This window comes from Malus sylvestris, chromosome 7 (genome assembly GCF_916048215.2).
Source record: "Malus sylvestris chromosome 7, drMalSylv7.2, whole genome shotgun sequence".
Lineage (NCBI taxonomy): Eukaryota > Viridiplantae > Streptophyta > Magnoliopsida > Rosales > Rosaceae > Malus > Malus sylvestris.
In genome coordinates, this window is record NC_062266.1 from 21360291 (window position 1) to 21432379 (window position 72089).

The 72089-nt window shown below is 40.0% G+C and overlaps 3 protein-coding genes, 1 long non-coding RNA gene and 1 pseudogene across 4 annotated transcripts; 3 read left to right on the forward strand and 2 right to left on the reverse strand.

Annotated features, from left to right (window-relative positions):
• Positions 1–5201: 5201 nt before the first annotated feature.
• On the forward strand, positions 5202–9011 carry LOC126629595 (protein trichome birefringence-like 25). Its single transcript, XM_050299674.1, has 3 exons — positions 5202–5652; positions 6516–6793; positions 7995–9011. The coding sequence occupies exons 1-3, from the start codon at positions 5346–5348 to the stop codon at positions 8778–8780; spliced, it is 1371 nt and encodes a 456-aa protein (XP_050155631.1). The 5' UTR covers positions 5202–5345; the 3' UTR covers positions 8781–9011.
• Positions 9012–9306: 295 nt separating this feature from the next.
• On the reverse strand, positions 9307–10433 carry LOC126629596 (uncharacterized). The gene is made up of 2 exons (XR_007625805.1): positions 10126–10433; positions 9307–9621 (listed from the first exon to the last, which is right to left on the reverse strand). It is a non-coding gene; the product is annotated as an uncharacterized LOC126629596 (long non-coding RNA).
• A 5272-nt stretch (positions 10434–15705) lies between these two features.
• Positions 15706–16374, reverse strand: LOC126629661 (histone H4-like; annotated as a pseudogene).
• A 5526-nt stretch (positions 16375–21900) lies between these two features.
• Positions 21901–23749, forward strand: LOC126629677 (hydroquinone glucosyltransferase-like). The gene has a single exon (XM_050299773.1). It carries the CDS (start codon positions 22169–22171, stop codon positions 23585–23587), a length of 1419 nt encoding a protein of 472 aa, XP_050155730.1. The 5' UTR covers positions 21901–22168; the 3' UTR covers positions 23588–23749.
• A 2904-nt stretch (positions 23750–26653) lies between these two features.
• On the forward strand, positions 26654–27535 carry LOC126629679 (uncharacterized). Its single transcript, XM_050299774.1, has 2 exons — positions 26654–26827; positions 27032–27535. The coding sequence occupies exons 1-2, from the start codon at positions 26711–26713 to the stop codon at positions 27455–27457; spliced, it is 543 nt and encodes a 180-aa protein (XP_050155731.1). The 5' UTR covers positions 26654–26710; the 3' UTR covers positions 27458–27535.
• The last annotated feature ends 44554 nt before the right edge of the window (positions 27536–72089 follow it).

Below are 72089 nucleotides of genomic sequence, written 5' to 3' on the forward strand. Positions count from 1 at the left end.
GTGTCCTGCGTTCACCCTTGCATTTCAAAGCATTTACAATGATTATGTGCTGGTAAAATACATATAGATAAACCATAATGCAATCTAAAACTCAACCATACATAGTATTTTTCCAATATGTACATATATATATATATATACAATGTGGCATAAAATGCACAATCTATAACGCTTTACTCCCGAATTATTTATTTTCGGAAATAATTATTGGGGATAAGTCCAACTAAACACTAGTTTGATTAACTATTATTACTTACGTTTCCTTATTTCAATTTCTTAATTCTTTCCACATAGATTTATGACCAACATCCAATCACTAAAAACATAAGGTTAAATATCATATTTTCACCAATTTCCTTCACATTGCTCAATTCCCAAACAAGGTTTTTATTCCAATATTGTATGACTGCATCTAACGTCTCATTAGACTGCCTACGTACCCTAAATAGGGATCAAGTCATTCGTAGTTCACAATAATTATTTCAAAGCATTCACAGTAATCATAAGCAATAATCAATTTATAAACGTTTATGGAATTATCAATCATATATATATACGATAGAAAGGAAAAGACCCACTTACCTAAGGTCCATGCTACGACTCCCTAGCACGCATATCGAGACATCATGAACCATCATTGCCTAGAACAATTATCAAATCACATCTCAGAGTTCTTACCGATAGAATACATAGTTTACATAAAACACATCTCTACGTAATTCAACTCGGAAGATCTGCATCATGGATTTCAGATCCGTTGCTTCCAAGGACCCACATTATCTTTCTAGAAAACATCCTAAAGTTTCATTATGATCCAATGGTCGGATCTCCACCAATTACCCAAAACCAAGTGGCGGTTAACATTTATTTTATAAACTTACAAATTCAATTCGGGAAGATCTGTGCGTTGGATTCCCGATCCTTAAGTTCCTATGATCCTCAAATATTATGCATTATAACATATCAAAATTTAGTGATAATCCAACGGTCGGATCGTCGATTCATATTTTTACCAAATAATGTATCGTAATGAATCTAACTTCAAATAATCAAATTACGGCATACGGACATCAATTATAAATTCAAGGCCTCTAATTGAACTTAGGAAGACACCTTCGGCCCACTGGCCACGCTCCACTGCACGCGCCGCCATGGGTGACGGTCGGTCGCCCCGACTCGTCGGAAAATCCAACTATTTTAAAAAATTACCAAATTTCACAAAAAATGGAGATCTCAGTGAGTGGAACAACTTTTATACATGTGGCCAAGGCCAATTTGGCAGGGAAACACCTCAATTTCATGAAAATCCGCCAAAAACCCTATAAAAGGTGTGCTTTGGTTCTTCCTTCTCGACGTTCCACCGCCCCTAAAACCTATTGGGCTTTGTTCAGGAGTTCAAGGGAAGCCTATTGGTAGTGATAATTGAATGAAATTGTTTCAAGTTTGGTGGATCTCGAGCAACCTTTCTCGCGGCACCTATGGTGGTTTTTCCACCAAACCTCAACCAAATTCCTTCTAATTTTGGGGGGAAATGGAAGAGGGGAGGTTATGAAAGAGGTTACAAGTAATGGATGGGTGAATTTCGCTTGAAAATATGGTGGAAGTGGTCGGAATTTCACACCGGTTTGAAACCGGGTCTTGTCGCGAGTGTCCTTCACGGGAAGAGAATGTTGGGAGCTTCTCTTTTATTGGTCCAGTGCCTAATTGGCCCACCAACAACAAAAACATCTGATTGATTTCCATTCCCACATGGTGGGAGCTCTAATTAATTTAAAAATTCTATAGTTTAGTAAAACGACTTCAAATGCTCTTAACTATACCGTTATACTCCAGACTCGCAACTGGCTTTCGCCTATGCATTCGTACCAACAAGCACTACACCAATACGCTAAAAGAATAAGTCTTACGTTTCTCTAGACGATGGTCAATGAATGTCAAAGTCCTCGCCTCCAGGGCATTTTTGTCAATTCACGCTTTTAAAATTTATAAACTTGTAAAATTTGGGACGGGTTGTCACATACATATCCACTATATCTATTGTATTTTGTAGTAAATTTTTTTAGTAGTTTAAAAAATTAAAATTATTAAAATAACTTTTTTCTTATCGTGTTAACAGGTAACTCGCGTATCACTATCATATAAACTTGTTAAAAACCCGTTATAACGGGTTCTTATCGTGTGACCTGATAACGACCCAATTAGTTATTATGTTGATCCAAAATCTGTTATTTTTGTGCTGTTTACTTGTCGTGTTAATTGGTTGTGTTAGAAATTGTCAGGTCTACTATACTACACAAAAAAATTGTATTTGTATGGAAAAAAAGTAGGAAGAATGTTTGGATTTGAACAACTCATTGTGTAACATTACTTTATAATATAAAATTTTTCAGTGTGATAGTCGTCCTGCTAGGCAGCCAAATAATATAATTAATTCCTTGTTAAAAAAAGGGTAAATTACATAGTAACCCCTCAGGTTTGAGGTCTATTACAATCCCATACAACATCTTTAAAACATTTCACTTTCATACCTCATGTACTATTTTATTTCAAAATAATACTTCTGTTACATTTTCCATTCATTGATCCGTTAAGCGCTGATGTGGCTGCCACATTCATGCCACGTGGTTACCAAATGTGTGCCACGTGTCAAAATTTTTTCAACCAAAAAAAAAAAATTAAAACCCATCCCATCTCCCCGCAACCCCCTCCTCCTCCTCTCTTCTCCCTCATATTCATCTTCTTCCATCTGCAACCCAGCCTAGCCCACCCCCACCTTCCTCGAGCACACCCGCACCCACTCTGCCTCCGCACCCACCCTCGCACCCACCCTATTCCCTCCTCTACACACTCCACTCCTTAAATCCACACCCATTCCTCCCATTTTCACCTCACGAACCCGACGATGGGGGACAAGATCTAGGTTTTGTTTTGTTTTGTTTTGTTTTTTCTAGGTTGTAGGTAGGGGGTCATGCACGCTCGCACCCACCCTCTTCCCTCCTCTACACACCCCACTCCTTAAATCCACACCCATTCCTCCCATTTTAGGTTGCAAGTAGGGTGTTTGGGGAAGAAGATGAAGATGGGGAGAAGAGAGGGGAGGAGGAGGGGGGGGAAGACGAACTGAAGGGGTGTTTTTTTTTTTGGGTTGCGGAAAAGATAAAGATGGGGTAGAAGATGAAGATGGGGGTTGCGGGGAAATAGGATGGGTTTCATTTTTTTTTTGTTGAGAAAATTCAAGTTTTTTAAAAAAGAAAATTAAAAAATTATTATTTTTGCCACGTGGCACAAATGTGGCAGTCACGTCAGCGCTTAACGAATTAATGGATTGAAAATGTAACAGATGTATTATTTTAAAATAAAATAGTACGTGAGATATGAAAGTTAAATGTTTTAAAGATGTTGTATATGGTTGTAATAGACTTCAAACCTAAAAGGTTACTATGTAATTTATCCTAAAAAAATGATTAAATAGAAAAATAGGTGGAATAATTTACAAGTAATCATCCAGCGAAGAAAATAAAGGGAGCCGGACAGAATGATTGCATGGCAGCTAATCACAAAATGGGGTACAATCAAGGTCGGCAACATGGAAAGAAAAGAAATAGACAATCAAGATGTGCGGAGGTAAAAAAAAAATAAACGAATTAAAAAAAAAAAAGACAAAAATTAATTAAGATGTGCGGAGGTAAAACGAGATGTGTAAATAACAGTGCCCTAATCTAATAATCTACCCACTATTGTTTTACCAATCAAAATTCAGATCAAAGATGTGAGGTGGGCAGTGCATGTCATGTCATGTGCATTGCAATTTGCAAACAAAAAATAAGACAAAAACCATATTTAACTCAATATTTTTTTTTGAACAAACGATTATATCTACAGTAAAGGGATAGAGGAATGGACTAAGCCTTACAATAAGTTTGCCATAATAATGTAGTTCAACTTCACATTTGACGAGAATTAAACCTAAAACCTCTCATTTATAAGTAAAGAAAAATACATTCTTATGACATACATTCTTTGCTCATGTTACTACCAACCTTCTTTTTATTTTCTTCTTTTTCTTTTGGCTAAGCACATTTAAATTGATTCCTGCCACCTCTAGATAAAGGAAAAGAAATTAAAACCACAAAAAAAAATTATTTTTATTAATCACCGTTAGTCTACAACATAATTGGCCTATTTGTCAAGACATTTTTTGTTAAGCAAATTACTCCCCAGAGTCCAAACCTCACATTAACACATAAATACAAAAAAGAATCATTTGTCCTGATAAATAATTCTTTCGCTCTCTGTGAATTTAAATAGTTAATCAATTTGATTCCTAAGTATATGGTAAGTGAAGCAAAGAAACATCATAGTGTTGAAGGAAAAATATGTATGTGAATTGCGCGTCCTGTGGCCTTATGCCTTTATTTATACTATTTGGGTCGGATTTACTTGCCTTACAAGTAATAAAAGTCATAATGGAATTATATATCCCGAATTCAATTGAAATTCTACTTCTAAATTTACACAATTACACTCCTAAATAATAATAAATATAAAACATAGGATGATTTATATAATTGCATTGTTTTGTCAACTCAAAAAATATTGTTATGCAAAGTGTTGAAAACTTGAAGGTGTGGAAATAAATTACATTATTGAATTAAACCCTTGCATAATAAGTTTAAATAATTTGTTTTCTAGTTAATTTTGAATTGAATTCCCACATTCTAACATGGTAGCAAAACATACAACTTATATGTTGAATTTTAACTCTCACACGTGTTCTCAAACCATTATTATGTGTTAAGAATGAATCGGACGTCAAAAAATTAAACTACACGACTCACAATTTCTGCTTGATGCTCACATCTTAACACTATAAAATTAAAAAAAAAATGATTAAAAAGGAAATAGAAGTTGAATATTCAAATGCATCTGAACCAAACATAGCCCATTTCTCTCTCTATTCAGAAGACACATGAACATCTCCAAAAAGAGATGTTAAATTTTAAACTTAAAGTTTAAATTTGATAACGGAAAAATACTAAAGATATAAAAGTTGACGATTGAATTATTACTTAAATGTACATGCGTGTTTTAGTTGAAAAACATTATTGCTGTTTTTCTTCTTTAATGTTAGTACTAATTTAGATATTTTAACATTTTCTTTCAAGATACTTTAATGCACCTAAATCATAGTTATCAAAACAAAACAACATATTTTCTTCCTGAAACAAAATCAAAACTAAAACCTCGTTTGGGTTGTTTTGTTGCAAAAACAAAAACCAGCTCATTTCATCACTTCTGTTTCTTATACATATTCTTAAAATTCTTCTCTCTCTCTGACCTTTGAGATGGTGAAGGAACTGAGGGTTGAATCGAACCCAATATTGTCATTCCACAAAAACAACCATGCGTTTGTGAAGTTTGCAGTCTCTTTTCTCTTAGTTGGTCTCGCTTTTCGACTCTTGTTTTCCGATTCTGTACTTCCTATCGGATTAAATTTACCAGTAGAGCCACCTCCTCTTGCATCTGCAGACCAACAACAAACAGACTCCTCCTCCTCCTCCACTGTTTCCGATTCTTCTTTATTTCCTGGTCAAATTCAAAACTCTACAATTGTTGATTTTCCTGGAAATACCTCCCAAACATATGACAATGGTAAGTAATTATCTTTTATTTCTGTCTCTGTTTTGGTGTTTTTGTCTTGTGAAAATTTTATTTTATATGCGAGCAATATGCTTCACTAAATTCATCAAAACTTCGAAGAAAGGATACGAAATTGGGTGCGGGAGTAGAGCATGCTGCTCTAGCCAACTTGGCTAAGACCAAGTCTGCAAATGCAAGTGAAATATTAAGAAGAAAAGGAATGTGTTTATTTTCATTTTTTGAAACTTTATACAGTTTTAGTACTAATTTACAAATGGAAATTCATGCTTGCTTTTTTATTTTTTTTAATTTTTCTGGGGACAGAGGGGATGCATTTTTCAGTTATAGACTTGATTTTTTTTTTCCATTTGAAGTGATTTGTCCCTTCCTTTTGCATTCATGCATGAATATTAAAATTCTTCATTTTTTAAGATCAACTTTCTCTACTTGCTTTTATAGTTTTAAGTTTTAACTCACATTGTTAATTTAATCAATGTGGAGTTGTTTTTCATTAATTTTATTTTCTAGGATAATCAGTTCTTAGATATATTTATTTCGTAAATTTCTAGCTGTGAAATCCCAAATCATTAGAAAGAACTGCATTTATAATTCTAATTTCTTTTGCAAATTTTGGCACTGAAAAGTTTGCAGTATATAGAATTTTTTTTTTTCATCCGGTCGTAGAGTCCAAAGATTACGAGAGACCAATTCGGCAGAACAACTCAAAAGATAAAGAAATATTGTTAATTTCTTCATGCAGGTTTCAAGTGCCTTCGTTGTTTTCGGAACATACTTTTAGGCTTTTAGCTTCTGCTCTTCTTTTAATGCAAGTATGCAACTGATTTATTTACTTTTACTAAATAACGTACTTGCAGTAAAGTGTGACCTTTTTACCGGAGATTGGGTACCAGATCCGTCAGGTCCAAGATACACTAGTGAAAGCTGCCATGTGGTCGAACCTCATCAGAATTGTATGAAGAACGGTCGCCCCGATTCCGAGTACTTTTACTGGAGGTGGAACCCAAGAGACTGTGAGCTACCCAAGTTCAATCCGCAGAGTTTTCTTGGTATAATGAGGAACAAATCATGGGCCTTCATTGGTGATTCGATTTCGCGTAACCATGTGCAGTCATTGCTTTGCATTCTCTCTCAGGTACACTCGAAAGAAATCAAATTTACTACCAACTTTTCGGGACTTTGAATCACCATTTGAAATCTAGCTTATGTTTACTGAATCTATATGCTTTAGAACTACTAAACTCTGTAAATTTTCTTGGTATTTCCAGTTAACCACAATAGTTTCTATGAGTCTATGACAATTTAGTTTTAGTCGCACTGAGTTTTCACATTCTTGGAGGACGCCCTGAGCTCAAATCTCATGGACGGCAGTTGTTGCATCAAAATGACGTTTAAAAAAAAAAAAAAAACCGGCAAAAGCAAAGTATTATTTACTTTCAAAAGTTGAAACGTTAGCAACCTTTTTCTCTTTGGAAATTGTATGGAAGTCTAGATCTAGTTTAGATCAAATTATGTTGTGGGACAAGTGGTTAATGTGTATTAATCATGGGGGGCATTGGTCCTACTTTCTTTGATTACTCCATATAATTCTCTTATCTTGGCAAAAAAGCATTCAAACTTTTTCTTGGCTTCACTGGCACGTCTTTGTCATAATTTTCGATCTGTGGTTAGCAATCCTACTTCAAGCCATAAATTTTTATACAAAATTGTGGATTACAGCTGAACTTCTATGGTGACCACTGCTTTTTAATTGGTTGTAGAATCTTTTTCATAGCTGGTTTACCTACTATCTATCTGGGATCATAATTGTTTCGATTCCAACATCGTTTTGGGAACGTTAATAATTACTGATGTATGATTACCTCCTACAAGTTTTTATATGCAATTATCAGTGTGGAAAAGTTCTTCTGTACCCCGGTTTCCCAATCCTCGGTGTAAATAACCCAATATTGGTTCACAGTCAATAACATCTTCACCATCTAGAATAATGATGAGTCGAAGAACAGCATGCATTGATATCTCATTCTTCCTCTCGCTTCTCACGTGAGCTTGGGAAAAAGAGATTGGAAGAGAGAGAGAGAGGGAAACCGGGTCAAGGAAGTTTCTCTCGTATGTACCGACCCCATAGTGGTCGATATGGCATGTATATGTATATATTTGGACCCTATAAGTCCGGTGTAGATACGGACCTACCTGACCTGACATTCTTGTATAGTATACTTACTGTCTCCACTAGTTATCTGTTTTGTAGCGTGTTGCATATATTATTTGCTGGCATTCCATTTTCTGGTGCCAAATGATAATATTGGTCACAATTCAGCGTTTATGTCCCACAGGTGGAGCAAGCTGTTGAGGTATACCATGACAAAGAATACAAGTCTAAAAGATGGATTTTTCCTTCTTACAATTTCACTGTTTCGGTAATTTGGACTCCGTTTCTCGTCAAAGCAGCTATTTTTGAAGACATGAATGGAGTTTCTACTTCCGAAATCCAGCTTTATCTTGACGAGCTCGACAAGACATGGACCGATCAGTATAGTAGCTTGGATTACGTGGTGATTGCCGGAGGAAAATGGTTCCTTAAAACCGCAATTTACCATGAAAACAACACGGTCAGGGGCTGCCACTACTGCCCTGGAAAGAAATTAACGGAGTTTGGGTTTGACTACGCCTATCGCAGTGCCCTCCGTCTGGTTTTCAATTTCATCACTCGTTCGGATCATAAAGCGCTTGTATTATTTAGAACCACCACGCCTGACCATTTTGAGAATGGAGAGTGGTTCAGTGGGGGGTATTGCAATAGATCAGTGCCATTCAAAGAGGGTGAGGTTGATATAAAAGATGTAGATGCTGCAATGCAAAACATCGAGCTGGAAGAATTCGAGAAGGCTGCTGCCGAAGGATCGGAGAAGGGCGTGAACTTTAAACTACTGGACACAACCCACCTTTCGCTATTGAGACCCGATGGGCACCCAGGTCCGTACAGGCAGTTCCAGCCATTTGCAAAGGATAAGAATGCCAAAGTCCAGAATGATTGCTTACATTGGTGCTTGCCTGGGCCAATAGACTCTTGGAATGATTTGGTTATGGAATTGTTGGTCAATGGCGAAAAATATCTATGATCAAACTCTTGGCTTATCAAGCTCACAAGCATTTGCAATCCTGTGAGCAAATCTGTGCCTAAAACAGTTGCAACGCTGACCCGAAATACATCAGAGCTTATAAATGAAACTACAATTCTCACAAAAAATCCCATTTCTGTAAACTTATGTATCTACCATTACCATTGCTGAAAAGAAGAACGCCAAAATTCCACACAAGTTCATCGTTAAGAAGCAATTTACGATTTACAAGTCTCCCTGCCTCACACAACTACTGGCATCATATAAAGCAATACTGTTGCATCTTACCCCTCTGAAGTTCTCCGAAATCTTGGCCAGCATCACGCAACCGCAGGACAGTGCAGATTTGCAGTTCGCCAAAGCGTTTCTTCTTTATACAAGAACCGAACCTAGAATCTGCCATTCAATCATACAAACACCACCCGAGCAAAACCTCACGGGTATTTGCAGGGCCTAAATGTCTATATGCATCATATACGTACTACTGAAATAAAATGAAACTACTAAACAATAATCGAGATGATCGTGACAACGGAAGCAATGGAATTTGATTAATTCTTCTCAGCTTGAAAAGCAAGAAATGTCAAGACAACAGATAAAACATATCCCACGAAATTTAACCACACAACCTTAAATCAGAACTCAAATTTGAATTCTGGATTATTAAACCGACTAGTCATGTCTGAAGGTGCAGCATCACCACAATTTTGCAGAACAACAAATAAAGACAGAAAGCCAAAAGCTTGAATTACATTGAAAATGCAGCTCTTTCACCTTCCTCCTCTTATTTGCTTGAAGTGGATGCATCCGCCTTCGTTGCCTCCGGCTTCAGAAATCGATCCTGCGTAATTCAGCAAAATGTAAATTACAATGCTCGTGTCTGCAAACAAGTTAAGCAAAAATACAACATAACCCAGCACTTATTTAAATGTTTTCATGATATACATACATATACGTATATGATGATGATTTTTGATCAGACAGCAACTGGGCACATTGAACCACAGTAAGCTCCAATTGGGAAAGCTAAAATGCTGATTTAAGTCTCATTTGGCAGGAATTTAGGCATATTAAACACACCTAGATGCTCAAATCGATGTAAATTAGCAGAAACCTAAAATTCCTAAAACTTGAATTAAGAAAATGAAGCACTGAAACCCTAGATTTTTTCCCCACTCGAAGGAGCAGGATCTAGACACATAAATCAAAACCCAATAGGCTCATTTGATGAATCGATAGTTTAACACAATTCGTGGATTTGAAAGAAAGAAATATTCCAGTTGATGAATCTGAAATTCTATAAAATAAAAATATGAGGAGATAAATGAATAAAAATGGAAATTACGTTATCATTGAAGACGAAGTTGGCGACGACGACAGTGCCTACTATGCCCCCCAAGATCGTGACGGGTCCCGTTAACAGACTCCATTTCCTGTATATCATCTTCTTCTTCCTCTTCTTCCTCTTCTTCTTCCGCTTCCCCTACTCTTCTCTTGCTGTGTCTAGTTCGTTTAGGCTTTTGATTAATTTGGAATTGTAACGCAAAGAGAACCCAGTTTATTTGGGCTCAGCTTGGACTACCCAAAGTCTTAAAGAGACCATATTCTTGGGCTTTATGTACACAAAAGCTTGATTTTTGAATGGATTGAATCAGAAAGAATTTCTTATTGCAATTAAAAAAATGTTTCAAATGTTGCAGTCTTATTAGTTACGAACGTGATCGTGTATCTTATGATATCTTGGTATATTCTTATGAAATTTTATCATATCTCTTAGATTAGATATTATTCTATTAGAATTGTAATTTTATGGGGTAAGGAAGTTATCTTTCCCACTACTATAAATAAAAGCATAATGAGTGACATAATACAACACCTCAGAATCACACATCTCTCTCCTCTACGCCTTGCCGTGTTGCACCCCCCTCTCTGTATTGTTCAGTTAAATTAGGCCTACAACACCAAAGAAAAATTTTAGATCATTTTTTGAAAATTCAATATTTATCATAATTCAAAATTTTAACATGCATTCTCATTTTGATCCTAATTTATTTCAGATGTTTGATATAATTAAGGTGTCTGTCCATTTATTGTACCACTTAATGTGTAAGTGTTTGAGAGGGAGAATTTGCAAGTGGAACATATGCAAAAAGGTAATGCTACATAGACCAAGTTTGTAGACCAAATTTGCAAACCGAATGATATGTCACTAATAAGAAATAAACACTTTAATCAATACTAAGTAATATCCAATCATCAACTTCCATATAATTTGATTTAAAAAATTTGGTCTCCCTAGTATTACCCTATGCAAAATTCTAAAATATTTTTCGACAATTGATCAATTTGCAAGGGAGGAGCGGCATCCTTGCTGTGTGCAAAGGAGGGAGATTTCTGACTTTTGCAATTTTTTAAAGAAAAAATATATTATGTTAGACCAACTTCACCCAAACCCAAATACTTAGGTCCACTAAAAGATAGAATTTGGGTCTGTAAACAGTGAATGTCACTCAACTCTTAAGATATAAATTTTAGGGCCTAAAATGTATTAATTTTTGGTGGAATGGTTTTAACCCTAATTTTTTGTCGTAAAGATTTATTTTGTAACTTTGAGTTATGTAATCTTAATTTCATTTTATGAATGTCTTAACCTAAAAAAAATGAAATTTTGACAAAATTTTCAAAACCGAACAAATCATAATACAAATCATAATATAAATGATCAATCAAATGAATGAGTATTTACAAAGTTTGTGATAATTTACTAGCATTTCCTGTTATTTAACTTGAGAACATGTATATAGAAAAATGAAGAATATAAAACATGACTTTGAGATACGACTTGAGTCATTTTTATAAAGTGTTATTTGTCTCACTCGAATGAGTTTGCTAAAGTGTTCTTTACAAATCACTTTTATAATACAACTAAGTATAAAATATTCGATAAGTAAAACCAAATTCTTCCCTTAAAAGTAACTAGAAGGAAATTGTATGAATGTGATGGAGAGAAAAAAAAAAAAACAAGGAAAAAGGAAATTGTGTTGAAAACATATTTCCTGAATAAATTCTTCTTTGCCACCGTTGAGTATATATAGAGACAGTTGCACCTTTTCAAATTAATTAGAAGTACATGACTATTCAACTGATATTGGTTCGAAATAGTCATGCATGTTCAAATATATTGTGCACTAGTATTTTCAACTGATATTGGTTTCGCCAAAGGTGAGGTGGATCAAACCTCCCTCGGGTTGTCTGAAGATCAATGTCGATGGCGCATTGTGTGAAGATAGTATACTTGTGGCTGCTCGTGCCAAACGGTTTTGTTTTGTGGTCTCTCCCCTTCAATCAGAAGCATTGGCTGCTAGGGAAGGCTTGTCGTTGGCGACGGAAAGGAGTTTTAATGATATCCATTTTGAGTGTGATTCTCTCAAGATCGTGAAAGCCCTGCTTGAGAGTTCTCCGAATATGTCTAACTTGGGGCATATATATTATCGAAGACTCTAAGGCTTCTCTTTTCAGGATCACTGGAGCTTTGATTGCCCATACATGTCGCCAAGGCAATGGTATTGCTCACCACCTTGCCCACTTTGCTCTTCGCATGGAAGGAACCTCTTGTTCTTGGTTCGAAGAGCCCCCTGACTATATTGTAAACTTGCTTGCTGTTGAATGCATTTGAGGCGGTACCTCCAGCTGCCTGACTCTGTAATTGATTCTACCCATTTTTTTACAATAAAAATTATCTACCGTTGCTATTAAAAAATATATATATATACCTGATGCAAAGCACCAGTTACTCAAAGATCATGTCTGTGAGTAAAGGAATGCACGAGTTGATGCTAGGATGCCAAGTGGCATCACTTAGCCAGCCCTGCTGTCTTAATTGTTGTTGAAGATCTTTAGTCTCCAACCAGCTATATAAGCTAAGATATGTGCAGATGTAAAGGGTGAATGAATATTTGATTGTTTTAGTATTCTGGTTAGCATATCTTGCATTTGAGTAAATGTTGAAGTGAGGTTCTAACAGATCATGTCTTCTAGCCAAAATGGAAAAGTTGCAATTTCCATTTTTCTTAAAAAGTAAAATTTCATCATGAAGATGAATCTTGCCCTTGCACCACGACGTGCGTTCGAACTCTGTCGGTTCTCTAATCTAACATCTAATTTAACAAATTTATAGTTTGACAAAAAAAAAAAAAAAACAAATTTCTTAGAACATAGTGTTCGTTAATTTCTTTGAACTCGACTAAATTTGTTAAACATTTCTGAATTGGCTAATATTTTCCAAGGGTGATTTATAAAGTGCAACTTGAAAAATATACGGTTCAAATTGTTAAAGTTTGATGTGGAGTTGACCCCACATCTAGTCCTCATTTTTACCAAAACATGGAGATATCTTAAACAAAGGGGGAAAGGAGCAGATCCGTGGTATCATATTTTTTGCACAAGATCCGTGGTATCATTAGTTGAGATTTAGCCTAATATGACAATTAAATTATTTTTTTTAAAATAAAAACATACGTTCAAAATAAAATTATGAAACATTTTTTAATTATGACTCTGTTTCTCTCTCCTAATCCCATTAACTTTCCTTTTGTTTTGCTTTCCCACGAGAATCCAGCAATTTTGGTCAATTGAAATTTGATTGCCTGACCAATTAGTCATATTAGGCTGCTTTGAAAATCTGTTCTTGTTTGTGTTTTTTAACTTCCTGTTTTGTTTGTTTGTGTCTTCTTTTAATGTCTCCAAAATTTCTTCAATCCAGCACTTCTATCTGATAATCCAATTTCTTCACCGAGGAAAATCGTATGGAATTTGTAATCCTTTGAGGTGTTTCTGGGGTGGTGAATTCAACATTTAATAGGAATGCCAGTTAAAAGATATTAGTTGACTACCTCGGTTATGAACTTTTCCGTAGGTGAATTTTATACATCAACCTTCTTTTTAAGAAGGCATCAAGATTGGTGTACTGATGCTTAATCGTGTAATTAAAATGGCATCACTCAAATAACCTTACTGGACTCATCTAGATATTATAGTGTTTGTCGTGGTTCTGGACTCATCTAGCAACCTTACTGGAACCGAAACACGCCACAACCATTTGAACCTAATAACCTTAGTGGAAAAGATCTTCCAGACTCATCTACTGCAAAAGAAATCCCAGAGTTGTTCCGTTCTTCCACTCACCAAGAAATAGAACAACTCCGAAAATCCAACATGAAAGAGTGCAGTGTGGGGGGGGAGCATGCTCTTCCTTGGCCAGCAATGGTGAACAAAAACTGGAGAGAGCCATTGAGAGTTTTCTTACTTGATGAACCTTTGAAAGTCGCGCCATACGAGGCTTGCAAGGAACCCTTAGGTTTTTGGCGCAATGGATTCTCACCGATCTTTGCGATACAGTGATTCTCATAACAATGATTCCTAAACTTGAACACATTTACATATCAGTTTATTACGCAAACAATAATGACAAAACAATTATGAATTAAATTATGTTGGATTGACTAGTCAAGCTCACCGGTCAACTAAGTACAGATTTCTCAGTTAATTAAACGCAAGTCTACAAATCAAACTTAGTTCAGTACAAGTTATCTTAGTCAACAACAATTCAGTTTATTACTCATAATATGCAGTGTAAACTTAGTTTCTAACGCATATTAAATAACAATTCATAGGATGCGTGAAACATATGCAAGTAAAAATAAGATATGTGGACAAGTTTAAGAGGCAAATAACGAGAGAAGTTTTTAGCCGGAAAACCCCACCTCTGGGTTAAAAAATCGGAGACTCTCCACTAAGTTCAATCCACTAGTGTAAACACGATTCTTACAAAGTACCACACAAAGCTCAATTCCTAGATCTCTATCTATGGAACAACTTTACCTTTGTGAAACTTTACCTTACACGAGATGAACTCCTTCGGTCTTCACATAGTGGTAGCTCCTCCTGAGCTCTTCACCTGGCACTGAAATCAAATCAACTTATGCAAATGATGTTATGATGAAGTTGATGCAAATTTGGATTCGATGTCTAGTCAGTTTTACTAGTCAAACACTTGAAAGATGAAACTGACGCGAATCCAAAAAGAGATCAGTTTAAAGGTTTGAAACTTGAAAAACTTGACCAAAAAATTAAAACAAAACCATGAAGACAATGCTACCCTAATATGCAATGATTGAGTGTTTGATGCTTGGACATGGTTTTATGGCTAGGGTTAATGAAGAACACAAGAGGCAGCTCAAAGCTAAAATCAACCCTTTATGAAAATGTTTAACTCCTAGCCAAAACAAATGAGCATATAAAATGAATTTAAGCAAGCAATTTCAAAAATAGATTTATAAATAATCAATGAAGAGCTTTACCCATACAATATGCTTGGTGCTCCAAAGAGATCTGAGATGGAGATGAAAAATAAAGCTTTCAAAAATTTCCAATCTCAAACCCCAAAAATCAAAAGAACCCTAGGTTTAGCTTTTATAGAGGGTTTGCTGTTCATACAGAATGGGGACTAGAAAAGCCACGTGTCAAGTGCACACTACTACAATACAAGCTATCACCGGCGGAGCTAAATCCGACAAGAAACCCAATTTCTGTCGGAAATTAAGCACAAATCCAACATTAAACAATGTAATGTCGGATTGGCATAGCGACACTAATGCTAGCGTCACTAAAGGCTATCAATGTCACTTTGTGCGCTTAATCCGACACTACACAACGTCGGTTTAAAGCGACACTGACTCTAATGTCGGTTTAAAGCGACGTAAACTAATAAAATAAACTATATAATATAGAAACTAGTGTCGGTTTATAGCGACATAAGCTAATAAAATAAACTATATAATATAGAACCGTGTGTCGGTTCAGATAACATTTAAATAAATAAAATATTCAAATACAACTTCGATAGAAACAAAACAGAAAAATCCAAATATCAAGGTAAAAATCCTCCTAATGTAAAAATATCAAAGTAATCAAAAACAAAAAAATCCAAATACAACTTCGATGGAAACAAAACAGATCAAAATTGGAATGAAAATAGATTCATGTTCCATTAAAATCCAAACTAAAAACGTTAAATTCCTACACTTCGTCACCTAAATCTACCCAACCACCACCACACCAACCAACCAATTTACATAAATCCTCAATCTGAAACTGTAACAAACTAACCCTTGAACCCGTACAGAGTCCTGCCCTGCCTTTTAAGCGCATAGACGACGTCCATCCCCGTCACTGTCTTCCTCCTGGCATGCTCGGTGTAAGTCACGGCATCACGGATCACATTCTCCAAGTAGATTGATCCGCTTGACGCCGCCACGGCGAGCCAGACGGCGGATGACGGGCTTTGTGATGCCCTGGATGTTGTCCCTCAGCACCTTTTTGTGCCTCTTGGCTCCTCCCTTGCCCAGCCTCTTGCCTCCCTTGCCGCGTCCAGTCATTGATGTGGAAATGAAATTAGGGTTTGATTTGGGATTGGATATTTGAATTGAGAGAGCAAGTTACAGTGTCGGAGAGGTTAGGTGGATGGGGTTTATATAGAGAGGTTTGGGAGCTTTGATACGTGGGTTGTGTTTCTTTAAGTGAGATTTAAAGGGAACGCGAGGACCGTGGATTGGGCGCAATCGACGGTTAAGGGTCGCGATCCGTGCCGTGGGTTTGGGTGATGGGTTTCTTTAAAATATTTCAAAAAATAAATTGTGTCGCTTTATAGAACAGACGCAAGCTTTAAAATATTTAAAAACAATAATTTGTGTCGCTTTAAAGCGACACCCATACTTTATGAGGAAAACTAATAAAAAGGGCTTGAAAACTTTGAGTTTTAATGATAAGGACAAAATAAAGGGTAAAGTGAATAGTACCAGGATTGACTTTTTAGTGTAAAAATGTGGTTTTTCGTTAAAGTGAACAGTACCAGGTGCTTTTCGTTAAAGTTCCCTACTTTATGTCGCTTAAAAGCGACACTGTTTTTCTTAAAGCGACGCCAGTATTTAAAAATTATTAAAATATATGTGCTTAAACTGACGTAGGAATTTTATGACGCTTAAAAGCGACAGTAAATCCGACGTCATGTTCAGTTAGTGTCGCAACTGTCTTATGCGCCACTATATTATATTAAACCGACGCCACCTACTGACACTATAAGGCCCTTTTGTAGTAGTGGCAAAATCAATCTAGAAAGATCTAGGGTTGAAAATCCATTTTCGGGAAGAAGTTGTTAGATGACCCATGTGTTGTCTTAAAGTGTATGCCCAACTCGCATGAAAGCAGCGAGAAGTTTTGATTAGATAGAACCACTAGACAGAATCAAATGGAAATAATGACATGAAATGCATATGTATGAATAAACCTTTGATGCAAGAAGTTAAGCTCTTGAAATGATATTTCCAGCAGCAAGATCCCAAAGTAGCATTTTAAACCGTAAATCTAACTAGAGCAAGTGTGGTACATTTTACAACATTTGACAAGGGAAGCCAAATAATAAAATTAGACTTCACAATCTCCCCATTTGACTTTCCTTGACAAAATGACCCAAACTCTATAACTAAATTCACCCAACCTCACTCAAGAGAACACGAAAGGACGAATCCTGCAAAGAAGTACTCTTGACAAAGAACAAGTGAAAAGTTATCATGGTTAAAGCAATTGCAAGGAAGTACATTGTTCAGCATTGTACATGATTGCAACACAACACAAATTTTCAAATTTTAATTTTCTCCCCCCATTTTGTCATGGCAAAGGCAAATGATTTAAAATGAATGATATGCCAGTCTCATTGAATAAAAGAATAGGTCAATTAAGCTCAACAAAGAAATAAGCAACCACAAATGAAGTATATAAGAGCCAACAACAAAGACATAACAACAATGAAGTTTAAGCACAAGGTACAATTCTCGGTACCAAAATAATAAAAGCACAAGAGCATGTCAATGTAATCAATTCAAATCACCCATTTGTTTAGGAAAATCAACAATAGCGAAATCAAGAGTAGCACAACAAAGTATAGCAAAAGGAGAGGTTTAAAATAAATAAAACACAATAGTTCAAAAAGTAACGTAATAGAAATTGAACTCCCCAAAGATTAGTGCTCTCCTACGATACTCTCTCAACTACTCACTCCCCCATAAATAATACTCCAACAACTTTAAGTTTAAGCACAAGGTTAAAAATAATCAAGTTATTAATGATGGGACGAAACCAAGAAATAATCCCTCACATGTGAAATTATAGAAGATCCCCTTTAAGATCAATCAATTTCATCAAATTGATTATGATTGTATCTATTATACCAGGAATATCAATGAACCCTATTATCCATCAAATTTTTATTTATTCAATGACCATAATTAAACAAGGGTATATAGCTCGAAGACACAGAACAAAATGTTCGGGAGTTCCTCTATTCAATCATTTTCCTTCTTCTTGTTGTTGGATATCTCGTTCGTACACACCTTCTTTTTATTTCTCGAGCCTATAGTGAGTTACATACATAGTTCAATCTTTGATGATTCCATCATACATGATTTGAGTTGCGAAAACTTCTGGATAGGTATTTTACATCTGAACTGAATTCTTTTTTGTTAAAGAATCTCTTTCTAGTTGCTCGAGAACAATTAAGAGATTCTCTAGAAGAAATATGGGCTTCTGGCAGCAACATGCTATGGGGTGGTGGTCCCGCTTATAGGGTCAAATCAATACGTTTTAAGAAATAATAATTTCTTATGAGGGAAATTAATAATAATTAATTGGCTTTTTTTTACCTTATAATTAATTAGTTATTAGATTAAATCTTTTTTTTACATTATAATTAATTAGTTATTAGATTAAATCTTAATCATTGATAGTGAAATAATCTAATGATTTAAAATTTGTGTAAAAAATATGATGCCACGAATATATATATTCTCTAATACTATGTTTGGATGAAGAAATTTAAGATTATTAATGAATTTTAAAATGATGGCAATTGAATTGACGGGATTTTATTTTCTAGAATTTGTGAATTTTCTTGTTTGGTTAATCTAAAAGGACAATGGAATTGAATACAGATTTTTTTTTTATTTTTAAACTTTCAATCATGGAAATTGGGAAATGACACCTATTTACATGGAATTAAAACTTGAATTGGAGGTCCTAAATTCCAAGTTTTTTTTTTCATGCGGAAATTCTAAATTTCTATGTTTATGAATTCAAACAAAGGAATTTGTGCATTTCAATTTATAAATTCTGACTTTTATCCAAATTCCAAGTTTATTCTCTCATCCAAACATAGTGTAAATATTCTGTTGAGCATATAATACTGAAAATCTAAGAAAGTTGTGTAACTGGAAACTTTTAAGATTACAGAGTCATTTTAAAATTTAATTGACACGTAGATAATGACCCCACGTCTAACAAAAGATTCTAATACGATAATCTTAATTATTAATGTTTTATTGGCGAGTAATCAACCTCATTATCTCCGACTCAATGATGGATCCAAGGGCCGCTGGCTGGTGCGAAAGACTCAAACATCAAATTTAGAACTTCTTCCAGCGTCATGTTTTCATCATCGTAATGTCATCAACAATTATATATTCTCTCCAAAGCCAATTTGAATTGCAATATCGAGTGCATGCATGGATTATGGATATGACTACGTGCCAATATATATATACACACACACACATACATACACACACACATTGGAAAATAATTGTTTACTAGCTAGTCCAATATTTATCAACTAACAGTATCCTTTGTCGACTTCAAATTTCAATTCTTTTAAAAAAAATTGACCATTTCTTTTTTTTGTTTTTCTTCCACTCCCTTATTGGCTTTTAGGTAAAACAGAAGTTTACCTAACACACGCTTTTCACATTTTATGCTTCATAGCATGGAACCAACGAAGGGTATAGTGGCTTGAGTGTCAAAAATGGGCTTGTGGAAAAACAGAGGAGCGTAGTAGACTTTGGATGGTTGGAAAAATTGGGATGAGTTGTAGACCCAGACATCCACTATTTGGAGTGTTCACATTTTCCGCACGCCAATATCAATATCTTCCTTTTTTTTATTTTTTTATTTTTATTTTGCTAAACGAAGGAATAATTTATACGAAATTCATTGAAACTACAGGGAGGGGATTTTGAAACAAATTTTCACGCTGAATGAGTTAACTAAGCCTTCTTATACGAAGGCTTGGATTTTGAAGTAAGATCTGCTGAGGGGGAACTAAGAAAAACATAAACGAACTTTGTATAAGAAATTTAGAACGGTAGATAGTCATTTCGCGTGGGAGTTTATTTATTTCAATAATATATTTTTTTTCTGGGATTAGTTAGATTGGCACTTGAAAGTTGTAAAGTCATCAGAATGCCAATTTCCCAAGATAAATCACCTCTCTGTTTACAAGCAAGTTACTGGACCAAGTCATGTATACAACATGAAATATATGTTATATATAATTCATTAGATTAATTTCGACAATTAGTTCCAAAGAATGTTGACATATATTAAGAAATGCGTTTCCATACCATCATCACAAAAACAAACTCCATATTAATTCCAAAGTAATTCAAGTTTGTTTCCAAAGTGAAGACGCACTCCATTCAAAATTGACATCTTAATCATGTGCTTGATAAAAAAAGGACACATATCATCCGGGTCCAACTTTTCTCATAAATATCTAAGCTTATTTAAGAGAAATGCTACACAAGTGGTTGAGATTTTTTTTAAAAAAAAGTATCCAACCACTTGATGTATCGGGTCGTATTTTCTGCCGTCTCATAATTTAACATCAATTCTTGTATCAACATTAAAAATATTGTGCAAAAATATGAGGTGATAGAAAGTATGTGAAGAGTCTCACTTTAAAGAAAATCTCCTTAGCATTTCTGTTAAATAAGTATGTAGAGGAGAAAAGAGTGTTGTAACTACTTATGATCCAAATTAAAAATTGTGTGCGGAAAGCGATATTTGGCTCTTTAATAATAGAGTGCTATAACAATTTAGTGATAAAACACTACTAGAATACTTAGGTTTAGGCACAAGTTCATTAATTTGGCTCTTTGATGTAAGTTGACACATATAACTGCTTTGTGTCAACGGCGCGCCTTAAGTACCCGTTTCCATTGATTAGAGAGAATGGAAGAATTGTAAATTTCTTAGGGGAAGAGTGGTAACGTAAAATGATGGGTACAATATGATTATTTTTTTTCCATAAAAACACCATAAACTGGGTAATGTTGACAGAAAAGAAAAGAAGATATTGACTTGGCAGGACAAACATGACCAGTAATTAGGATGCATGCATGTGGTCCTTAAATGATGGCTCAATTATCAGTTTCCCTAAGAACACATTTTCGACCATCTTGGTTGGGTCCTTTGATAGTTGATATATGATAATTCCATTGTATTTATGTGTATGTTTCTTTTAAATGTAACGGATGGATTGTCTTAGTAGATAAAATATTTCTCTCCATTTCATTATATCTCTAATTTAACTATTTCAGAAATAAATAAAAATAATTTACTTTAAATAAACGGTTGTCAATCATCGATCATTTACATATGGATAAATTGTGGGGCGAGTGATTGACACACCTTCGTGGGAAATGGAGTATTACTGGTACTTATGTTCTTCGAGTTAAATTGTCCATATTTTGCTTAACAATATGTATACAAAGTAGTACGTATAGACTGACTTCATTTTCACAATATTATAGTCTGCATTGTGAAGACTTATGACTGATATTGTCTGACTCATCAGATCAATAAAATTACGTTCGTCAAATAGGTTAGACAAGGTCAGTATGTATGTCATAAGCATATACCCGAATAATGGTAGGAAGATTAAATTTTGTAAAAATTAAATGGCATGAAAACTAAAGATTGAATTATTATTTAAGTATTGATTACCATGCATAATTATTATTTGTAACACATTACTTAGTTTGTAAATTTAGTCTACAAATTTAGTAGTACCATGTAAAGTTTGATTTGATAACGTAAGCCTTACGTTTGAGTTGACATCACTCATACATGTGTTCATTGCATGGCTGGCCATTCCCAAAAAAAAAAAAATGAAAATCTCTAGAAGGTGCTGTCCCCCCCCCCCCTCTCTCTCTCTCTCTCTCTCTCTCTCTCTCTCTCTCTCTCTCATATTACATCCTCGTATAATATTCCCACAACCACAACCAAACAACACAAAGCCTACATTAAGTACCTCTCTAATCCCATTTAACTATGAATCTATCTCTTTCTCTCTCCCTCTCCCTCTCTCTCTTCCCAAAACACCTCACATCTATAAAAAGCAGCAGCTCACCTGATTCTTTCTCATAACATTCCCAGCTAACTCCTCTCCTCTCTCTTCACCAAATTAAAAGCACTTACCCAAAAAGCACAAGCTAACCACCATGGAAAAATCACAAACACCTCACATAGCAATTCTCCCGAGTCCAGGCATGGGCCACCTCATCCCACTTGCCGAGTTCGCCAAACGACTCGTCCACCGCCACAACTTCACCGTAACATTCGTAGTCCCCTGCGACGGCCCTCCCACAAAAGCCCAAAAGTCCGTCCTAGACGCCCTGCCAACCGCCATCGACCATGTCTTCCTCCCGCCAGTCTGCTTTGACGACCTCCCGCAAGGCTCCAAAATCGAAACAATAATTTCCCTCACCGTCGCCCGATCCCTTGCCTCCCTCCGCCACGCTCTCTGCTCCTTGGCCTCCCGCGCCAAGCTCGTTGGGCTTGTCGTCGATCTCTTCGGCACAGACGCCTTCGACGTCGCCAAAGAATTCAACCTCTCCAACTACATTTTCTTCCCGTCCACGGCCATGGCCCTCTCTCTCTTCCTCTATGCGCCGGAGCTCCACGAAACGGTGTCGTGCGAGTATCGAGACCTCTCCGATCCCGTCACGATTCCCGGGTGCATCCCAATTCCCGGCAGCGAGTTGCTCGAGCCTGTTCAGGACCGTAGAGATGAGGCCTACAAATGGTTTCTTCATCATGCGAGACGGTACCGTATGGCCGATGGGATTATGGTAAATAGCTTCACGGAGTTGGAGCGAGGTGCTTTGAAAGCGTTACAGGAGAAAGAACCGGGTAAGCCGCCGGTTTACCCGGTTGGACCGCTAGTAAAAATGGAGTTCAGCGTTTTGGATGACCAGTCATCCAAGTGTCTGAAGTGGCTGGATGAGCAGCCCCGTAGCTCGGTATTATATGTTTCTTTTGGAAGTGGTGGGACCCTCTCTTATGATCAGATCAATGAGTTGGCTCTAGGGTTGGAAATGAGTGAGCAAAGGTTTTTATGGGTGGTGAGGAGTCCCAGTGACAAAGCTGCCAATGCCACTTATTTTACTGCTCACAGCCAAAATGACCCCTTGAAGTTTCTTCCCAAAGGGTTTATGGATAGGACCCATGGGCGGGGTTTGGTTGTGCCTAACTGGGCACCGCAGGCTCAGATTCTAAGTCACGAGTCAACAGGAGGATTCTTAACCCATTGCGGTTGGAATTCCTCCTTGGAGAGTATCGTAAATGGTGTACCTCTTGTTGCTTGGCCACTATATGCTGAACAAAAAATGAATGCTTATATGTTTACAAAAGACGTAAAGGTGGCACTGAGACCCAAGCCCGATGAATATGGTTTGGTTGGAAGGGAGGAGATTGCGATGGTGGTTCAAGCTCTCATGGAAGGCGAGGAAGGTAAGCGACTCAGAAACCGAATGAAGGACCTGAAGGATGCTGGTGCTACAGCTCTTAGTGATGATGGGGCTTCTACAAAGGCACTATCTGATGTGGTCACAAAGTTGAAAACCCAAATTTCAAATTAAAATGTTGTCTTAGTATATCTTCATGAATCTCACCCGCTTCACTTTTGTATTTTTGCCTTTCCAGTTATACTGTCCAAAAGGGTGAAACGATAGTATATAATAGTTGTTGGTTGACTGTAAGATATTATGGTGCATATATAACAGCCACTTTTTTAGGTGTTTCTTCTTGCATTGGTAGCCCTGACAGGCAGAGGCACCATATGTAATGGGTAGTGACCCAACTGGGAAGAAATTTCTTACATCACGATAAAGTCGTGGGCACTCAGTTGAGATGAGAGATGGATGGAGGATTGGAGGTGGCTGCCATTGGAGGCGGGGCAAGTATGGCAATTAATATTAGGGAAAGTGACATTTAAGAGGAAAAGTATGTGCCCCCACATCACATCTGGCTGTCATGGTGTATGACTTGAGCATGAAACCACCTTTTATGCTCAAAACTTTGATTGGCAAGAAAAAAAGATCAAATACGTGTGATTAGTAGGTGGTTGCACTTAATTTATTCTAATATTGTTATTTGAAGTATGATTATATATATATATATACACACACACACGAAAAAGAAACATTATGGCTGTATTTCTATGACATTAATTTATATCACAAAACGGTAGACGCAACAGGAAAAAAGGAAGACATACATGAAACGAGGGCGTCAAGATAGTGATGTCTCAAACTTAGCTCTCATACGTCAAGTTTTAAATCTGTCACTTGACGTCGGGTAAATACACAGAACACATCCAAACATTCATTACAAAAAAAAAAAAAAAAAAACCCTTTCCAAAAGAAATAATTTTATCTGAGTTAAATAAGGTTTCGTTGCCTAATCTGCACAAAGATGCCTATTGTATTGCATAATTTGAAATAATTTTTTTATTTAATATTCTAGGTGTCACGAACACAAAATTACAAACAATATACAAGTACAGCTGTGGAAGATTTTTGCAAAGAGATTGCACACATTTTTTTTTACAATAAACGACACATTATTATTAGCAAGTCATTGCGTTAGCTATGCCTCATTACGGTGCTCATGGTTATCTTTCAAGACACAACGATCATGTCCTTGTAATAGTATATCACTCCAAATTACAAGGCTCCATGAACCATGATTGTGTTGAAAACTCTCTCATATGGACTCAATGAGTCTCTCTAATATTTAGTACACTCTATATGTGATTATGTAAACAATGAAAAGTTGTTAAGTGATTATAAAGGGTTTCCCTAATTATAGAAGTTGAGATACCTCTTTGGAAAACTTGTGACTATTCATGAAGAGTCAAAAGTTGCAACTCTTCATTTGAATAGACACATACCAAAGCTCAACTTCTAATTTCTATTCAATTAATAAATTTAATATTATGCAAATGACTATGCAAACATTAGAGAGAGAGCTTAGTTGGAAAAGTACCGCATCGGGATAGGTAACTTTTGGCTTTGAACCTTCCATAGTGAATTACTATCAGATTTACTTGGCTAATCAGTGAACCCCACCTGAACTTCGAAGTCTTCCAAGCTATAGGAATCATTAAAAGCGTAAAGCTTAACCTAGTCTTAGTGGCAAGCAGCACTGTTATCATCATCGGACATGGATAGAAGGAGAATATATCTTCGTAGTGGAGATGAATTCTCCACCGTTAAATTCACACACACACACACACACACACACATACATATTCAATTTACACACACAGTTCTATCAGTTCACCTTCTTTGTTTCTTAATCTCTCCCTCCCAGACTGAATCTCCATAGCTCAGTTCTCCTTTTCGAATCTGATCGTCGATTCTCAGACTCACTGACTCTCCTATTTCTCGATCTATCTTTCTCTCAAACCGACTGACTCTCGTTCCTCTCGATTCTCAAACTCCCTCTCGAATCTCGATAGCTGAGCTCCCTCCCTTTTGAAGTCGACTTTGACCACCACTACCAGCTCTTCTCAACTCCAACCACCACCTGACGGTTTATCTCACAAAAGTTATTCAATTTTCGGTATTAGGATTGAAAAATAAATTAAGGTTTTCTAGATTTTGGGACTTTGGGTTCTTGATTTGCTGCTTGTGTATGAGTTTCGAACTTGGTTTGTTGCTAGTGTATTGTGGAGCCAAAAATATTCACAAGGCGACACGTGGGTTTTTTGGACAAAAAGGAAAAAAATACCCTTGCAGTACAACGAGGTTCCTACGCGCAAGCAGCGGGCAACCCTCTTTCAACCAAGACAGAAGTGCCCAAAATAGGTAACAATTCAAAGTCCATCTCATCAAATCCTTTCTACAAGGTAATTCCCAAACACATTCCTTTTAAATTATGTTAATTGGCTAATTAATGGGTTTATTGCCTAATTAACCCATTAATTCACAAATTACCATCCATTATATCCAAATAACCACAAAATACAACCAATTCAACCCTAAAACATCACATGGCCGGCCATCCCCTTAAGCTTTCTACCTTCCCTATCTTTTCCCACTTTACTACCCCAATTAAGCTAGCTAATTGATTCTATAACCATCCATTTATTCCCTTTATGTTTAATTAGCAAATTTATCATAATAAATTGGCTAATTAAACCTAAATTAAACCTAAAAACCCTAGCCACCTCCTATCCCTATAAATATACTCCCATTCTCACCAAAAAGCTGATTCCAACACTTTGGCAAAAATCCCAAAATTCTCTAAACACTTTTTCTCTCTAAATTCTAACTTTGGCATCGGAGGTTCTTCGGCCAAAGCCCCCCCATTCATCGTGGGCGCGTGAGGCTCTTGGCCTTAACCTAAGGTGTTAATTGTTTTGTAGGTGCAAAATCGTCCAAGATCGAGGAGGAAGAAATTTGCATCCACAAATTGGTGCTTTCATTGAGAGTTGAAATCCATACTCGTAGAAGACTCTCGCACAAAAAGGTTTTTTCTTTATTTTCTAGTCCATTTGAATATTTTTCATACGTTCTTATTATTAGAATTTTTTACTTGCAAAGGTTCTTTGATAAAACGTATAAGCAAAATATAATGGCTAGAAATTTAGAAAATTCCACAAGTGAAAATCTAATGTTCAAGAAATGGGATTGCGGAGATCCGTGAGGCTAAATGCGACAATAAGGGGAGCGGCATCATCATCACGAGCTTCCACCATGGGAACCACCGTGGTGGCTACCTCGGTAGCCACCCGCGGCGAGGTCCATGGTGCCTTCACCACGGCCACCATGGGAACCACCGCGGTGGCTACTTCGGTAGCCACTCGTGGCGAGGTCCATGGAGCCTTCACCACGGCCCGGAAATCCATGAGGCAAAATGCGACAATAAGGGGAGCGGCATCACCACCACGAGTTTCCACCATGGGAACCACCGCGGTGGCTACCTCGATAGCCACCCACGGCGAGGTCCATGGTGCCTTCACCACGGCCACCATGGGAACCACCGCAGTGGCTACTTCGGTAGCCACTCGTGGCGAGGTCCATGGAGCCTTCACCACGGCCCGAGCCGTGCCATCCAAGGCTCACGGTACCAAGACCACGATCCAAGCCGTGCCATCCAAGTTTACGTGGACCCAAGCCCAAGCCTCGCATTCACATGCACCGCGCATTGAGCAGCCTGCTTCCGTGATCCAGCCTGCTCCCGTCAAGCAACCCACTCTCACGGCCCAACCTGCTCTTGCCGAGCAGCCTGCTCTCGTGACCCAGCCTGCTCCCGACGAGCAGCCCACTCCCGTGGCCCAGCCTGCTTTCGACGAGCAGCCCACTCCCGTGGCCCAGCCTGCTTTCGTCGAGCAGTTCACTCCGGTGGCCCAGCCTGCTCCTGCCAAGCAGCCCACTCCCGTGGCCCAGCCTGCTCCTGCCAAGCAGTCTGCTCTCGTGACCCAGCCTGCTCCCGACGAGTAACCCACTCCCGTGGCCCAGCCTGCTTTCGTCGAGCAGCCCACTCCGGTGGCCCAGCCTGCTCCTGCCAAGTAGCCCACTCCCGTGGCCCAGCCTGCTCCTGCCAAGCAGCCTGCTCTCGTGACCCAGCCTGCTCCCGACGAGCAACCCACTTCCGTGGTCCAGCCTGCTTCTTTCGAGCAGCCCACTCTCACGGCCTAGCCTGCTCCCGTGGCTTTCCAAGCAGCCCAAGTCGGCCCAAGACTATCTCAACCATCCGGACCTACAATCGAGCCGGGGGCATTTTCACCACATTTTTTCGCGGATTTGACATTTCCCAACTCAAATTTCGCGCCCAGAGTCTACCACCTTTCCACTGCTCAAGGAGGCGCATTCCTTCCAAGCTCTTCCAATCCAAATGGCGAACAACACTTGTCTCGACAAGTCATAGAGTTGACGAGCGCCCTTGCACAACAGAAAACCTTGGCGAATCAACTTTTGCAACGTATCAGGATCCAACGTGCCCTGGACGAGGTATCCCGAAGTAGGACAAGGGCAGACGAACATTTCCAGCAGCGTCCCGGTAAGCAGCCACTCGACCAGCCACGAGCCGAACGTTTGGGCAGTGTACATTCCCGTCTTAGAGCGCGAGGGAGCATGCACTCTCGACTAGGCCCACGAATGAGCATACATTCACGGTTGGGGTCATACTCCGATAGTCAACATGAGCAACCTTCCGGGCAAAGTGTCTATTCGCAGCTAAGCCCACAAGGAGCGTCCTCCACCTCACATCAGAGTAGGCAGCACGACGGACGGAGAGAAACAGTCACTCAATCCAGCTCAAGTTCAACCAGCAGCCTGCGAAGAACTCGCTCGCCTACTAGGAACACACCACATGCACTGCATCCGCGGCATAGACGAGCCAAACACATGGAAGAGCAGCCTAGACCAGCAAGTCATGACTGGGGGCAGCCGAGAGCTCCGCTACCCCAATAAAGGCAAATTCAGGAAGAAGTAGAGAGACTCTTGACCAAGCGATTGCATGATTTCCAACGCAACGAGGTCACCGACGAGGCACTACGACGGAACATAATCAACATAAGCAGGTCACCCTTCACGGAGGAGATCGAGGAGGCAGAGCCTCCACGCGAGTTCAGCATGCCACATTTCACATCTTTCAAAGGGGATGAAGACCCGGAGAGACACTTAAAACGTTACCAAAGCGCAATGATCCTTTATCGAAACAACGATGATCTCATGTGCAAGATATTCGCCACCACTCTACAAGGCGAGGCGCAAGATTGGTTCTACACCCTGCCGCCACAATCCATCCGGAATTTCTACGAACTTTCTTTGGTTTTCACCAAAGAATATTCATCCTATCGCTCGATCAAAAAGAAGTCTGACCATTTGTTCGATGTCAAGAAGAACCCAAAGGAGTCGCTTCGCGACTATGTGAGGAGGTTCAAAATAGAGAAGGCAAAAATAGTCGGATGCAACGACTCGATAGCTAGAGCAGCCTTCCAAAAAGGACTTCCAGCAGACCACCCGCTATTCGGAAAATTGATCATGAAAGAAGATCTAACTCTGGCAGACTCTTTTGCTTTAGCAGAGAAGCATGCACTTTGGGATGAAGCTCGCCAATGCACATTCAAGGACTTGAAGAAGTACCCGACATCACCTCCCTAGAAGCAGCGGATGACTTATTCGCATGTTTGACGGTATCTAAAGTAGCAATAAGCTCTACCATCATGCGAGAAGAGCTGGGGGCTCGACTACCTGTATTCTACAGTTACCTGCAGTCATCATCATGACGCACTATTCCGCCGAATCCAAACTGGCAACGATAAAGACGTAGACCCTGGCAGATGCAAAGTTTTCTGACGAACGCAACAACTCGGCCCAACGATGCCCTGAAGGCAGTCGAGCACACTTTAGCTGCACATATTCCCTTAAAGGAGATTTCTGGCATTCGCATGTCAACGACGCATCCAAGTACAAAGGCTTACGAGCAGCCGTGGTTCGTGGCAACCGACTACTTCACCAAATAGGTGGAAGCAGAGCCCATGACGACCACGATTCAGACGGACATAGAGCGCTTCATATGGATGAACATCATTTACCGATTTGGCATCCCTTAATCCATCGTCACCAACAACGGCCTGCAATTCGTGGGCAAAGATTTGGCAAAGTTCTTCAAAAAATATGGCATCAAGCAGCATATGTCCATGCCGAGATATCCTCAAGGCAATAGGCAGGCCGAAACATCCAAAAATATGGATCTTATCTGGGAAGGTCCGTACAAGCTCAGCAGAATAGGCGGTAAGAGTAATTATACCTCCGCTACCATGAAACGATAAAAAGATCGAAAAGTAGTAGAGCGCCTACAATCTGAAGAAGTACCATGTGTGACCTCCGACTACATCAAAGCCCGAAGACTTAAGAAGCTCGACGGGCACCACCTCACAAGTCGAGGATTATCCAGTTGTTATGCAGTTCCTACCTTACAGCTAAGTTCTCGTTCGTTTCACTCGTTTTTCAATGAGGAATTCAGAAGTAATCACAACTTGGCTCGGCTGCATGCTTACAACAAGTGATCACTCCAGCACTTCAAAAGAAGACTGTGCCCTTCTTAGGGACCCATCGCAGGAATTGCGCCCCCCGAGGGACCAACCATGCTCTCCAGTGCGAGAGGGTAAACTAATTGCTCTCCAGTGCGAGAGGGTAAACCAATTCCCCGACACCCATATGGGTCAGCTCTCCAAGACGGGAGGATAAACTTTACACTCCGAATATCCAGACGTGGATGAGCCTGGCTGCCCTAGTATAACTAGATGCACGATGGCTTGCGCCGGGATTCCTAGAAGTAGCCGCAATGGTCTTTTTCAAGGCTTAGCTAACTGAAGGATTTTGGGTCTCTTGGCCTAATCCGTGGGGAACCGGGCCCTAGAGACGGAGAGGGCACATTACGCAGTACATCCGATGGACGGCTGCCCTGGAATCCTAAAGCTGCTACCGAGTGCACTAAGGTAGCCTACGGATTCCGGAAGACTGCCTACGGCTTGCCCTTCGAGCAGTAAAGCCGCGCTAGACTTATACAACCGCACATTCTTGTGAAAGGTTAAACAAGCTAGCGCGCATATACGAAGTTTTATCCACTGCCGACATGCTACGTAGTCGATAAGCTTCACCTCTGCCAAGCGCGGAACAACCTACACCAAGTCCTAAAGTGTTGTGATACTTGCTACGCAACCTACGGAATTGAAGAAAGTCAAGGTTAACAGCCTAGTGGTTACGCGGACTTGTCTTCTTCTGTAAGTAAGGCATCCGGCTGCTAACCCTATGACTAACAACTTTGCAAAGTTCTACACCAACACCTACGGCTGCATAGGCTATGCGAGCTTGTCTGCTTATAAAAAAGTAGCATGCCTGCCACTGGTCTATCAAGTCTAAAGGTTAGGGCATGAACAAAAGAAGTGAAGATGAAGAAAAACGAAGGAAAACATGTTTATAAACAACTAGCAAAGGCCGAAGGAGTTCAAGCAAAACAAGAGCTACAAGGAAAAACAAAGAAAATCCTAAAGGCTACCTAAAATACTACACTACAACAGCTTGGACATCCCACGACTACTCGGTCGCCACACCTTCAACAGCCGTAACACTCTTAGCAACGACATCATCCGGCGCTTCACCCCTGGCTGCCCCAGTCTGGGCACTAACTTCTCCAACTACTTCACCAATGGAAGCCTTAAAAGTAAAAGCAAGCAAGTCTTTCGGAGAAATAGAAAAGGTCTTAAAACCTCAAGCCCATCATTCTCACCCTTCAGCTGCTCATTCTTCTTAAGTAGACTAACACAGACGCGCTGCAACTCATCCACTCTCTTCTTAGCATAAGCAGCGAAACGAAGCTCAGAAATTGCAAGCTTAAGATCTTGAATCTGAGGCGAATCAATCTCAGCAGCAAAGGGAGCAGGTTTTGGCGCCACTTTAGCAGCAGAGTCCACCATACCACTCTTCATAATAGCAAGTCTCTACAAAGGTGAACCAGACTTGGCTCCCAAAGAACGTCCTGGTATAGACTTCGGCACTGGGGGCATGATAAAACCTTTACGCTGAGCAATCTTATCCACAATTGTACTAGCCATTCTCAACATGGAAGACGCCACATGCTCAGATCTAACAGCCTTATTTTTCTTCCCATTAGAAGAAGTCATGTCAATCACATACTTCTCGGTAGCAAGCGGACCCTCATGAGCAGCAGAAGAAGTCTTCAGTTTTTTCTTAACTAGGGATCTCATGAGCAGGCGGGGAAGATCTCTTCTTTCCATCTTCATTCATAGTAAGCTCCACGACAGCGATCAGACGAGCCAATGCATCCGCCTTGATCCTCTTTACCTCATCTTTCTGGAGCAGCCCACCTTTCTTTCAGCAAAGAAGACTAAGCAGCCAACGACATTCATGGTACTCAGCAGGGGAGCTCAACCCAGCATTCCAGCAGGCAGAAGGCCTGCATGCCCAACATTCCAGCAGCCCATGAGACCCGCAATCTCCTTATTTTCTCTCAATCGCCAGCCTGGCCCGAGTCAGGTCCAAGAGCCCAAAGGACATGAGCCATGCGGCTTGCCTAACACTGTGCCCTAGCGCCACAATCCTCGACCCTAGCTGCACAAGCTGCCCTTGGCTCAAGCCAAGCCAAGCTGCCCAAGCAGTGGTCCCTGCCACAACATCTCCTCAGCTCATGCCGAGCCAGCTCCTGGCCCCTGCCAGCCGACGTGCCGCACCACCTCGACGGCTACCCCGCAATATGACTATCCAAGAATAAGGCAAGAAAAATTAAATTTTTCTTACATTGGTGCGGCACGAAGAAGACGAAGAAAGCAACGAAAGACGGTCCTTTGCACGGGCAAGATGTAGAAGATTGCTAGAGGAGGGGGAACAAATATCCTCTAAGCTATCTCTTTCTTGTAGGGTAGAATAAATCGCTCTCCAAAGTTGATTTAATAACCTACTTAAGGTGGACTTAAATAGGCTTTGAGAGAAATTTATTTCCCTTTCCTAAAAGGATCTAATTTCCTATTAAAGAGAGAATCTACATCAAAATATGAAGCAGTCCTAAGTTTCCTAAAGCAAGAAAATCTCTACACCTGCCGCCCTTTTCTGCGAGCAGCCCAACATGTGTGGGGGCATTTTTGGAGCCAAAAATATTCACAAGGCGACACGTGGGTTTTTTGGACAAAAAGGAAAAAAATACCCTTGCAGTACAACGAAGTTCCTACGCGCAAGCAGCGGGCAACCCTCTTTCAACCAAGACAGAAGTGCCCAAAATAGGTAACAATTCAAAGTCCATCTCATCAAATCCTTTCTACAAGGTAATTCCCAAACACATTCCTTTTAAATTATGTTAATTGGCTAATTAATGGGTTTATTGCCTAATTAACCCATTAATTCACAAATTACCATCCATTATATCCAAATAACCACAAAATACAACCAATGCAACCCTAAAACATCACATGGCCGGCCATCCCCTTAAGCTTTCTACCTTCCCTGTCTTTTCCCACTTTACTACCCCAATTAAGCTAGCTAATTGATTCTATAACCATCCATTTATTCCCTTTATGTTTAATTAGCAAATTTATCATAATAAATTGGCTAATTAAATCTAAATAAACCTAAAAACCCTAGCCACCTCCTATCCCTATAAATATACTCCCATTCTCACCAAAAAGCTGATTCCAACACTTTGGCAAAAATCCCAAAATTCTCTAAACACTCTTTCTCTCTAAATTCTAACTTTGGCATCAGAGGTTCTTCGGCCAAAGCCCCCCCCATTCATCGTGGGCGTGTGAGGCTCTTGGCCTTAACCTAAGGTGTTAATTGTTTTGTAGGTGCAAAATCGTCCAAGATCGAGGAGGAAGAAATTTGCATCCACATGTATGAGTTTCAAATTTGGTTTGCTGCTAGTGTATGAATTTTGAATATTTAGATTTTGTGCTATTGGAGAATATATGATAGAGTTATGGAGAAGAAAATAGTGGAGATGTAAAGAGAAGTATGCATATTATGTATGGGTTTTAGATCTAATAGACGGGACAAAGAGCTTTATAACTAGAAATCTGTGTTTGGTGCTTTCATTGCTCATTACACCAGTAAAAGATGCAACATACATAATAAGAACAAGCTACTTCTCTATTAGTTTTACACTTTTACTTGAAGAATTAATCTTTAGCCGTGTGTGTTAATTTTTCCATCTGATTCATTTCGAGTTTGTTGATTTTCAGTGTTTGATGTTTGGATAAAAGATTCATGTTATCATTCTGTTGCAGGTAACAACCATTAAGGTCAGCAACCTTTCCTTGGGTGTAAGTGATAGAGACATAAATGAGTTCTTTTCTTTTTTTTGGTGATATTGTTTATGTTGAAATGATGAGGTTTGATGATCGATTTAGTTTAATGGATTTATTGTCTTTCATTATCTTTGTCTGAATCTATCTTATTAAATGCTCATGTAGTGATACTGAGCAGTCCCAAATTGCATATGTTACCTTCAAGGATGTACAAGGAGCTGAGACTACAGTTCTCATTTCGGTAATGCAATTTCTTTGACCACAATGTATCACCTCATCATTTTGGACATTTGATGTCATTGTAGATGTTAATGTGGATGTTATTTTGGTTTTAATGTTTATTTTTTTTTTAGATTTGGAATAGCTCCTGTAATCTGTTTGTGCAGAAGCTTGAAGCTTTAACCAGCTCTTGTAATTTTTGAAAATGTTTGTGCTGCTGCAGTGCAGTTTTATAAAAATGTATTTTTGAAAAAAAAAAATAGAGTTGGATCTGTGGACCTGCCCTGGACCGGCCCGTTTGAAACAGGCCGGGTTAGGTCCAGTTTCAAAACTAAAAATCTCTCTACCCAGCCAAGCCCGCCCCGTTACAGTTTATAACTAAGCCCGTGCCCACCCCAAATACAACCAACTCTCTAGTCAAGTAGATTCCACCCCCTCCCCCCAAATTTAATGTATTTGTAGGAATGTCTCTAACCTTTCAAATACCTTAAATTTACTCTTTACAAGAACTCTTTAAAACCGTCAAGTTGAACTAATCAACTATATTTTTATTATCTCCTTTAAGAAGCAAATTTGGTCCCTGAGATTTGCATAACTTATCACTTTGGTCCCTAACATTTCAAATCAATAAAAGTGATCCTTGAGATTGTCCACCATCCATCATTTTGGTTCTTCTGTTAAAAACTCTGTTAAGTGTCCCGGAGTTGGCCGGAAGTTTGGGCAATTTTCAAAGCTTCGTAACTCAATCGTTTCTTAACCAAATTCAATCTATAATATATCAAAATGAAGATAGGAAAGTGTAGAATAAGATTATACCAATTTGGAAGCCCAATGGTTTCCAGAGATGGCCGGAAAATAACCTCAAAGTTGACTGGTCCGGGGGAAAACTTGAAAACTCGCCGGAAACTAGGTAAAATTTAAACGTTTATAACTTCTTCAATACTCAACGAAATCAAGTGATTCAAAAATGAAAATCATACTTCTCGATGCGAAAAAGAGAATGGTATTTTTTTTTGACAGCTAAATCGCCGTGGTTTGGTGGGAAAACGGTTCGAAACTGGCTACCATGGTCTCGAGTTAGCCACTTTCGAGCCGTTTTCCGGCCAAACCACAGAGATTTAGCTGTAAAAAAGGTACCATTCTCTTTTCCTCGTCAAGAAGTATGATTTTTGTTTTTGAATCACTTGATTTCGTTGAGTATTGAAGAAGTTATGAACGTTTAAAGTTTACCCAGTTTCCGACGAGTTTTCAAGTTTTCCCTCGGACCAGTCAACTTTGAGGCTATTTTCCGGCCATCTCCAGCAACCATTGGGCTTCCAAATAGTTATAATCTTATTCTACACTTTACTATCTTCATTTGGATATATTATGAGTCGAATTTGGTTAAGAAACGATTGAGTTACTAAGCTTTGAAAATTGCCCAAACTTCTGGCCAAGAGCTCCAGGACATTTAGGGCTGGTTTGGTATTGCTATGCTTTGAAAAAAAGCTGCTGTGAGAATAAGCGGCTATGAAATAAATCAGCAGAGTGTTTGGTAAATTTTTTTTGTAAAAGTGCTTTTGGAAAAAAAAGCAGTCTAATAGTGGGTTTTTTCATTAAAGGAGCACTGTAGCTCCGTGTGCTTTGAAAAAAAACCAGTTTTCCAAAGCTACAAATAGCAGCTTCAGCTTTTTCTTTGATTTCAGCTTATTCTCACAGCAGCTTCCAAAATAAGCCCTTTTTTTTCAGTTTACCAAACATCTAAAACCCTCACAGCTTTTTTTTATGGGTGCTTTTTTTTTAAGCACCTCACTCCCAAACCACTCCTTAACGGAAGGACCAAAATGATGGATGGTGGACAATCTCAGGGACCACTTTTATTGATTTGAAATGTTAGGGACCAAAGTGATGAGGTATGCAAATCTCAGAGACCATTTTTGACTATTTAGCCTTAAGTATATATAAACTTTGAAAGATGGCTAAGCCAAACCCCCACAATTTTCTCATATTGTGTTTGTTTTAATGATATTACGTACTCTTTTATCATAAATCATATTTAAGAAGAAGCCGATGAAGATAGACTTTTTATATCTATCTTCACTTGTGTTTTTAACAAAAATACTTGTTGGTGCCATTCAACAATGCTTTTGTGTTGGCATTCAGCAACTTCATAATACCATGACTATTCACGAGTTATGCAAAACTCACTTGACATTTCGGTGATGGCCATCACATTATTTCTCTCTTAAAGGATTTGTTTTTCCTTTTGGGTCAATGCACATATGTCATAGCTAGTGATCAATTTGCCCCTTCTAAGTTGTATTAAATTTAATTTGAATACCAGATACTAATTAAATGGCCAACTAATTAAGCACAATAGTTTTGCAGATAATGCAATGAACTTAATCTTACACTTTAAAAAGGTCTAAATACTGATTGCAACTTGCCAGTCTGCAGTAGGACAATGTCTCATTCTCAAATAATTTGGAGACTTATTAATCTCCCAAATTCCTCCAACATATATAGGACTATATATGTATAGACTGCTACATGCTTATGCGCACAAAGGATGCCATTTCCAAAGACATGGCAGACGACAAAACGCACCAAGCATATGAAAGACTCATGCTTGTGTGTATGCAGTAAGGGATTATCTCATTCTCAGATCTTTCATAAACAGTTCCGTACAATACTCAAGTCACCAATTTTGTCCTTTGGTAAAACGATGTAACCCTTACTAGGTTGCATTAGTTTCAAAAGGCATTTTCAGCAGTTGGTCAACCGTAACCAACCAAGAATCTAATTCTCCAGACTTCATAAGGAAATTAAAGAAAAACCGTAAATGTATAAACACTAGTAGGAAAAACTATTTGTGCGACAGATGTTTATGTGACAAAGCAAAATCTGTCGCGCAAGTGCGTTTTGCGCAACGAAAAAATATCTTTGTTGTGCAAGGTTGGTGCCACTTTGTGCGATGGAGAACTTTGTCGCGCAATAAAGTTTACATGACGAAAAGAAGATACTTGTCGTTTAAAGTCAGTAAGAAAACCGCAGGTAATTTTTTTTTTGCACAAAAAAAAAAGGGTGACGAAGATTTTCCCGTGGCTACCTTGAGCGACAAAGGATTCGTCGCGCAAAGTCCAGTTAGTTTTTGACTCAAAGCATTCAGTTCATGTGAATCAGAGGAATCAATACTATATTTAGTGCAGAGGTTTGTGCGACAAAGGATTTGTCGCGCAAAGTCCCTAACCTTCCTATAAATATGCACTTTTGCTCTTCTTATTCTTTACAAATCTCTTCATGCTCGAATGGAGGATAAAAATCGAGAGCAGAGCATGCCATCCGGGCCCTATGATATGAGCCAATACGTGGAGTTTGCGTATGCAATTGATGCAGCAATGCAGAATAATTGTCCTACTGCTAAGTGGCGTTCTTGAAAATATGTGCCCGAACATGTGAAGAATGCGGTGATGGATCAATTATTAGTAAGTGTGACAAATGTTGAAAATATATAGTTTTGTTAATTTTTTTGTTATATGTTGGAATTAATTATTTGCATATATGTGTAACAGTGTAATTATACTCTTGACGATACGAACGAAGAGTTGATGAAGTTGATGGAGAAGGCGCTGAAGGGGGGGGTTACAAGCGATGGTGTTATGCCCTGGAGCAGAATGAAGGACCATCAAAATAGTAGTTTTAAATTTATGTTTTTAAGGACAATATTTAATTTAAGGTTTTTTTTATCGGTTATGTATTTGGACTTAATTAGGCTTTAATCCATGTTTTGTTGTTCAAATAATTGCATGGAATATTAATTCAATTTACTTAATTTTTTAATTATTTTTAGAATAAATATTATAATTAAATATTTATTTTTAATTATGAAGTTTACGTAAATATAGATACTAAAGATCTATATTTACATAAACTTCATAATTACAATCCATTAGTGCAAAATTTTTAGCAACGACAGTTTCGTCGCGCAAAGGGCATAAAAAACACGGATAAACTTACCATCATAATTCGAATCTATATGTCTTGCGCGACGAATGTTTCGCCGTGCAAAGATCATTCAGTTTTTAGGTCAAAGCATTCAGTGCATGTGAATCAGATGAATCAAGACCGTATTTACAGCAGATGTTTGACGACAAAGGCTTCATTGCGCAAAGTCCCTAACCTTCTTATAAATATATGCTTCTGCTCTCCTTCTTCTTCATAATGCGTTTTGGAAACGCTTTACAATTTTGCAGATTAAAATCAATTTGTTCTTTGATTGTTGGTGCGATGGCCGACAGTGGTGTGCGTTCGTCAAAGATAATGGATGGCGAAGGTTTTGGAAAAGGTTTGCATTGTAAATTTTGCATTTTGTATAAAGTTTTTATTTAGCTTCAATATTATGAATATATATTTTGTTGATAAGAAAAGAGCTGCGGTATTGGTCCGACACATTTATGGTGAGAGCATTATCGAATCACTATTGATGAATTAATGGGGGTTGTGAAGTACGTTATGCATGCCAGCTTTTGGTCTGACGTTGGAGCATTGGTGCGTGACAAATGTGCTGCGAATTGGGAGTCTTGGAGAGCCATCCCCAAGGAGTTGAAGATGCACATGATTGATGAGTTAGCTGTATGTGTTAAGCTATTAGTTAAATAATCATTATGTTTGTTAAATTTAATATAATAGTGAGAATTAATTTATTAATTTTTGCATGACAGCCTAATTGGGACATTGACAAAAGTAACCCAAATTTGATGAAAGCAATCGATAACACGTTCAAGTCTCGTTTTCAGGAGTGGAAGTTTGATAATCAACGTGCGGCAGAACTACAACGAGAACTAGAACTACCAGCGGAGGAGTATAATATTGTTTTTTATTTTTATTTTATTGCTTATTTAATAATGAGATATGAATAAGTTTTTTTTATTATGAACGGTTTACTTAAACATGTACTTAATGTTCATTTTGAATAAATCTAATGGGAACTTTAACGAAAAACTCTCGGTACTGTTCACTTTAACGAAAAACCACATTTTTACACTAAAAAGTCAATCCTGGTACTATTCACTTTATATCCTTATCGTTAAAACTCAAAATTTTCAAACCATTTTCCTTAAAATTAATGCATTTTAATAAAAATTTATACTACTTAATTATGCACAAATTGTTTAATGAAATAAGTTCTTGTTTTATTAAATATTTATGTGGTTTGAAAAAACAAAATTGAAGACTGAATGGAAAAATTTATTTATTTTTTTAAAAACGATTTTTATTTTTATTTTTATATAAGGTAATGTCGTGCAAAGTGTTATAAAAAAATGCGGTAAATAGTGGTTGGATGGCGCCAAAAGTGGAAGCATCATGTTTTGCACGACGGTGCTTTCGTCGTGCAAAGTCTTTTCACTTTACTCAATTTAACCAGAATGCAAAAGCTGCAAAACATTTGCAGCAGCTACAAAACATTTGCAGTAGCTACCTTCATACTGGAATTTCCAGCAGTTAATCTCGAAGATATATTTTCTTAACTAACTTATTTAATTTCCAATCATTTAAATTGTGTTGTATGTAGTTTATAATTGTTGTGAGTTTATGTATTTGTATGCAAACATTTTTGTATGGATGAACAAAAAAATGGTTTGCAATGTTCATATGAGCTTAGTTTCACATTTGAGAATTAGTTGGATTTCGCGAATGGATGTGAAAGCATGACTGCGGTCCAATTAATTCTTGAATTATCCCAAAATTATGGATAGTTTGAGAATGTATAGTTACATGTTGTATTTTGCGGTTCACGCATTAAAGTTTGAACATGGGAAATTTGGTAGCATCTCTTTGCGTTCTTCGGGTGCATTGTAGTTTTTGGTATTACGTTGTGCACTTGAAGAATTATAGGGAGATGCTGCTGAAGTTTTCCCACGATCGAACTCTAATGTGTTAGAACCGTAAATTACAACACGTAAATGTGCATTCTCGAATGAGATAGAACCCATACCGAAGGCATAAGATGGCATGTCATAATTGAATTATTGTAACCCATGTAAATTTTTTATATTTGCAGGTGATATGGACCAACAGTGGATATATAATCCTAACAGATGTGCTGATGATTATTTGGATGGAATAAATCAGTTCATTGATTTTGCAATTGCAAATAATCGGGGTTTAACTCAAATTCGATGTCCTTGTAGAAAGTGTAACAACTTAATGATTGAATATTTTGAAACTGTTTGATACCATTTAGTCAAAAATTGGATGATGGAGACCTATACTACGTGGAATCTTCATGGAGAACAAATGCAAAATGCTTCATCCTCACATAGTACCCGGGCAGTGGAGGTAGTTGAATCTGTTATGGACCCAAATGAACAAATTATGGACATTATTAATGATGCTTTTCCAAACGCTAGGTCGAATACGAATGAGGAAGTAGAAGATGACGCGCCTCCCACCATGGACAGTTAAGCATTTGAAAATATGACAAACTATTAAAAAGTGCCAAGCAAGGTTTTCGGTACTCATGGCTATTATTGAGTTGATGCATGGTAAAATAAAGTTTCGTATGTAAAACCAGTGTTTTGATTACTTTTTGGGGATTTTCAAGAGGATGCTTCCAAAGGAAAATTGCCTACCTAAAGATCATAAAAGTGCAAGGAAGGTGCTGAGTGGTCTTGGATTGAGAATAAAGTATTGGATAAATGCCCTGTATGTAATGAGTCGCGGTTTAAAATAACCTCTAATAATAGAACAACGAAGATTCCACAAAAAGTAATACGTTATCTCCCACTAAAGCCTAGGTTGCAACGATTGTATATGTCGATGCACACTTCAAGCGACATGAGATGACATAAGGACAGACGAGTGGATGACGATGTTATGAGATATCCTGCAGATGGAGATGCCTAGAAAGAGTTTGATTGGCTATACCCCGATTTTGCACGTGAGCCCAGGAACGTTAGATTGGGACTTGCGACAGATGGGTTTAATCAGTTTGGGGTTCTAAACCAAAACATAGCACTTGGCCAATCTTCGCAATTCCGTATAATTTGCCGCCTTGGAAGTGCATGAAAAAAGAATATATGATGATGACATTGTTGATAACGGAAGATCCGGGCATGTCTATTGATATTTATTTACAATTGTTGGTCGATGAACTAAAAGAATTATGGGAAAATCATGTTCCCATGTATGATAAATCTATCGGGAAGATGTTCACTTTGAGAGCAGCAGTGATGTGGACTATAAATGATTTTCCTGCGTACGTTATGATGTTTGGGTAGAGCACTAAGGGTTATTACGCATGCCTAGTTTGCAAAGAGAACAGAGCGTCTGGTTGGCACGCAAGACCACGAATGGCGTTTGAACAAGACATCATTTTTCAACAGCTCAGAGCTTTGGCCAAGACCCAGAGAACGGTCTAGAGACACATCTAAACTGCACACACAAGACCAGGTTGTTCGAGCTCCCGTACTGGTCTAAATTTAAATTAAGACGCAACATCAATGTAATGCATGTTGAGAAAAATGTATTTGATACATTTGTCGGAATTATACTAGACCTCGAGGGAAAAATAAAGGACACAATAAAAGCTCGGATCGATTTGGAAAAAATGGGCATTAGGCCAGGTTTATGGATGACAAGGGATAAAGATATAGCCAGAAAGGAGCTTGCATTGTTTTTAGTGAAATTGGATAAGAGGAAAGAGTTTTTGGAGTTTATATCTTCTGTAAAGTTTCCGGATGGGTATGCTTAAACATTGGCCGTTGCGTAAACGTGGATGGACTAAAAGTTTTTGGAGTTTTCATCTTCTGTCATGTAATACAAGTGAACATTATAAGCACAATTTCTAATCAAAATACATACTTAAGACAATGGAAAATTACCGTACTCCCACATTCAAACATATAATTGTTTGTATTCCTATATTTGGCAAAATGCCTTTGAAATGTTGTTACATGTAATGCTTTTGTCAATGGATGTGCAACCATGTGATAAGTTCCAAGCTTCTGACCTTTTGTTATTCTTGGCAAAGAATACAACTGAGGAATTGTCTCAAAAATCTTAATTGGTCTTTCAACACTTCTCACTATCTTCATGTCACATATCAGGTTTCTTAACCACACACCTTGCCTCATTGCTTCAAAACAGCCTATATACTCTAGTGGTTTGTTTTCTACTTCTCCATGAGACTACACCACCAACTAATATGAAAACATACCCAATTCTACATCACTATGACAAATCACTTCCAAATTCTCAACTCGATGAAAACCTAGGATAAAAGCTTGTGTCTTCTTTAAGTATCTCAATACCTTTTTACTTGCGTTCCAATGTGCAATGCTAGGTTTTGATTGAAATCTACCTAACATACTCAGTGCAAAGGCCAAAAGGCCAAAACCAGTTTAGTGCAAACTATACTTACATCACACTCCTTTTTTTTTTTTTTTTTGGAAACAAGATATAGCAATATCCGGGCAAAGATGCCAAAGGTTGCAGGAAGACCCACACAAAGGCAAACAGCCAACAGCACAGACTAGAAACAGTAGTGCAAGGAGGTTACAAGAAATCCGGACGCCGCACCAAGTGCTAAAGCGTCCCTCCTTACACTACCACAAAAAAACTAATGAGGACATGGAAGACCATCGTTACACAACACATGAATAAGGGAAGATGGGGGTGTGTCGACCCAAATAAGATCACATACTTCCTTACAACGCTGCGAAGCCAAAAGATTCGCTGCCGAATTGGCCGATCTTGAAACCCAAGACCAGCGACACTCCTGAAAGGCCCTCCCCAGACTATTGCATTTCGCAATAAAAGGAAAAGCTTCCCAGCTGCCATTCCTTGTTGAATTCTTTAAGCAGGAGATAGAATCAGAAGAATCAGACTCAACCATAATCATTTGCCACCCACTACTGATCCCTAGGTTACAGCCGTGCATAATGGCCATAGCTTCCACCATTGCCACACTTGTGGCCTTCACTTTATACCTGCAAGCCGCCAAGAACCTTCCATCCGCATCCCTGGCCACATCTCCCGTAAAGCCCGTCCCGTCCGTTGCAACCCAACTGCCATCAACATTCACCTTCACAAATCCTGAACTCGGAGGAGACCAACTGACCACACCACTAGATTCCTGCGGACAGACCACAAGGGGATGGGGCATAATTGTTTTAGCATCCTTGAAGGCAGAAACCGAGAATGAGATAGCAGCTATAACTTGAGAAGGGTAGATTTGTTGTTTGTTGAACTGAAAGTTACACGTTGCCTTCCAAATATGCCATCATGTAAATGAAATATAAGAGAACAAAAGATTTCTTGCCTCCTTTAGACCATTAACTAAATGAAACATTTTAAGCAGCCAACATGCCCAAGTTGTTTTCTCAGTTTGGTTTATTCGTAAATTCAAATTACCACCAAACTAAACCACTTCCACCCACGGGCATTCAAGGAATAGGTGCGTGATGGTCTCATTCCTCATTTGGCAGATGGGGCAGAGAGAAGTTGTAGAGGAGCGGCGTCGATATAGATTAGCCATAGTTGCAATCGCTGCGTGCAAGGATTTCCACATGAAACATCGAACTTTTAGTGGAGCCTCCAGTTGCCAAATACACTTCCACAGAGCCCCGGGAACAATAGCAGAAGATTGAAAGTTAAGGCTCCTTTGGGGCAGGAGACTTTGGTGCGCCCAATGATATCCGGATTTGACCGTATACAAACCTCTCTTCTCAAAAGGCCACACGAGCCTATCCCTTAACGTTGGTTCTCCAATATGTGTCTCCAAGATCGCATCAAACTCCTCCAACACCAAGAAAGGTTTCAGAAAATCAATATCCCACTCCTTCGTGACCGGGCAAAGTAAGGAGCTAACCATTAAGTTTCTTGAGACCTGCACCGAGCCCAATGGGGATGGTTTGCCTAAAGGGATAGACGGAAGCCATCTATCGATCCAGACTCGAACATTATTGCCGTTCATAATTTGCCAGTGAGCACCCTCCTTGAGAATATTTCTTCCCACAAGAAGACTCGACCACGCCCAATAAGCTCTTCCTCCCTGCTTTGCATCAAGGAAGGAGCAATTCGGAAAGTATTGGGCTTTAAGCACCAACGCCCATAAAGACATTGGCTCCATTAGCAGGCGCCAACATTGCTTCGCCAACAAGGCTTTGTTGAACAATTCAAAGTTCCTTAGTCCCAAACCCCCCTCCTCTTTTGGTTGGTTATCACACTCCTTTTTGGCAATGGGAATATCACCCCCACTGCAATATAATTCTTTTCATTCTATCACTTACAATTTCAATGCCTAGTACATAATAAGCTTCATCCAAACCCTTCATGTTAAAGCTATTGGACAACATTTGCTTGGTCTCTCATTTAACAATTAGACCGCAACTAAGATTAGGCAACAAGACTAAAAGAAACTTTCAAATATATGTAGAGATTGTTATCCGACAGAGCTTCACAACAAATTTATATGTATTTCTTTCCACTTAAAAAAAAAATCTCTAAGCCTTTTATACTTTTTGTGATAAAGCATGTTATATCCAAACACCCAGCCATAACACAAGGATTTCACACACTATCATGTTTTGTAATAAACATGCAGAAAGAAACCATACATTAACCATATCAAAAACATAAAAATCATATCGGAGACGGTAACTTTTTTGAATAGTTACATCTGTTTGTTATTTTGTTTCAAGCAAAAAATTATAATTACTCAATTAACCACTATTTGAAAAACAACAAATATATAGCAATCAAAGCAATAAACTTGTCTTAAGATTGTTGGAAAACATTCGGGTCTATATGCTATTTTAAATCACATAGAAAATTAAGAAATAAGTTATACAATTATATATCAAAATAATGCATGCATAGGAGTAACCAATGTTAAATGAACATGACATGATTAAAAAAATCTGGAAATACGGTCAAGGCAAGTGTTGGATACTTTGTCCTTAAGACAAATTTACAGCCAACTATGGTGCTCATGGTTGATCGACACTTGTCTCCCAATATACAATGACCACGTCCTTGTAACAGTAGCTCTCCAAATCACAAGGCTCCATGAACCACGATTTTGTTGAAAACTCTTTCATGATATGGGTTCAATGAGACCCTCTAATACTTAGTGCACTCTACGTATGATTATGTAAACAATGAAAAGTTGTTAAGTGATTATAGGGGCTTCCCTATTCATAGAAGTTGAAACAACTCTTTGGAAAACATGTGACTATTCATGAAGAGTCAAAAGTTGCAACTCTTCATTTGAATAGAGACATCTTTCTATCAAAGCTCCACTTCTGATAAAGCTCAGAAACTGCAAACTCAAGATCTTGAATCTGAGCTATGTAACATCCAATCTCCTTCTTTGCACTTTCATACTTAACTTGGATCGTGTTAAGCTTAGTCTTCAAGTCAACAATATCTTGGCGAGCGGTTTCAAGCTACAAAGAAGTGGGGGCAGAAATATTAGACCTCTTTAAAGCAACAAGCTCAGAATCTAACCTCTTGATCTCCTCGGCTGAGGAATAAGTTACAACTGCCATAATTTTCGCCACCTTCTTGGCAACCTTGCTATATATGCATTATAGCTACCAAAGCAGTCATTCTATATTGGGTCGTATGCTTCGCAATGGAACTTGGGAAAACAAACCTTTCTAAATGCCATCAACAAACTTAGCACAAGCGTCCATGTCTTCAAGCAAATTTGGTTTCAAGAGCACACAGATTTCAGCAGCTTCCCTAGAAGCAGGCTTAGTGGATTTCTCACAGTTGCCCACGTGAGCAGTCTCCTCCTTCCCAGTAGGCGAATCAATCTCAACAGCAGAGGGAGTGGGCCTTAGCACCCTTTTAGCGACAGAGTCCACCTTATCGCTCTTTATAATAGCAAGCTTTTCCGAAAGAGAACCGGACTTAGTGCCCAATGGACGTCTTGGCATAAACTTCGGCACTAGGGGCATGACAAGACCTCTACACTGAGCAATACTGTCAGCAATCATACAAGCCATTCTCGACATGGCAGGTGCCACATGGTCAGATCTAGCAGCTTCATTTTTCTTCCCATTGGAACAAGCCATTCTCGACATGGCAGACGCCACATGCTCAGATCTACCAACCTCATTTTTCTTCCCATTGGAAGAAGTTATGTCAATCACAGGCCTTTCGGCAGCAGGCGGACCTTCACAAGCAATAGAAGAAGTCTTTAGTTTTTCTTAACCGGCATTTCTTGAGCAAGCAGGGAAGATCTCTTATTTCCACCTTCATTTATAGTAGGCCCCACGACAGCATTCAGATGAGCCAATACATTTGCCTCGATCCTCTTTACTTTTTCTCTCAGGAGCAGTTTACCTTTCTCCCAGCAAAGATGATTAAGCAGCCAACGTCATTCATAGTACTCAGCAGGGGAGCTCAACCCATACTGGCCTTTCCTTCATTTTTCACTCGGACCAGCAGGCATGAGGCTTACATGCCTAGCATTTCAGCAGCCCATAAAGCCCACGACCTCCTTGTTTATCTTGAACGACATGAGTCATGCGGCTCGCCTAGCACCTCGCTCCAGCGCCTCAATCCGCGGCCCCAGCCACACAGCTGCCCTTGGCTTTAGCCAAACCAAGCAACTCAAGCAGTGGTCTCTGCACAACACTTCCTCATCCTATGTAGAGCCGACTCTTGGCCCTTGCCAGTCGACGTGCTGCACCACCTCGACGGCTGCCCCGCGGCAGCGCTATCCAAGAAAAAGACAAGGAAAATTAAATTTTTCTTACTTCAGTGTGGCGCAGAGAAGATGAAGAAAGCAACGAATGACGGTCCTTTGCACGGGCAAGATGTAGAAGATTGCTAGATGAGGGGGAACAAATATCCTCCAAGCTCTCTCTCTTGTAGGGTAGAATAAATTGCTCTCCAAAGTTGATTTAATAACCCACTTAAGGTGGACTTAAATAGGCTTTGAGAGAAATTTATTTCCCTTTCCTAGAAGGATCTAATTTCCAATTAAAGAGGGAATCAACATCAAAATAGGAAACAATCTTATGTTTCCTCAAGCAAGAAGATCTCTACACCTACTGCCCTTTCCTGCAAGCAGTCCAACAGATATGGGGGCATTTGTGGATCCAAAAATAATCACAAGGCGATATGGGGACAAAAGAGGACAAAAATACCCTTGAGGTACAACGAGATTCCTACACGCGAGCAGCGGGCAATCATCGATAAACTAAATCAAAAGTGCCTAAAATAGGTAACAATTCAAAACTTATCTCATTAAATCCCTTCTACAAGGTAACTCCCAAAACCTATTTCATTCCATATATCTTTTACCTCATTTTCCCTTTTTTAGCTAATCAATTAGCTATTTATTTTATTCATTCCATAACCTCCAAAACTTTCTTTCAAAAAATGTGTTAATTGGCTAATCAATGGATTAATTGCCTAATTAATCCATTAATTGCCAAATAAATCACACATTGAACCACAAAATAAACCCAATAAACATCCCAAAGGCCGGCCACCTTTTCTCCAAAGGGGATTGGCCATACTCTATATATTGAACCCCATTTTCTCTAAAAACCTAAGTCCACACTCTTGCAAAACTCCAAAAACTCTCTAAACAATTTTCTCTCTAAATTTTAACTTTGGCATCGGAGGTTCTTCAGCCAAAGCCCCCCCATTCATCGTGGGCGCGTGAGGCTTTTGGCCTTAACCAAAGGTGTTAATTGTTTTTGTAGGTGCAATTTTGTCCAAGATCAAGGAGGAAGAAAATTGCATCCACAAATTGGTGCTTTCATTGAGAGTTGAGTCCCACAATCGTAGAAGACTCTCGCATCCAAGGTTATCTATTTTCTTGTTCATTCGTAGATTTTTCATACGTTCTTATTTTTAGAATTTTTTATTTGCAAAGATTCTTTGATAAAACGTAAAAGAGAAATATAATGGCTAGAAATTTAGAAAATTCCACAAGTGAAAATTTTAATATTCAAGAAATGGGACTACGACGATCCACGAGGCTAAATGTGATCATAGGAGCGGCACCATCGATACGAGGCTCCACCATGGCAACCACCGCGGTGGCCACCACGATCACCACTACCCGCGACGAGGTCTATGGCACCGCTACCACGGCCCAAGCCATGTCACTCCAAGCCCAACGCGAACTCAATGCGTTGCCAAGCCGAGCCCAAGCCTCGCACCCGTGTGCATCACACTCCGAGCAGCCCACTCTCGTGGTTCAGCTTGCTCCAGCCGAGTAGCCCATTCTCGTGGCCTAGCCTGCTCCCGCCGAGCAGCCCACTCTCATGGCCCAACCTGCTTTCACGGCCTTCCAAGCAACCCAAATCGATCCAAGATTAGTTTAACTATCCCGGCTCCAAATTTTCATACTGATTATTGAACCAGAAGCATTTTCACCACATTTTTATGCGGATTTTGCATTTCCCAACTCAAATCTTACGCCCGGAGTCTACCACACTTTCACTGCTCAAGAAGACGCATTCCTCCCAAGTTATTCCAACCTAAATGGAGAACAACACTTGTCTCGACAAGTCATAGAGTTAACAAGCGCCCTCGCATAACAGATAAAGTTGACGAGCGCCATCGCACAACATACGACCTTGGTGAACCAGCTCTTATAGTGCATCGAGATGCAACGTGCCTCAGATGAGGTGTCCCGAAGTAAGACAAAGGTAGACAAAGAACCTCTCCAGCAATGTTCCGGCAAGCAGCCACTCGACCAGTCACAAACTGAACGTTCAGGCAATGTACACTCCTAATTGGGCCCCCGAGAAAGCGTATACTCCCGTCTTAGAGCGCGGAGGAGCGTGCACTCTCGACTAGGCCCACATATGAGTATACATTCATAGTTGGGGTCACATTCCGATAGTCAACATGAGTAATCTTTCAGGCGAAGTGTTCATTTACGGCTAAGCCCGCAAGGAGCATTATCCACCTCACATTGGAGTAGGCAGCAAGACGGACGGATAGAAACAGTCACTCAATTCGACTCAAGTTTAATCGGTAGCCTGCAAAGAACTCGTTTGCCTGCTAGGAAGGCACTACACGCACCATATCTGCGGCATAAACGAGCTAAACACATGGAAGAGCAGCCTAGACAAGCAAGTCACGGTTGGGGGCAGCCGAGAGTTCCACTACCTCAACAAAGGCAAATTAAAAAAGAAGTAGAGAGACTCTTGACCAAGTGATTGTGCAATTTCCAACGCAATGAGGTCACCAACGAGGCACTATGACGGAACATGACCAACATAAGCAGGTCACCTTTCACGGATGAGATCGAGCAGGCAGAGCCTCCACGCGAGTTCAGCATGCCACATTTCACATCTTTCAAAGAGGATGAAAACCTGGAGAGACACTTAAAGCATTACCGAAGCGCAATGATCCTTTATCGAAACAATGATGATCTCATGTGTAAGATATTCGCCACCACTCTACAAGGCGAGGTGCAAGATTGGTTCTACACCCTGCCGCTACAATCCATCCGGAATTTCGACAAACTTTCTTTGGTTTTCACCAAAGAATATTCATCCTATCTCTCGATTAAAAGAAGTGCGACCATTTGTTAGACGTCAAGAAAAACCCAAAGGAGTTGCTTCGCGACTATGTGAGGAGGTTCAAAGTAGAGAAGGCACAGATAGTCGGATGCAACGACTCGATAGCTAGAGCAGCCTTCCAAAAAGGACTTCCAGTATACCACCCGCTATTAGGAAATTTTTTTATTGATCATGAAGGAAGATCTAACTCTGGCAGACTCTTTCGTTCTAGCAGAGTAGCATGTACTTTGGAACGAGGCTTGCCAATGACTTGAAGAAGTACCTGATATCACCTCCCTACTATCCAAACTAGAAGCAGCGGAGGACTTATTCGTATGTTTGACGGTATCTAAAGCAGCAATAAGCTTTACCATCATTCGAGAAGAGCTGGCCTGACTACCTGTATTCTACAGTTCAAAAGCTCTCATCGATGCTATTAAAAATTCAAAAGCTAACTTTGATGATAGTTATTGTAACCCGAAAACTCAAGTTTTACCTTTAAACGTATGCGATCATCCTCATGACGCACTATTTCGCCCAATCCAGACACGCGAGGATAAAGACATAAGACCCTGGCGAATGTAAAGTTTTCTGACGAACGCAACAACTCGGTCGAAAAGACGCGCCAAGGGCAGACGAACATTGGAAGGACATACTCAAAAGCAAGTTGTCCTTGTCTTCCCAAAAGATTCTACATAGAGTAACATGTACCGATAATTCAACACCACTTCCTACTATGTGTCACACGGTCCCAGCTGACCCTTGCTCCATAATTCAACTCTAGAGTGGTCCAATACCAGCAGTTGAGCATCTCCTGCTGCGTGTAACATGGCCCCAACTCCACGGCTCCCTACCATACATTCATGATGCAACAGAGTAGCCTAACGACACCCCGGAGATAGCCGAGCGTACCCTAGCCGCGCCTATTCCACCCGATGGAGACTTCTGACATTTGCATGTCCACGACGCATCCAACTACAAAGGTTCAAGAGTAGGCGTAGTCCTTGTCATCCAGACGGTTCGATGCCTAGGTTTCAAAGTATCCAACAACGAAGTAGAGTACGAGACCCTACTAGCAGTCCTCTGAATAACAAAAGACTTGGTAGTGAAAATGCTCACAATTCATTATGATTCCCAGCTAATCACTAGCCAGATTACTTGAGGTGTTTCAAACTTACACCATCACTCAAGTTCCATAAGCAGACAATGCTCACATGGACGCACTAGTCGGCCTAGGCACCACCTTCGACCACCAACTTAAACATTTTATTCCGGTGGAGTATCTAGACCAGCCGAGCATAGAGGCGAAGCCAGCAACTGAGGTGTCACAGATCTCTGCTGCCTAGCGCCTCCCGATAACCTGAAGGTTCTAAGCTCAATCTACGAAGGCGTTTATGGAAATCACTCCGGAGGTCGATTCTTAGCATAGAAGGTTCTTAACGTAGGTTACTGCTGGCCTACCATGCACCAAGATGCTAAGGAGTTAGTATAAAAGTGCGACTGTTACCAACGCTACAAGCCGGTACCAGCACTGCCTGCTAGCGAGCTACACTCACATACGAGTCATTGGCCGTTCATACAGTGAGCAATCGTGGTAACCGACTACTTCACCAAATGGGTAGAAGTAGCGCTCTATATGGAGGAATATCATTTGTTGATTTGGCATCATTCAATCCATCGTCACCGACAATAGCCCGTAATTCATGGGCAAAGATTTAGCGAAGCTCTTCAAAAAATATAGCATCAAGCAGCACATGTCTATGCTAAGATATCTTCAAGGCAATAGGCGGGCCGAAACATCCAACAAGATGATGCTTGACTGCCTTAAGAAATCCCTCACCAACAAGAAGGGAAAATGGCCAAACGAACTCCCCGGATGTTTATGGGCATATCGCACCACCAAAAGACGAGCAACCGGTTAGACTTCTTTCTCTTTAGCATTTGGCTCAAAAGCAATCACTCATCCCAATGTCATCAAGCCAAGTATCACCGCTCTACTTCCAAGCATTGAGTAGAACAGGAAGGAGATGGCTGTATGCTTCGATCTGGCAGAGGAGAAGTGCGAGCAGACTATCACCTGCATCGCAGGCTACTAGTAGCAGTTCCTCTCCAGCTACAACAAAAGGGCCAAGATTCCACAGTTTCAGTCCGAAGATCTAGTCCTAGGAAAAACCTTCATCACTGCCCCTAGAGAAGGCTCCAAAACAGATGGATCTCATATGGGAAGGTTCGTACAATATCAGCAGAGTAATCGGAAAGAGTAATTATACCTTCGCCACCATGAAACGACAAGAAGATCGAAAAACAGTGGAACGCCTATAATCTGAAGAAGTACCATATGTGACCTCCCGTTACATCAAAGCCCGAAGACTCAAGCAGCTTCATAGGTACCACCTCATAAGCTGAGAATAATCCAGTTGTTATGCAGTTCATACCTTACAGCTAAGTTCTTGTTCGTTTTTCAATGAGAAATTTAGAAGTAATCACAACTTGGCTCGGCTGCATGCTTACAACAATTGATCACTTCTGCACTTCAAAAGAAGACCGCGCCCTTATTAGGGAACCATTACAGGAATTGCACCCCCGGAGGGACCAACCATGCTCTCCAGTGCAAGATGATAAACTAATTGCTCTCCAGTGCGAGAGGGTTATCCACATGGGTCAGCTCTCCAAGATGGGAGGATAAACTCTACACTCCGAATATCCAGACGTGGATGAGTTTGGCTACCCTAGTATAACTAGATGCACGATGGCTTGCGTCGAGATTCCTAGAAGTAGCCACAATGGTCTTTTTCAAGGTTTAGCTGACTGAAAGATTTTGCCTCTCTTGGCCTAATCTGCTGGGAACCAGGCCGTAGAGACGGAAGGGGCACATTACGCAATATGCCCTACAGACGGCAGCCCTGGAACCCTAAAGTTGCTACCGAGTGCACTAAGCTAGCCTACGGTTTCAGGAAGACTGCTTACGGTTTGCCCTTTAAGCAATAAAACCACGCTAGACTTATACAATTGCATATTCTTGTGAAAGGTTAAACAAGCTAGAGTGTATATACAAAGTTTTATCCACTGCCGACATGCTACCTAGTCGATAAGCTTCACCTCTACCAAGAGTAAAACAACCTACACCAAGTCCTAAAGTGTTGTGATACTTGCTACGCAACCTACGGAATTGGAGAAAGCTAAGGTTAACAGCCTAGTGGTTACGCGGACGTGTCTACTTCTGTATGTAAGGCATCCGGCTGCCAACCCTATGGCTAACAACTTTGCAAAGTTCTACGCCAACACCTACAGCTGCATAGGCTACACAGGCCTGTCTGCTTATAGAAGAGTAGCACGTCTGCCACTGGTCTATAAAGTCTAAATGTTAGGGCATGAACAAAAGAAGTGAAGATGAAGAAAAGCGAAGGAAACATGTTTATAAACAACTAGCAAAGGCCGAATGAGCTCAAGCAAAACAATAACTATAAGGAAAAACAAAGAAATCATAAAGGTTGCCTAGAAGACTACACTTCAGCAGCTTGGATATCCCACGACTACTTGGTCGCCACACCTTCAGTAGCCACGACGCTCTTAGCAGTGGCATCATCCAGTGCTTCACCCCTGGTTACCCCAGCCTGGGCACCAACTTCTCCAACTACTTCACCAATGGAAGCCTCAAAAGTAAAAGCAAACAAGTATTTCGGAGAAATAGAGAAGGTCTCGAAACATCGAGCCCATCTTTCTCACCCTTCAGCTGCTCATCATTCTCGAGCAGACTAACACGGACGCGCTGCAACTCATCCACTTCTTTCTTCAGACTTTTGTTGATCTTCAGTACATCTTAAAGTTCCAACACTTGGGGTTCAAGCCTATCAACGACATTCTTGAAGTGGATCACTTGATTATAAGCAGCAATCTACTTTTCATCCTTTGCATAAGTAGTGAAATGAAGCTTAAAAACTGCAAACTCAAGATCTTGAATTTGAGGTATGTAACATCCAATCTCTTTCTCTGCATTTTCATACTTAACTTGAATCGCGTCAAGCTTAGTCTTCAAGTCAACAATATCTTGGTGAGCGGTTTCAAGCTATAGAGAAGTGAGGGCAGAAATATTAGACCCTTTCAAAGCAACGAGCTCAGAATCTAACCTTTTAATCTCCTCGGTCGAGGAATAAGTTTCAATTACCATAATCTTTGCCACCTCCTTGGCAACCTTGCTATATCTGCATCATAGCAAGCAGAGCAGTCATTCTATATTGGGTCATATGCTTCGCAAAGGAACTTGGGCAAAGAAACCTTTCTAAACGCCATCAATAAACTTGGCACAAACGTCCATGTCTTCAAGCAGATCTGGTTTAAAGAGCACACAGATCTCATTAGCCTCCCTAGAAGCAGGCTTAATGGATTTCTCACAGCTGCCCACGTGAGCAGTCTCTTCCTTCCCAACAGGCGAATCAGTCTCAACAGCAGAGAGAGTGGGCCTTAGTGCCACTGTAGCAGCAGAGTCCACCTTATCGCTCTTCATAATAGCAAGCCTTTTCCAAAAGAGAACCGGACTTAGTGCCCAATGGATGTCTTGGCACATACTTCAACACTGAGGGCATGACAAGACCTCTACACTGAGCAATACTATCAGCAATCGTACAAGCCATTTTAGAACATGGCAGGCGCCATATGCTCAGATCTAACCGCCTCATTTTTCTTCCTATTAGAACAAGCCATTCTCGACATAGCAGACGCCACATGTTCAGATCTAGCAGCCTTATTTTTCTTCATATTAGAAGAAGTTATGTCAATCACAGGCCTTTTAGCAGCAAACGGACCTTCACAAGCAGCGGAATAAGTCTTCAGTTTTTCTCAACCAGCATCTCTTGAGCAGGCAGGGAAGATCTCTTATTTCCACCTTCATTCATAATAGGCCCCACGACATCATTCAGATAAGCCAATGCATCTGCCTTGATCTTCTTTACCTCTTCTCTCAGGAGCAGCCTACCTTTCTCCCAGCGAAGATGATTAAGCAGCCAACGTCATTCATAGTACTCAGCGAAGAGGATTAAGCAGCTCAACCCATACCGGCTTTTCCTTCATTTTTCTCTCAGACCTGTAGGCATGAGGCCTACATGCCTAGCATTTCAGCAGCCCATAAGGCCCGCGACCTCCTCGTTTATCTCAAAGGACATGAGTCACACGACTCATCTAGCATCACACCCCAACACCTAAATTCACGGACCCAGCCACACAGCTACCCTTGGCTTTAGCCAAACTAAGCAACTCAAGTAGTGGTCTCTGCCACAACACTTCCTCAGCCCATGTCGAGTCGACTCCTGGCCCCTGCCAGTTGACGTGCCGCACCACCCTATGGCTGCCCCACGGTAGCGCTATCCAAGAAAAAGACAAGGAAAATTAAATTTCTTACTTCAGTGTGGCGCGGAGAAGACGAAGAAAGCAACGAAAGACGGTCTTTTGCACAGGCAAGATGTAAAAGATTGCTAGAGGAGGGGGAACAAATATCCTCTAAGCTCTCTCTCTTTTGTAGGGTAGAATAAATTGCTCTCCAAAGTTGAATTAATAACCCACTTATGGTGGACTTAAATAGGCTTTGAGAGAAATTTATTTCCCTTTCCTAGAAGGATCTAATTTCCAATTAAAAAGGGAATCAACATCAAAATAGGAAACAATCTTATGTTTCCTCAAACAAGAAGATCTCTACACTTGTTGCCCTTTCTTGCAAGCACCCCAACAGGTGTGGGGGCATTTGTGGAGCCAAAAATAATCACAAGGCGACACATGGATTTTTGGATAAAAGAGGACAAAAATAACCTTGAGGTACAACGGGATTCCTACGCACGAACAGCGGGCAATCATCCTTCAACTAAATCAAAAGTGCCCAAAATAGGTAACAATTCAAAACCTATCTCATCAAATACCTTCCTACAAGGTAACTCCCAAAACCTATTTCATTCCATATATCTTTTACCTCATTTTCCCTTTTTTGGCTAATCAATTAGCTATTTATTTTATTCATTCCATAACCTCCAAAACTTTCTTTCTAAAAATGTGTTAATTGGCTAATCAATGGATTAATTGCCAAATAAATCACACATTGAACCACAAAATACACCCAAAAAACATCCCAAAGGCCGGCCACATTTTCTCCAAAGGGGACCGGCCATACTCTATATATTGAACCCCATTTTCTCTAAAAACCTAAGTCCACACTCTTGCAAAACTCCAAAAACTCTCTAAATTCTAACTTTGGCACCGGAGGTTCTTCAGCCAAAGCCCCCCCTTTCATCGTGGGCACGTGAGGCTTTTGGCCTTAACCAAAGGTGTTAATTGTTTTGTAGGTGCAATTTTGTCCAAGATCAAGGAGGAAGAAATTTGCATCCACAATTGTCAATCACACAGTTGTAAACACATGTAGGTGATTAGTTGTGTTTGTACCATACTTGACCAATCCCAAAACTACCGAGCACCGGTCAACGTTATACCGTCAAGAACCCAGAAGAGTTTCCCTCCAACCAGGAGGCCAATCACAGCGCGACACGTGTCGACATCAGAAGTCAATCATAGCGTGACATGTGTCAACATCAGAAGCTAATCACAACACGACACGTGTCAATGTCAGAATGAAACTAGAAACTCTATTCTATAAATAGAGATCATTCTCTCACAATATTTCCTAATTTCATTTGTACTAAATCATTCACTTGTACTCACTACAGGAGAGCTTGAACCTATGTTCTTGTGTAAACCCTTCACAATTAATGAGAACTCCTCTACTCCGTGGACGTAGCCAATCTGGGTGAACTACGTACATCTTATGTTTGCTTCCCTGTCTCTATCCATTTACATATTTATCCACACTAGTGACCGGAGCAATCTAGCGAAGGTCACAAACTTAACATTTTCTGTTGTACCAAAGTCCTCACTGATTTTGTGCATCAACATTTGGCGCCGTCTGTGGGAAACGACATTTATTCCCACTCTCTTCAGCTTTGTCAAGCTGGTTTCCACCATTCATACACTCTCTTTTGACCAGGCATCCCTCTCTAACATGGGGAGCAAAGGAAGCCACAACACACTGAATGACACCCTTCTTGCACCTAGTGCGAAGCAACGAAAGAATGAAGGAAAAAAGGTTGCTCTTCAAGCTAAAGTCGATGAGTTAGAAGCTCAGAACAACAAGATAGCAATGAAGAATGAAGTCCTCCAGGAGTAGTATGAGAAGCTCTTTGAGACGCTCCACGAAACTATGTGTACTCAAACACGCAAGCTTGTTGCCCCTGTGGACATCAACCATCATCTAGGTGCCCCCCAACATGGAGGGTCACCTTCCTTCGACATGGGTATCGTTGATGAGGAGTGAGTTAATCATCAAAACATTGATCAATATGAGACTTCTCTCAACCTAGCTACTTCGACCCGAAACAGGAGAAGTGGAGGAAGGCACCTCCTTGCAGAAGGGTTGGAAGGATCGAAAGCCATTTATCGGGACTGTCGAGACTTCCTAAAGCAACGTCGAGAGAATCCCCTCCACATATGCTCGAAGATCAATGACCCAAGGGTTTTTAAAAGACTCGGTCCCCTCCCATGACCAAGGCCAGCTGCCAATCTAGGGAAGGAACGACATGTCCTAGAGGAACATGAAGGTATATGGGACTCTGAGGTATTTCAACAAACTTGTCCTAGAAGTTAGTACGGCGAGTCCAAGGAAAAATCACACGCCTTTGCTCAAACTTTCGTACTTCCAAGAGGCAATGGAGACTTACGAAAGAAAATCCCAATGGTACATGACTCCACTCAAGACCCCCTTGTCTTATAGCTTCTTGAGGAAGTAAACAAGTTGAAGGCTGAACGTCAGGCCGAGATACCTGAACCAACCCAGGCCTGGCCCTCTCACAAGGAGGATCCTTGACACCTCCTTCAAGCGAAGACAAAAAAAAAGCTTGGTTTACAACTCTATACTGGAAGGGAAGACCCAATTGAACACCTTAACCTCTTTGAGTCCACCATGGCATATCGGATGCACACCGACGAAGAGCGATATCTTTTCTTCCCCTCCACCCTCTCTGGCGGAGCTCTAAACTAGTATTGTCGTCTTCCACCTGAGACAGTAGACTCATTTGAGGAACTGAAGAAACTGTTTGTCTCTCAACACATTTTCCAGACCGATCGCTTACATTCTACAGATGACTTGTACACTATTCGCCAGAAGCCGGACGAGTCACTATGATAGTATGCTGGTCGTTTCAGCCATGAGTATTCTCGTTGCGCTGAGGTGATAAGCTCATATTTATATATATTTTACATAAAATTCACTTGTCTTTTCTTAGATAGTTCCTTATATTTTTGAGCTATTTACTATGTTTTTGTATTTTGTGTGATTTATCAAGCAAAGAAAAGAAAAGTAGCACAAGTGAGATATTAAGTAACAAATTCGTCAAAATTGCCTGTGCAGATTAGCTGACTTTGGAAGCATGTTATGAACAGCTCAGAATGAATGAGAGAATGAACCTTATATGCTTGGAAAGCTACGGATGTCTATTTTCTGGTGCAATTTACGGATTGTTAATACCCTTTTTCTAGAAGAAGTTATGGGCATTGTAACACTAAAAGGTTTAGAAAAGGGCTAAGTAGATTTGGCTAATAAAATGAGAAAGTAAAGGCACTTGTTTTGTGTTTTGCTTTGTCATCAACACTCAGCAGCAAATGGGGTTATGATTGCACTCATTTGGCTTTGGAGCAAGTGGAAATGCACAGCTAGAAAGAGAAGGTACGACACATGCAAAAGAGAAACATGGACAGCTACACACATGCAAACTGCACAGGTTGGAGGGCATACACACACAATACATGGACAGTTTGGAAAAATAAAGGAGAGACAACATGGAAAGGCACGACATGGGCAGAAAGTGTAGTGATTTGTGGCTGAAATGGTGAGTGCATGTGTGTGCAAATGTAGAAGGAAACATGGACAACACACACCTATGCAAACTGCACATGCAAAGGAAATGGAGTAGTCCTCATACTAGCCTATAAATGCATCCACCATTCCCATTCCTAAGAGAACCATCATGATCCATAAAAAAAAGAGCTTCATTCACAAACACAAGTCCCTTGCCGTGGGCTTCATTCCATTTCATCCATACATTCAAACATATCTCCATACACTTCCATTTTCCATGCCATGAGATCCATCCCATCCATACATCCATAAATCCCACATTTCACAAACACAAATACATTTTCCTTCCCTTGGCCGAGACATTCACCAATCCTAAATACATTCCTAACCTTTCCATATATCCATATACATCCTAGACAATTGTACCGCAACAAAGAGAAGAGGGAGGACCCTTGGACGTGCTTGCCATTCAAGTTGGATTGTTGGAGCGTTTTTAGGTGTTTTCATTCTTTTATTTTCAATGTCTAAATTTGTTTATCTTTGCTTTGTGAGTATCAAGAACTAAACCCCCCTTAGCTAGGGGGGAATTCGAAACCATGTTCATGCTTGCAATATGATTTGATTACTTTCAGTTGTGATTCATAAGTTGTGAATTCAATTTACTTATCCATTTGAATTAAAACTAATTTGTGTATGTTTGTTGAGAGTGCACGCTTAATTTTCATGCATAAATCTGATGCTAGGATATAATGGAGTTTCACCTAATCGTTATGAACTTATATTCACAAGTAGTGAAGGTTGCTCGTCACAATCGTGTTAAGTAAATTCTTGGCATAAGTTTCATGCAATTCATAGTTACAAGTGTTTCGTCAATGCTTATGATTTTCATAGAACTTAATGATTCTTGCTTGTATCTCTATTATGCAATTCATGTAGGGAACTTGTGGGGAATGCTTTGGGTTGTTGTATGCAATCATCCAATTCAATGAAATTAGGAAAATCTGAGGGTTAATTAGTGCAATTCACAGTTAATCTGGGGCGTTGAGAATTCGTAGTTTTTTTGAAAAGCAACTGGAAATCGTTTTGTTTGTAAGTGTGTCATGAGTGGAGAAGAACCTCCTAGCTAGCCTTCCATCCATTCAATTTACTCAAATTCGTGCAGATTTCATTGGTTCTTTAATTTACTTGTTTTGTTTTCAAATTCATCAAAACCAAAACCCCCTTTACCTTGTTGAGTCATATTAGTTAGAAACTGATTTAGTTTGTGCTTTTAAGTATTTCGAACCAAGTGGAAACCAAAATTCGTCCAAAAGTGTGTTTAGAGTCCAAATCTGCCCAGTTTGTGTTTTTAGGCAGATTTGAGTGTTTTTAGCTTGTTTTGAGTTCTTTGAGTTTGTTTTGAATTCTTTGAGTCTAGTTTAGTGTTTTTAACTTTGTTTATATATTTTTAAGTCAGTTTTGAGGTTATTAGCAAACCCTCCTAATCCCCGGTCCAAAACGATCCTTACTTATACTTATACTACAATTATCAAAAGAGGGTTAAATTTGTGTGTTAAGTTAATTTTCGCATCATGAGGCAGATGACAAGACCGCCTTCAAGGCCTTCACGGCAGGCCTACGTGATTGTTTCTTCAAGTACATGATCAATGCCAACACTTGGAAGACTTACTTTGAGGTGATGGCATAAGCTTACAACCATGCCTCCGCCGAGGCAAGGACATATCAAGGGAAACCCCCCACAACCACCCCTTATCAGCAAGTAGGGAGTGGAAGCCAGATCCAACCAAATAAGAAGACCTCGACATTCCAAACGGCAACGGTGCATCTCCCTGCCTTACTTAATACTTTGCCAAGTCAACAGATATATCAATCTCAGGGCAAAAGGAAAGATTTCCATCCTCACCAGTCTCATTTTAGTAAAAGGAGTAAGGGACACTACCGCGATAACCAAGGGTATCGCCATGATAATCCCTGACCCCAGGTAGACAACACAGTGGGTCAAGCACATGTCAGGACAGCCCCTACCCCGAGGTATGAGGCATACACACCTTTGAATGCCACATGCGTGGCCATTTACCCCAGCATAACACACTTGATACTAAAGCCAAAGCCGAGGCACCCGGATTACAAGCCCACGAAGAACACGGGCACGTTTTGCTGCTACCACGAGCATAACAGCCATGATGGCGAAAAATGTATCACCCTTCGTGATTATATTGAAGCTTTAGCACGTGAAGGAAAAATTGATCAATTCCTCCTTCACCCTCCAAAGGGTAAATGTAACAAACGCTAGGTGAATGTGATATATTCCATAAGTGGTGGCACACCCATATCTAAATCTTCTAACAGGGCCATGAAAAATAGTGAACGAGCTTTAAGGTCTAGCCACCAAGTGTTTCATGTGGAAGACATCAGGGGAAGTAAGTATCAAAAGCCTAACTGGGATCCAATATGTTTCTACCCTGAGGAAGAAAGAGGTATCATCTACCCTCACAACGACCCACTGATTGTGGAAGCTCACATAGCCAACTTTGAAGTACGAGGAATCCTGGTAGACACGGGGGCTTCGGTCAATATCATATTTGCTGAAGCTTTCAGGGCACTTAATGTAGCTGAACACTTGCTCGATCGCTCGATTTCCCCTTTGATAAGCTTTTCCGGTGATATCGTGCAACCTTTGGGGAACATACACTTACCTTTCACCATTGGTACAGGCCCTTACATAGCTACCATTACCACTAACTGCCTGGTGGTTGATTGCCCAATAGCATACAATGTCATCTTGGGACGCACATGCATCAATGATCTAAAGGCCATGGTATCCACACATATGTTGTTGATGAAATTTCCAACCCCCTATAGCAATGGTTACATCAGAGAAGATCAATTTAGTGTACGATCATGTTACAACACTTCGATCAAGCAACAACACCTGTTTGTGCCCAAGAAAACCCTTTCTATACATGACCAAGTCATAAAGACCAGCTCAGACGAAGCCAACTTGGATCTTCACGGTGGCAACAGTCAACCCGACGATCCTTGAGATGACTCTTTCACCCAGCAAGCATAACCCGCTGAAGAGTTAGAGAAGGTCTTTATCTCAAAAGATTATCCGAATCGCATGGTGAAGATTGGCACGACCTTGTCACCACCCATTCGGTGGCATTGATCTCTTTTTTTGTAAGAGAACACTGAGGTCTTCGCCTGGTCATATGAGGACAAGCTAGGCATCTCTCCCGATATCATCTGTCATCGTTTAAGTATTGACCCCAAGACCAAGCCAGTGAGACAGAAGCGAAGATCCTATGACGCTGAACGGTACAAGGCAATAAAGGCAGAAGTTGAAAAACTCAAAGGTATAGGTTTCGTCCGCGAAGTCAATTATCCAACGTGGGTAGCAAATGTTGTCCTTGTTAAGAAGAATCCGACTGAGGAAAGTCTCCTGCTCCAAAAGGTCTTGTGGAGAATGTGTGTTGATTACACCGACCTAAACAAAGGATGCCCGAATGATAGCTTTCCTCTTCATCTCATAGACAGACTTATAGACTCTGCGGCAGGGTGTGAACTTCTGAGCTTCATGGATGCTTACTCAGGATACAACCAAATCCTCATGAACCCTCCAGACCAAGAACACACAGTCTTCACTACTGACAGATGACTATATTGCTATAAAGTCATGCCCTTCGGCCTAAAGAATGCAGGAGCAACTTATCAGAGACTGGTCAATTCAATGTTTGTCGAACAGATTGGGAAGAGCATAGAAGTTTACGTTGATGATATGCTAGTCAAGAGCAAACATGCTGACTAACACATCACCAACCTATTTGAAACTTTCACCATTCTGAAGAGGTATCGAATGAGGTTGAACCCCAACAAATGTGCCTTTGGCGTAGACTCTGGCAAATTCTTAGGCTTCATGATAAGCCAACGAGGCATTGAGGCTAATCCCGAAAAGATCAAAGCAATCATCGACATGAAGGAATCGGTAACTTCAAAAGACATCTAAAACCTTACTGGCAAGGTGGCACCCTTAACTAGGTTCATTTCTAAGGCCATATACAGATGTGCTCCTTTCTTCAAAGCACTTAAAGGAAGTAAGAAGTACATTACATGGACTGATGAATGTGCTGAGGCATTCAAGAACCTCAAAGACTACATGAGTCAAGCCCCATTGATCTCCAAACCTAAGGTTGGTGACACTCTCATTATCTATTTGTCGGTATCGGCTTCAGCAGTAAGTTCCGTTCTAATTCGAAATGATGGTAATATCGAACGACATGTCTATTACGTTAGCAAGGCTTTACAAGATGCGGAGACACGATACTCTAACATTGAGAAATTGGCTCTAGCATTGGTCATGTCTGCTCGAAAACTTCACCCTTGTTTCCAAGCACACTCCATCATCGTGCTTACCAATCATCATCTTCGACAGATACTCCAAAGTCCTGACACTTCTGGGCGAATGATCACATGGGCGATATCATTGGGTGAGTTTGACATCTTCTACCAACCAAAGCCAGCTAAGAAGGGCTAAGTAGTGGCAGACTTCATCGCCGACTTCACATATTCTGTTGACATTGTTTCTACACCTAAAGAAGTGGTTTCATTACCCTCGAGAGCTTAGAAAAAATAGAACCAACAACCCCAGCATGGAGTCTATATGTTGATGGCTTGTCCAACCAACAGGGTTGTGGAGCAGGACTAGTCCTTACGACCCCTGATAAAGTGGCGATGGAGTATGCTCTTTGTTTCAAATTCAAGGCATCGAACAATGAGGCCAAATATGAAGCCCTCCTAGTAGGCTTACGTTTGGCCAAACACCTTGGGGTTTAATGAATTGATATCTTCAGTGACTCCCAATTAGTGGTTAACCAGGTCACCAACAACTTTGACGCTAAGGATAGCTCAATGGCTGCATATCTAACACGAACACAATTGTTGCTTAAACACTTCCACTACCAGATCATCCAAATTCCTCGAGCGGCAAACAGTCATGCAAATGCTTTGGCTCGCATCGCCTCAGCGGTGGAAGACAAGATTGGGAGAAAAATTCAGGTCGAATTGTTGGCAGTACCAAGCACTATGGCTGCGGAAGTATGCAACTTACAACAGGGGGATAGTTGGATTACCCCGATTTATAGATTTCTTGCTCATGGCACCCTTCCAAATGACAAAGTCCAAGCTAAGCAGATTCGATACAAGGCTACCCGTTACTTGATTATTAATGACCAACTCTATAAGCGGGGTTTTAACCTACCATACCTAAGATGCCTTACGCCCACAGAGGTGGAAACTGTCCTTCGGGAAATACATGAAGGAGTCTGCGGAGATCATGCTGGATCTCGATCCCTAGCACACAAGGCCTTTCGCCAAAGATATTACTGGCCAACACTCCACCAAGATGCCATCAGAATATCTCGCTCATATGATAAGTGTCAACGCTACGCAACTATTCCTCACTCCCCTCCCGAGCCGTTCACTCCTATGATCAGCTTTTGGCCTTTTGCCCAATGGGGACTTGATTTGATTGGCCCAATGCCTGCAGGGAAGGGTAAGGTTCGCTAAGCAATCGTTGCAGTTGACTACTTCACAAAGTGGGCCGAAGTAGAACCCTTGACAACTATTACTGAGGCAAAAATAGAAGACTTCGTATGGAAGAACATCCTTTGCAGATTCGGCATTCCCAATGCGATAGTCACTGACAACGGGCGACAATTCGACAACAACAAGTTCAGGATGTTCTGCTCTAAGTTCAACATCAACTTATGTTTTGCCTCCCCAACTTATCCCCAGTTTAATGGACAAGTTGAAGCCATCAACAAAATAATCAAGCGAACTTTGAAAACCAGCTTGGACAAGGCTAAAGGTTGTTGGCCAGAATTTTATACCCCAAGGTCTTTGGTCATACCGCACTTCGTATCGGACATTAATAGGAGAAACCCCATTCTCACTTGCCTTTGGTACAGAGGCAGTTGTCCCAGTTGAACTTGAGCAAGCAACGTTCCGAGTCCAGAACTACGTGCAAAGGGAAAATGACAAATAACTTACCCTCAACTTAGATCTAGTCGAGGAACACAGAAACCAGGCTCACTTGAGGAATGTCGCCTACAAGCAGCGCATCTCCAACTACTATGACTCAAAGGTCAAACCTCGTTCTTTCAAAGTGGGCGACTGGGTATTGAAGAAAAGATTACTCTGTGACAGAGTCCCGAGTGAAGGAACACTTAGTCCAAACTGGGATGGACCGTTTGAAGTTGTTGGCATCAGTCGCCCTGGCTCTTACAAGCTTAGAAGCTCCGATAGCAAGACACTTAGCCATCCATAGAACGATGATCACTTGAAGTACTATTACAAGTAAACTCACATTGTACAAGTGTTAAGCTTCAGCCATTCGGCATCCTATGTAACAAAGACTATTTGGCATGAATTCAATAAAGAGGTGATTTAGACAACTTGATCATAATCCTCTTACATTCCTAGCAATGAAACACTCGGGGTTTAAAGCTTCAACATGAATGCTTCCAACATGAAACAAAGTCTAAGTATATGTCAACAAGACTATACAAATAAACGAACAGCTTCACAGTATATTCGTTCAATCATACATTCCAACACATTCATACATAAGCCAACTGTGCTTTGAAAGGGTTCAACATATTTTGTGTCATTCGACACTTGCTACAATGTGTTTAGACTCCTTGCCCTTATTCTCACCAACCAGGTGATGAAATGTGAAGAAGGAACTCATCTTCATGCCACCAACCGGGTGATGAAATGTACAACCCGTACTCTCCTTCATGCCACCAACCAGGTGATGAAATGTACAACTCGTACTCTAATATCATTTGGCAACTTTCCATTCATACCATCAACCAGGTGATGAAATGTACAACCCGTACTTTCCTTCATGCCACCAACCAGGTGATGAAATGTACAACCCGTACTCTAATATCATTTGGCCACTTGCCACTCATGCCACCAACCAGGTGAAGAAGGAACTCATCTTCATGCCACCAACCAGGTGATGAAATGTACAACTTGTACTCTCCTTCATGCCACCAACTAGGTGATGAAATGTACAACCCGTACTCTAATATCATTTGGGAACTTGCCATTCATACCACCAACCAGGGGAAGAAGGAACTCACCTTCGTACCACCAACCAAGTTATGAAAGAAACTCACCATTCATTCCACCTACCAGAAGACGAGTGGTACAACTTGTACATGTGAACTCCTAGCATTCACAAATAATCAAAAACCCTTAAGCTTGATAACTCAACTAGGGGAGCACTTATACCCAACAAGAGTTATAGTCACCAACAAAGTCTTATTGCAAGCCAACATCAACTTTAGTGTATGGCATACGAAGATCAAGTTATTCAGCTCTCTTGCATCTCCTTCAAACATTTCCCCTCTGTAACAATGTAAACACCACAATTCTCAAAAGCTTCACACACTCTTGATCAAGATAGTGTGAAGCAAAACCAATTTATGGTGCCAACAAGAGCTTCATCAAATGAGGCAACCACAATTCTCAAAAGCTTTACACACTGTTGATCAAGACAGTGTGAAGCAAAACCAATTTATGGTGCCAACAAGAGCTTCATCAATGGGGGGCAACCACAATTCTCAAAAGCTTCACACACTCTTGATCAAGACAGTGTGAAGCAAAACCAATTTATGGTGCCAACAAGAGCTTCGTCAATGGAGGGCAACCACAATTCTCAAAAGCTTTACACACTCTTGATCAAGACAGTGTGAAGCAAAATTAATTTATGGTACCAACAAAAGCTTCATCAAAGGAGTTCAACTACAAATTCTCAAAAGCTTCACACTATCTTGATCAAGATAGTGTGAAGCAAAATCAATTCATGGTACCCAACAAAAGCTTCACCTATAAAAGCTTCACCAACAAAAGCTTCAACTCCAAAGCTTCACCAACAAAAGCTTCAACTCCAAAGCTTCACCAACAAAAGCTTCATCAATGGAGGACAACTACAAATTCTCAAAAGCTTCACATTATCTTGATCAAGATAATGTGAAGCAAAATCAATTCATGGTACCTAAAAAAAGCTTCAAGTCCAAAGCTTCACCTACAAAGCTTCAACACAAAAGCTTCACCAATAAAAGCTTCATCAATGGAGGACAACTACAAATTCTCAAAAGCTTCATACTATCTTAATCAAGATAGTGTGAAGCAAAATCAATTCATGGTACCCAACAAAAGCTTCAACTCCAAAGCTTCACCTACAAAGCTTCAACTCCAAAGCTTCACCTACAAAAGCTTGACCCACAAAACTTCACCCACAAAAGCTTCACCTACAAAACTTCAACACAAAAGCTTCACGTACTAAAGCTTCACACTATCTTGATCAAGATAGTGTGAAGCAAAATCAATTCATGGTGCCCAACAAAGCTTGATCTACAAAAGCTTGACCCATAAAAGCTTGACCCACAAAAGCTTCACCTACAAACCCACAAAAGCTTCACCTACAAAAGCTTGACCCACAAAAGCTTCACCTACAAAACTTCAACACAAAAGCTTCACCTACAAAGCTTCAACACCAAAGCTTCACCTACAAAGCTTTAATATATATTTAATTATTTTTTTCGAAAATTCGAAAATTCGAAAATTCAAAAATTCAAAAAATTGAAAAAAAAAAATTGCCTAAGCCTTCTCTTCTTTGGGCCTAACAACTTTCATAACAAATATATATGAAGAAGGAGTTTTGGGCTACCACTTAGAAAGGAAATGCCTCATTCGTCAACTCCCTCGATCGGAGACTTGGGGGACTCCTACCATATGCTATTGCACCTTGATACTCGGAAGTCTCACAACCACTTAGTGACTTGGATTTTTCAAGTCTCTAAACGAGAAGTTTTCCTCACTCGGGAAATTAAGGGAGCACTACCTCAACCTACATGCTTCACTCACAAAGCTTCAACATACAAGCTTCAACAAAAGGAAAAATTCAAAGAACTTAGTGAAGAAGGCCTTGGTGTATTTAACACAATACGTTGAAATGAAGCAAATCTTGTTTATTGATATCTTCGATAAGTTACAAATATGTACATATGCATGAATCAAAATAAACAAACAAGAGGGACCCTTCACAAAGGTTGCTCAGGAGAAGTCTCAGCAGTCAGCAGAGCCTCAGAAAGAGGAGGCACCAGATGGTGATTATTCGGAGCCTCAGTACTAGGCAGAACCCCAGAAGGAGGAGGCACCGAAGGTTGATCATTTGGAGCTTCATTACGCGGTACAGCCCCAGAAGACGAAGGCAATAAATGCCTTTGGAACAAACCCACAAACCTCTGATGATCAAGTAAAATCTGACCATCAGATTCCTGCAGCTGGTTGAGCTTCCTCTTCATGTTTGTAGCATAGTCATGTGCAAGCCTGTGCAACTGTTTATTCTCATGCTTGAGCCCTCTGATCTCCTGTTTGAAACTTATCACTTCAGCCGCCAATGATTCAATTTGGCGGGTTCGAGCAAATAGGCGTTGGGCCATATTAGATACAGAACCTGCACACTAAACACTGAGAGCCAGAGAATCCTCGATAGCTAACTCATCAGACCGTTTGGAAAGTAGTCTGTTATCTTTGGGAGTGAGAAGGTTCCTGGCCACCACCGCAGCGGTCATATCATTCTTCATCACAGAGTCCCCAACGGTAAGAGGACCAGTAGGGGATAAGAATGATGGGCGCTATATGTTGTCTTGAGAAGGCATGGCTGCCTCTTCACCAAAGTTCAAGTCAAAACGACTGTCAGATGGGTCAGACATTCTCAGAAATAATGAAGGAGAAATGAGGTGCAATAAATCTCTGAAGTAAGGGGAAAATTCCTACAAGCAATAACTCTCTGAATGTACTTCTTGCACACAATTGGTGCCCTTATAAAAGAAAGGGCAACATGGCCGTTGGTTCAAAAATCGAAGAGGCATCACTCTTCGGATTCCGAAGAGGCACCACTTTCCACACGCAACATTAGCTCCTCGGGTACCACAGATAACTTTGCCAAAGATCTCTGACAAAGGTTAGACACATAAATTTTGAAGGTCCAACCACCCTACTATTACCCACAAGGGTAAAGGAACAACACCACTGCTTAATAACTAGAAAGTCCCAATGTGTGTCAACCTTCGTGCTCCGTGGCAAGGCAGACTGGCAAAAATCCCCAACCTTTACTCACATTTGAGAAAACACTCCCAACAAGATTGCTTGCTCAAAAATAAAAAAGGCACCGTTCTTCGAATCTCGAGAGCCAGACTCCCAACAGGATTACGTGCTCAAAAATCAAAGAGGCAACGCCCTCCGAATCTCGAGAGCCAGACTCCTAATAGGATTACTTTCTCAAAAATTGAAGAGACACTTCTCTCCGAATCTCAAGAGTCAGACTCCCAACATGATTGCTTTCTCAAAAATCGAAGAGGCACCGCTATCCGAATCTTAAGAGCCAGACTCCTAACAGGATTACGTGCTCAAAAATCAAAAAGGCACCGCCCTCCGAATCTCGAGAGCCAGACTCCCAACAGGATTACTTTCTCAAAAATCGAAGAGACACTGCTCTCCGAATCTCAAGAGTCAGACTCCCAACAAGATTCCTTTCTTAAAAATCGAAGAGACACTGCTTTTCGAATCTCAAGAGTCAGACTCCCAACAAGATTGCTTTCTCAAAAATCGAAGAGGCACCGCTCTCTGAATCTTGAGAGCCGGACTCCCAACAGGGTTACGTGCTCAAAAATCGAAGAGGCACCGCCCTCCGAATCTCGAAAGCCAGACTCCTAACAGGATTACTTTCTAAAAATTCGAAGAGACACTGCTCTCCGAATCTCGAGAGCCAGACTCCCAACAAGATTGCTTTCTCAAAAATCCAAGATTGCTTTCTCAAAAATCATAGAGGCAAAGTTCTCTGAATCTCGAGAGCCAGATCCCCTACAAGATTGCTTGTTCGAAAACCGAAGAGGCATTGTTCTCCGAACTTCAAGAGCCAGATTTCCTTGGATAAAGCTTATCTGCAATTTTCACACGCAACATCAGTTTTCCAGATACCACAGACCACTTTTTCAAAGTGCTATGACAAAGTTAAAACACGTGAACCTTGCAGCTCTCACTACATTGCTATGACCAAGAAGGGTAAAGGAATAACACTACTATTTGTTGTTAGGGAGACTCCTATATATGTTGACATCCATCCTCCACAGCCAGGCAAACCTACAAATAAAAAAAAATGCTCAATTTTTCTTCACATCCGAGAGGGCACTCTCAGCAGAGTCTCTCGAAATACTCAGCTTCTTTTCCTCCCGATAATACCTCTGCAAACAAGCCACACCAGAGCAAGAGTATCTCATATCATCAGGGTTAAAAGCAAGAGTATCCCATATCATGCTTTTTCCCTGTCTTTTCCTTTGGCCTTGTTCTTACCTGCAAGACAAGGAGAAAGAGAGTAATCAGTCAGCACTTGGAATCAAGCTTCCAATCAGGAACTGACTGCCTGGAACTGCCTAATTACTTACCTGGCATTGCTCTCGAGTACTCATCTTCAACATCTTATGCTTCCAGAGAATATACCATATATGCCTGAGGAACAGATATGGCAAGTGAGAATGATACAATGAAGCATGTGGAGACAAGCGTAACAGAACACGTGCCGATACATCCACTACTTTGTCAAGGGCAAAAGTATCCCATATCATCAGGGTTGAATATACTCTAGATTTGATGGACTTGTTTTGACCCTCAAATTCTTGAGTCGGCCTTATACTCTGGAGGAAACCAGAAAACCCTCTAGCCCAGTTCAGGAATAAGCCTGTGGAAAGTTACTTCTTCAAAAGCAAAAGTATCTCATATTATCTCATCTCCATTTGCTTCTCTTTATCCTTGTTGCTGTTTACGACACAAGGATAAAGAGAACAATCAACCGGAAGCCGAAGTTGAACCTTCGATCCAGGTTGCTTGCTTGGAAGTCTGATTGCTTACCTTGTCTGTTACCTCTTTCGACAAATCTCCTAGCTCAGCGACTTGGGGGACTCCTACTATAGGGTTTTGTATCGCACTTGACCAAGCCCGAAGCTACAAGTAAGCTTCAAGTGAAATTGATACATTACCTTGTGCATCTTCATCGGTTAAAGATACCACCCCTGGATGGAGGAAAAGTACTTCCAGAGAAGATGCCACATCTACGTATGAGACACATAAGGCAAGTAAAAATGATACCACACTTCGGTACTTAGAAGTTTCGTGATTACTCAATGGCTTGGATTTTACAAGTCCCCAACCGAGGAGCTTCCCGCACTCGGGAACTTAGGGGAGCACTGTTTGTACCATACTTGACCAATCCCGAAACTATTGAGCACCAGTCAACGTTATACCGTCAAGGACCCAGAAAGGTTTCCCTCCAACCAGGAGGCCAATCACAGCGCGACACGTGTCAACATCAGAAGCCAATCATAACGTGACACGTGTCAACATCAGAAGCCAATCACAACACGACACGTGTCAATGTCAGAATGAAACTAGAAACTGTCTACTATAAATAGAGATCATTCTCTCACAATATTTCCTAATGTCATTTGTACTAAATCATTCACTTGTACTCACTACAGGAGAGCTTGAACCTATGTACTTGTATAAACCCTTCACAATTAATGAGAACTCCCCTACTCCGTGGACGTAGCCAATCTGGGTGAACCACGTACGTCTTGTGTTTGCTTCCCTGTCTCTATTCATTTATATACTTATCCACACTAGTGACCGGAGCAATCTAGCGAAGGTCACAAACTTAACATTTTCTGTTGTACCAAAGTCCTCACTGATTTTGTTCATCAACAAGTTGTTATAAGAGGAACTTATGATAATTTGTTGTTTGTTTGTGAAAGATGGGAATAATTGAAAACATGTAAAGTAGCAAAGTTAGGATAAAGGCTTTTAGGTTTCTTAATCTTTCAAGATGCCCATCAAAGTAGATTATAGCAAATAGATTGAGTTGAGAAGCCACAAAAGAGAGAAATCATGATTCAAGCCAAGACTCATATCATGTCTTTATCTAGAAGATATCTACGCATCACCTTAGATTGAACTAAAGATAGGCAGCATGATGAAGCATTTTTTAGGGTTAAAAGTTGAAAATAATGTTTGCCTTTTGGCTATTTTGATTGGAGTATGCGTTTTCTTAACTTTAAAATGCTCTTCTGTCCGTGCAGTTCTTTAATTGGGTAATACATCATCTTTCTTCTCCAGACCTCCAAGTCGACTGCAATATTCAATTCATTTGATGGTAGATGCTGGCTAAACTTACTTTCCATTCCATTCTGACCAATTAGCCAAACTTCGATCCGAGTTCCATATATTCTTTTTCTTTTTTTTTCGTAAGTTAAGAGTAGTTTAAATTTTTTTATTTTTTTATTTTTTTATTTTTTACAAAAACGATAGAATTTTATTACCATAAACAACCACTTACAAGGATGCCAAACGGATACATGCGTTGCAGTGACCAATTTCTTGATTTGGAGATAATAAGCACAAAACGCAAATAATTTTAAACCCCTATATGGTCATCAGACAAATCACACCACTAGAACGAGGAATCTCGAGATAGACATGCCCCATAAACAAGACGCGACATACCAAGCACCGAAAACCCTACCAAAACCATCGGAAGACAGCAAGGCTACAAAATT

What these genes read in the sequence shown, in the direction of transcription:
- LOC126629595 (XM_050299674.1), top strand. Translation starts at nt 5,346, where the DNA reads ATGGTGAAGGAACTGAGGGTTGAATCGAACCCAATATTGTCATTCCAC. An exon ending in CTCCCAAACATATGACAATG is followed by an intron (nt 5,653 to 6,515) that starts GTAAGTAATTAT and finishes ACGTACTTGCAG; the next exon opens with TAAAGTGTGACCTTTTTACC. An exon ending in TGCTTTGCATTCTCTCTCAG is followed by an intron (nt 6,794 to 7,994) that starts GTACACTCGAAA and finishes TATGTCCCACAG; the next exon opens with GTGGAGCAAGCTGTTGAGGT.
- LOC126629677 (XM_050299773.1), top strand. Translation starts at nt 22,169, where the DNA reads ATGGAAAAATCACAAACACCTCACATAGCAATTCTCCCGAGTCCAGGC.
- LOC126629679 (XM_050299774.1), top strand. Translation starts at nt 26,711, where the DNA reads ATGGGAACCACCGTGGTGGCTACCTCGGTAGCCACCCGCGGCGAGGTC. An exon ending in CGGTAGCCACTCGTGGCGAG is followed by an intron (nt 26,828 to 27,031) that starts GTCCATGGAGCC and finishes ACTCGTGGCGAG; the next exon opens with GTCCATGGAGCCTTCACCAC.